This window comes from Lithobates pipiens, unplaced genomic scaffold, assembly GCF_037356315.1.
Source record: "Lithobates pipiens isolate NorthernLeopardFrog02 unplaced genomic scaffold, aLitPip1_a1.2 Scaffold_3, whole genome shotgun sequence".
In the NCBI taxonomy this organism is placed as follows: Eukaryota; Metazoa; Chordata; class Amphibia; order Anura; family Ranidae; genus Lithobates; species Lithobates pipiens.
In genome coordinates this window covers 179908931-179981019 of record NW_027507790.1, presented here as the reverse complement: position 1 = coordinate 179981019, position 72089 = coordinate 179908931, and the positions used below count along the sequence as shown (strand labels likewise).

General features: G+C 44.7%; 1 protein-coding gene across 1 annotated transcript; it reads right to left on the bottom strand.

The window, feature by feature from the left end:
- Positions 1-48470: 48470 nt before the first annotated feature.
- Positions 48471-68084, bottom strand: LOC143940811 (proteinase-activated receptor 1-like). Its single transcript, XM_077462569.1, has 4 exons — positions 67938-68084; positions 62302-62347; positions 60529-60569; positions 48471-55101 (listed from the first exon to the last, which is right to left on the bottom strand). Exons 1-4 carry the CDS (start codon positions 68014-68016, stop codon positions 54104-54106), a joined length of 1164 nt encoding a protein of 387 aa, XP_077318695.1. The 5' UTR covers positions 68017-68084; the 3' UTR covers positions 48471-54103.
- Positions 68085-72089: the final 4005 nt, after the last annotated feature.

Below are 72089 nucleotides of genomic sequence, written 5' to 3'. Positions count from 1 at the left end.
AATAAGCGTATATTGATTGGTTTTCGCAAATGTTATAGCGTCTACAAACTATGGTTTTTATTCTATATACTGGTGCCGATCAGTGACTTATATTGCGACAGTATGTGTATATATATATATATATATATATATATATATATATATATATATATATATATATATATATATATGCTATGGGGCGGACGGCAAGTGGATAATATTATAAAACAAATGTTGCTACCAAAGTACGTGCAAAGGTTCTGTTTTGTTATACATATATATATATATATATATATATTAGCAGAAATCTAGAGAATAAAATGGCGATTGTTGCAATATTTTATGTCACACGGTATTTGTGCAGCGGTGTTTTAAACGCAATTTTTTGGGAAAAGGACACTTTCATGAATAAAAAGAAAAAACAGTATAGTTATTGCAATTTTTTTGTATAATGTGAAAGGTGATGCTACTCCGAGTAAATAGATACCAAACATGTCACGCTTTATAATTGCATGCACTCGTGGAATGGCAACAAACTTTGGTACCTAAAAACTCCATAGGCGACGTTTTACATTTTTTTACGGTTACCATATTAGAGTTACAAAGGAGGGCTAATGCTACAATTATTGCTCTTGCTCTGACGATTGCGGTGATACTTCACATGTGTGATTTGAACACCGTTTACATATGCGGGTGCAACTTCCGTATGCGTTTTCTTTGCTGCGCCAGCTCGCGGTGACGGGGCGGTATGAATTTTTTTTTCTTACTTATTTTATTTATTTTTATATTATTAAATTGTTTTTTTTTTAAATGTATCACTTTTATTGCTGTCACAAACATCCCTTGTGACAGTAATAGGTGGTGACAGGTACTCTTTATGGAGGGATCGGGGGTCTAAAAGACCCCAAATCCCTCCTTTGCACTTCAAAGTATTCAGATCACCAAAAAAGGTGTATCTGAATACTGTATATTTTTTTTAAATCTGGCGCCATTGGCAGCCAAGTAAACAGGAAGTGACATTGTTTACATGTTTCTGGATTCATTCCAGTCTGTTACTAGCCTTCGGAAGAGTCGGATCGTCGATCGGCCCTCCCATGCCACTGGGAGATTCGGTAAGAGCGGCGGGAGGCGACAGGAGGGGGTATGTCCCCTCCCGCTCCTCTGGGATAACAACCGAGCGGCTTTTAGCCAGATCAGTTGTTATCCTCGGAAAGCCGATTGCCCGCTCTAAACAACAGTACTGGGATGATGCCTGCAGCTGCAGGCATCATCCCGGTATAACCCCTGAAAGCCGAGTATGCACATCTGCGTAGGCTCGGCGGGAATGGGATAATTCATGAAATCTATGATGTATCATTATTACAAATATAATATTGGATAACTAACCAATAACACTTTGCTCTTTTTGCCACATTCCGACAAGCAATTAGCACGCCCTTTGATTTCAGCCTGCAGGAATACTTGCATCTGGAATGACAAGCGTGTACGAATAGCCACAGCTATTTGTGATGGTTTGCACAGCCAGTGTTTACCTGCAGTGATCATGGCTGGATGCACACACCTGTCATTCCTGGGGCAGGAATTCCTACCACTGGAGACCACAAGGTCTGCCAACTCCATTTTAGATCAGGGACGTGCGGTGAGATCATTGACTGGTGAGGCACTGGCTAGTATCAGAGCCAGATACACACAGGTTACATACACCGTGAGTGTTAGAGTGTGAGCAATAATTCTAGCACTAGACCTCCTGTGTAACTCTAAACATGTAACCTGTAAAAATGTTTAAGCGTCGCCTATGGAGCTTTTTAAGTACTGAACTTTGTCGCCATTCCCTAGGGTGTCTGCTAAAACAATATATATAATGTTTGGTGGTTCTGCATAATTTTCTAGAGAAACAATGATGATTTTTTAAATATAGGAGAGAAGTGTCAGAATTGGAATAGGTGGCAAGGTGTTAATTACCGTAGGTAATATACAAATAATTATTATATTATTTTTAAGGTGATTTACTATATTTTCAAAAACTGTACTCAAGCAGGTGGACAAATTACTGAAGTTTGCAGTTATAACTGCAAATCAGTAATTTCACAGTAAATAGATAAATAATACATTATTATCTTATAACATATAGCATAATAATATATGTGTAGCACTAACCCCCAAAGGAGCTGCTGGTTTGATTGGGCTTACCGTTGCCATCTTCACCTCGATTTGCATCTAGGGGTTTCCCATGGTAGATGGCCCAGAAACTTTAGAGACTGACGACAGATCCGCTTAAAGGGATTTTTATTTGCAAAAACGTAGTTAACAAACAGTCTCTTAGTATAGGATCAGAGGGTTAGGAGAAAAGTCCAGGTACTCTTTATGTCAAAGTCAATAATAAAGAACTTGCTTACTTCGACTAAATCCAGAGAATAGCCATTCACAGCTGGATGTTCACTCAAGTTGGTTAGTCCCTCTCTCACAAGGCCCAGCAGCCAACAAGGTGCTTAAATCAGGAATAAGTCTCCGCCACAGACTTTGTTGTAGAACACTAGGATGTAGTGAAACTAGGACTTGTAGAACACTTGTGTGGTACTAGTATCTTTCAGCTGGTTTGGCGATACATCACGAGATTGGATTCTCTTAGGTCCATCAGCCTCACCAGGCTCCGCCCGTACATGGCCTTCTTCCGAAGAGTCCTCCCCTGGATAGCTACGAAGTTGCTGGGCCTCTCCACAACCAGAGACGGCACTGGACCACTTCCGAATCACTTCCTTTGTTTCCTTGCCTCAGGCTAGCCAGCCCCGAGACATAAAGTCAGGCGGATCCGCACCCCAGGCCATAGCCTTCCTGGGGGCTGGTCAGGAGGACCAGGACCATGGAGTCAGAACATACTTCTGGACCGGAACCCCGAACCAGGTGACATCTACATCTTAAGTATCCTCTCCCAGAAAGCACAGCAAGAGTGACACTCCCACTGGGCGGGCTCCAAGAGAAAGTAACCTTAAAGCATCCAACCAAACTGTGTTTCCATGCCTGCCAGAAGAGACAGCGCTCCCTATGGCCAGGCCGAACACCCTATAGTCCAGTCAGACTGATGCTGAGGTCAAAATTTATAATAATTTTACCCAAACCAAACTGCAGTTCAGGTGTAACATTAAACTTCAAAACATATAGCGCATGCTCTTTGGGAGCCGGCGCTACTTATAATTTAGCTTGTACCTTTTCAGAAGCAGAAGATTCTCATTTTCCCTCTTAACTGTGTGAGAAAACATGGGATTGTGGCTAAATGTTATACACATAAATGCATGTGTTTTCCTTGTAGTTAAGAGGGCTGGGCTGGAAGGGAGTATTTGTCTTTTAGACACATGCCCCCTTTTATGACACTGCAGTGAGAGGCGTGCCTCCACTGCAGCATTTTTATTGGAGAGTTTGGACTAATGGTACTTTACCATTGGTCCAAGACTCCAAGCTGTCCATTAAAGTGGTTGTAAACCCTTACAATCCACTTTTTGCTACAGGTAAGCCTATAATAAGGCTTACCTGTAGCCGCCCCAGCTATCTCCTAAACCTGCATGGTTTAGAAGATATCCCCTGCATGTGCTGACGTACATACTGTTCTCTTCACCGAGTGTGCCGTTACTGGTGGCTCCCGTGCATATGCGCGGGAGTGACACCATCGGCCATCGTCATTGGCCAATCACAACGCCGTAGTCGCGATACCCGGAAGTAACTCTGGGGAGAAATGTCGCCGGCCAGTGCTGTGTACGGGTACTGCAGTGGGGGCTTCGATCCCAGGTGAGTATTACATAATGAGCTGGTATGCTATGTAAACTAGCTCATTATTCCTTTGTCTTGCAGGTTTTTTTGTGTTTTTTTTTTTCATGTGGGTTTACAACCACTTTAAGCTCAGTGCGCCTCACAAGAAGTGAGGAAAGGCACTGTGAGCTCATCCTCTCAGTCTGAAAACAGAGTGTGCCAGCTTATATTTAAACTGGCCACTCTGTATGTAGCTTCTGACAGGTTGCACAAAAAGCCCCGTATCTCCAGTCGGTCCCAGTATATAGGTCGTAGGAGCCCCACATTTTTACCAGTGGTGGGGTAGGACTTCAGCTACAATTTGGGGTCTCTGTGAACCCAGGTCGCTGAGTAAGCATGAGCCGAACACCCCCCTGTTCGGTTCGCACCAGAACCTGCGAACAGACCTAAACTTCGTGTGAACTTTAGAACCCTATTAAAGTCTATGGGACTCGAACATTCACAATTTAAAGTGCTAATTTTAAAGGCTAATATGCAAGTTACTGTCTTAAAAAGTGTTTGGGGACCGGGGTCCTGCCCCAGGGAATATGGATCAATGCAAAAAAAGTTTTAAAAACAGCAGTTTTTTCAGGAGCAGTGATTTTTATAATGATTAAAGTGAAACAATAAAAGTGTAATATTCATTTAAATTTCATACCTGGGGGGTGTCTATAGTATGCCTGTGAAGGGGCGCATGTTTCCCGTGCTTAGAACTGTCCCTGCACAAAGTGTCATTTCGCAAGGAAAAAAAGTCTTTTAAAATCACTTTCAATTGTCAGCTCCCGTAATACAGAGAGCACTCAATGAGTGTATTGATTGATAAAAAAAACAAAAAAAAAAGCATGGAGGTTCCCCTAAATATCCATACCAGACCCTTCAGGTCTGGTATGGATATTAAGGGGAACCCTGCATCGAATGTAAAAAAAATTTGACGTGGGGGTCCCCCTAAAAATCCATACCAGACCCTTTATCCGAGCACGCAACCTGGCAGGCCGCAGGAAAAGAGGGGGGACGAGAGAGCGCCCCCCCTCCTGAACCGTACCAGGCCACATGCCCTCAACATTGGGAGGATGCTTTGGTGGTCTGTGACCCCTCAAAGCACCATGTCCCCATGTTGATGGGGACAAGGGCCTCATCCCAACAACCCTGGCCGGTGTTTGTGGGGGTCTGCGGGCGGGGGGCTTATCAGAATCTGGAAGCCCCCTTTAACAAGGGGACCCCCAGATCCCGCCCCCCCTGTTTGAAATGGTAAGGGGGTACCCCTACCATTTCACAAAGAAAGTGTAAAAATGGTTAAATAAGACAAACACACTTTTGAAAAATTCCTTTATTAAAAATAAAAAAAATATATATTTTTTTATTAATTAATGAACTGTGCTACGTAATACAGAGAACACTCATTGAGTGTTCTCTGTATTACGGGAGCAGACAATTGAAAGTGATTTTAAAAGACTTTTTTTCCTTGCGAAATGACACTTTGTGCAAGGACAGTTCTAAGCACGGGAAACATGCGCCCCTTCACAGGCATACTATAGACACCCCCCAGGTACGAAATTTAAAGGAATGTTACACTTTTATTGTTTCACTTTAATCATTATTAAAATCACTGCTCCTGAAAAAATGGCTGTTTTTAAAACTTTTTTTTGCATTGATCCATGTCCCCAAACACTTTTTAGGACAGTAACTTGCATATTAGCCTTTAAAATTAGCACTTTCGATTTCTCCCATAGACTTGTACAGGGTGTTCCGGCTTTTCGAATTTGCCGCGAACAGCCCAAATTGTTCACTGTTCGCTGAACAGGCGAACAGGCAATGTTTGAGTCGAACATGAGTTCGACTGGAACTCGAAGCCCATCCCTATCGCTGAGCTACGACTCTCAAAGTCAAACATTTTCTTTTTTTTAATATGATGTTCATGGCTCTGCCTCACCTGCCTCCCCTGACTGCGCATCCCTGTTTTAGATTGTAACCTTCAACGAGCAGGGCCCTCTGATTCCTCCTGTATTGAATTGTATTGTAACTGTACTGTTTGCCCTAACATTGCAAAGAGCTGCACAAACTGTTGGTGCTATATAAACCCTGCATAATAATAATTACCCATCTGAATGAAGCCTTATTACCGTATATACTCGAGTATAAGCCGAGATTTTCAGCCTCTTTTTTGAGGCTGAAAGTGCCCCCCTCGGCTTATACTCGAGTCATCGCTGTCTGTCTGCCCGATCAGCGTGTCGAGCAGACAGACAGCGGCCATTCTAGGATTCAAAGGCCGCGCCTCCGTCGGTGATAGGCGGAACACTGAATTTCCCAGCAGTCTGTGTTCCGCCTATCACGGACATCCTCTCATCCTCGTCCGTAGTATGAGGATGAGCGGACGTCCATGATAGGCGGACCACTGACTGCTGGGAAATTGAGTGTTCCGCCTATCACGGACATCCGATAGGCGGAACACTCAATTTCCCAGCAGTCAGTGGGAAATTGAGTGTTCCGCCTATCACCGACGGAGGCGCGGCTTTTGAATCCTAGAATGGCCGCCGACGAAGAGCTGAAGGACGGAGGCTCGGCTCGGGACGGGCCGGGACGGGACGGGCCGGACCGGACGCAGGCTGGACGGACACAGGCTGGACGGACACAGGCTGGACGGACACAGGCTGGACGGACACAGGCAGGCTGGACACAGGTAGGCTGCACGGACACACACACACACACACACACACACACACACACACACACACGGATGCATGCACACACACACACACACGGATGCATGCACACACACACACACACAGGGATGGATGGACACACACACACACGGATGCATGCACACACACACACACACACACACACACACACACACACACACACGGATGCATGGACACACACACACACACACACACACACACACGGATGCATGGACACACACACACACGGATGCATGGACACACACACACACGGATGCATGGACACACACAGGGATGGATGGACCCACAGGGATGGACGGACACACAGGGATGGACAGGCATGTCTCACCCTCGGCTTATACACGAGTCAATAATTTTTCCCAGTTTTTTGGGGGTAAATTGGGGGCCTCGGCTTATATTCGGGTCGGCCTATACTCGAGTATATACGGTAAATCAACCTCATAGTGTTTTTAAGGCACTATTTAACAGATTTTAAAAATGTTTAACAATAACAAAACACATCATATCACTGCAAGCGTTGTATAATCTATAAAGAATGCAAAATTCATAAATAAACTATTTCAAACTTTTCCATACATTAGTACATCCCACAGATCCATTATTACATCACTCAGTTGAATTGTGCCATCTTCCTGTGAAGTATTACATTTGAACAAAGCAAATCTGTCACTTAACTTAAAGCGGGAGTCCGCCGGAAGTCCACGTTTTTTTTTTTTTCTAAAGCCAGCAGCTACAAATACTGCAGCTGCTTCACAATAAGGATGGACCCGCTGCCTCTGGGATCTGTGTGTTTCCCAGCAGGCAGCGGGGGACTTTCGGAAAGGGGCGTAGATTACGCCCCTTTCCGCAGAGAGCTATCCCGGAAGTGGGTGCAGATACCTGTACTGTACAGGTACCTGCACCCCCCTCCCCCCTGAAAGGTGCCAATTGTGGCGCCGGAGGGGGGGAGGATTCCAATGAGCGGAAGGTCCACTTTAGGGCGGACCTCCGCTTTAAGAAAAAAAGCAAAGCAGGTTGGTACACACCACATATTAATTGTTTCAGAGTATGCAAGTAATCAGCAATTGGAAAGCAACAGTGTGGGTGGTCAGCCTGTGAGCTCCATAGATTGAGAAGTTCTGAATGAACCCTGAAGACAATCATTCACAGGACAGCACACCAAGTAGATTTATTATTACATTTTTTATATTAATCCAGATTCTAGCAGACTATGAAAAATATTTGATCATGTCTGTCTGGTGATTTTCCTGCATGTCCAAGTATTCTAATTGACAGATTTTCTTTAGGTTTATATGTTTTTGATCGTAAGTTATACCATAGGCTCCTTACCTGAAGTTTCATTGTAGCAGTCCACGTTCCAGAAGGACATCACACTAAGAAAAAGGATAGGCAACAGCGATGGGGTGTCCATGAATACAAGTCCTCGGAGAAAAGCACTATGTTTTCCAAAATCTAATGTGTAATGGCTCAGCCCGTCCTTCTATCAGCTGGGAAAATTCCTCCATGCTGAGTGGGTGGAGTTACATAATATCTTTTGGAAACGTTATAAAGAAGTACTTTATGTCCATTTCTAACTTTGCCAAACCTGACTATATTTAGTTCCTAGTTTAGTGTAGTACTGTTAACAGAGAAATGCAACTGACGTTCTTACATACTAATATACACTACTATTTACCAAGTTTAATAAAAAAACAACATTTAAAAAACTGCCCTAGGATTTGCCTAAGATTGTGACAGATTACCCTTAGGCCGCGTACACACGCGGGGACTGTTCGGCCAACTTTGTCCGCTGAACAGTGTTTCGGCGGACAGTCCGCCCGTGTGTGGGCGTTCAGCGGACAGTTTCAGCGAACAGTCCGCTGAACAAGGTTTTTCGGAATTTACGAAAAACTGTCCGCTGAAACCTTGTTTCAGCGAACAGTTCCCTCGTGTGTAGGCTTGTTCGACAAACTAAGTTCCGCGCATGCTCAGAAAGGATTTACACGCCGAAAGTTATAATGCAGTGTATAGGACGTCGTATTTTTCGTCCCGTCGTACGTGCCGTTCACGTCATCGCGCACGGTTTCAGCAAACTGTTCGTACGTCGTGTGTGGCCATGTCCGTCCATGCTAATTTTGAGCGGACTGTTTGCCGAAACTGTTTGACGGACAAAGTTGGCCGAACAGTCCCCGCGTGTGTACGCGGCCTTAGGGTTCATGTAAACCTTTGTTGCTGTATGAAGAACATTCTGCGGTGGATATCATTTTTAAAGAGCGGTGCAAGTGCTGCTGACAGGTATTTAGGAGGCAACAATGCCAACTCCAGAATGCCTTTTTCATTTTTGACCTTCCAATGGGCTTTTTGAATGGCAATACCGCAATGCTGACTGGTTGGCCACATGGTTGGGGCGTGGCCTCCTTCTGGACTCCTGTAAAGTCAAGCTCGGTGGCAGAACTACCTGCAAAATGCAACGGGGGGGGGCAGGGTCAGTGCTAGGCTATTTTGTGCCCTAGGCAAGACCAGCCACTTGCACCCCTCAGCCTTACTCTCCCCCTCCCCTCGCCAGCAATGTTATAGCTGTGAAGGAATATAGGAGATTAAAAAAATAGAGATAGTATGCAGTGAAATGCAGCCCCTGAAGGAACACAAGACTGTGACAGGTTTACCAGTCCAACTGCACCATCCAAGGAAAGAAACAAAGGGTAGTACCACCCAGGGGCGGACTGACAACTAATGGGGCCCCCGGGCAATAGAAGCTCATGGGGGCCCCTTGGGTGCCACACCTGCACAGGGAGACACGGGGGGGAGCACACAGGGGGAAACTGGAGGAAGAACGCGCACACACACACACACACACACATACACACAGGGGGAGACACACACACACAGGGGGAGACACTTACACACACAGACATACACAGGGGGAGACACACACACACACACATACATGGGGAGACACTCACACACATACACAGGGGGAGACACACACACACATACACAGGGGGAGACACTCACACACACATACACAGGGGGAGACACACACACACACGGGGAGACACTCACACACACACACATACACAGGGGGAGACACTCACACACAGACACATACACAGGGGGAGACACTCACACACACACACACACACACACACAGGGGGAGACACTCACAAACACACACACACACACACACACACATACACAGGGGGAGACACACACACATACACAGGGGGAGACACACACATACACAGGGGGAGACACTCACACACACACATACACAGGGGGAGACACTCACACACACACACACACACACACACACACACGGGGAGACACTCACACACACACACACACACACACACACACACAGGGGGAGACACACACATACACACACACACATACTCAGGGGGAGACACACACACATACACAGGGGGAGACACACACACATACACAGGGGGAGACACACACACATACACAGGGGGAGACACACACACACACACACACACACATACACAGGGGGAGACACTCACACACACACATACACAGGGGGAGACACTCACACACACACACACACACACACACATACACAGGGGGAGACACTCACACACACACATACACAGGGGGAGACACTCACACACAGGGGGAGACACACACACACACACACACAGGGGGAGACACTCACACACATACACAGGGAGAGACACTCACACACATACACAGGGAGAGACACTCACACACACACATACACAGGGGGAGACACACACACACACACGCACAGGGGGATACACTCTCTCACACACACACATATACACTCACTCACAGAGGGGGACACACACACAGGGGGACACACACTCACACCACACAGGGACACACACACACACACACACACACAGGGGGACACACACTCACACCACACAGGGGTACACTCACACAGGGGGACACATATGGGGACACTCACACACACACGCACACGGGGACATTCACACAGGGGGACACTCACACACACACGGGGACATTCACACAGGGGGACACTCTCACACACACAGGGACATTCACACAGGGGGACACTCTCACACACACACACAGGGAGACATTCACACAGGGACACACACACACACAGGGGGACACTCACACACACACAGGGGGACACTCACACACACACAGGGGGACATTCACACAGGGGGACACACACACAGGGGGACACTCACACAGGGGGACACTCACTCACACACACAAACAGGGGGACATTCACACAGGGGGACACTCACACACGGGGACACTCACTCACACACACACACACAGGGGGACACTGTGGGTTGGGGGGATCCTGGGCCCCATGCATTCTGTACCCCCCCATCACCTGTGACAGGCCAGGCTTCACTTACCGGATGCCGATAATAACGGCCCTCCACTCTTCTGCTGTGACCGTATCACATGCCCCAATCATGCCAATTACAATACTGCTAACGGCGCGCTGCTCCCCGCCGGGCCCCTCCTTCTCTCCCGTCCATACCAGGTGCTTGTACTGTATGCATTGTGACATCACCTGGGACGGACGGAAGGGAAGGAGGGGCCGGCAGGGAGCAGCGCGCCGTTAGCAGTATTGTAATTGGCATGATCGCGGCATGTGATACGTCACAGCCGCTTCAAGTGGCCTCTCATGTGGCCAAGACTGGGCCCCTAATGACCTCGGGCGGCGCCCGAGTGACCGACTGGTCAGTCCGCCCCTGGTACCACCAGTGCCTCGACGATAGCCCTATATACACCCCACGGAAGAGAATGCACCGCCCACACCACTACCCCATCCAGTGCGTGAGGCTCGCGTGGTCCAAGACTCGCAACAGAACCAATGATCACCATTGCCATCTTGGGAGAGGGCAGGGTGGTGGCATACCAAGCTCCAGGCATTGGACCCAACAGGGAGTGCGGGACAACCTGTCTGCATGACACCAAAGACTAGGGATGAGTTCGATGTTCGACCTGAAAATCGGGTGTTTGCCTAACAGTGAACATTATGGGGCATTCGCGGAAAATTCAAGCACCGTGGAATGCCCCATAATGCACTGTGACATCACAGTGCATTGCTGTATGATGATTGGCCAAAGCATGCACCTGATCTGCATGCTTTGGCCAATTACAGCGTTGTCTGCTAAGAGAGCCATAATTGGCCAAAGGCAGGGTGCCTTTGGTCAATCATGGCTCAGGGAGACTAAGTCGTTGGCATGGACAGAGAAATAGCTTGAGTTAGATTAAGCTTATATATATATATATATATATATATATATATATATATATATATATATATATATAGGTAGCAGTACCCTCATAAGGGCTGCTGATTTGGTTACTTAGCAATCCGCCAATCACCTTGCTGCTATCCTCCTCACTATCACTTAACTCAAAGAACAGTCAATTTCACGGTGTTGTTGCTTTTATTGTGGGATGTTACTTGAAGTTGGAAAAGGGGTGACATGAGATGCCCATAGCTTTTAACACATTGCACATTAGATGTAGTTTTTCAGTGGCCGTAGCCTTGCAAAGAAAGACTGAACATACTGCTTGCACCTCAATCTCTTCCTTTTGAACAGCTCTTCTGCAGAATATCACTTCTACTTTTCTTGTACAAATCCTTACTGCAAAACATTCTATTTCTTCACTTCCATTTGAACAAAGAAGAATCACAGCGATTTGAAGGCTCTGATGTTGGTTCCCAGGTTGAGGAAGGGAGTAACGTGAGCCTAGAGAGAGGGGGTGCCACAGAAGGACAAGCAACTGGCAGTCCTGTTCCCCAGCTGCAGCATACTGCCAATTTTTCTCCAGTCATGAGGATGGAGGGTGGTGAGGTCACTGACTGTACTTGGGTGCCTGAAAGCAGGAGGAGGTAGAACTCAAACGAGGCAGGATGTCCTCTAGGGGGCAGCTTAAGGGCAGCCACCCTATTGCATCACACAGCAGAGCTACACAGGTGCAGGGTGCGGCTGACTCCCCGCTGACTTGTAAAAGTTCCTTGGTGTGTGCCTTTTTCGACACGTGTGCAGCAGATCGCACTGTTTCTGTTTGAGATCTATGTCTGAAGAGGATCAAGCATGGCCAAAACAGCAGCCGCTTGGGCACCACATGCTTGACCAGACATATGATGACCTGCCATGCAGTCTGTTGAGAACAGCACTTGAAAGACCCACATCAAAGAAAAAGGCAGACTTCTCCTTGCTCCTCATCTGGGATCTTGAACCCTACTATACCTCCAGTCCTCTCAAAAACCTGCACTGAGAGAAAAGAAGGCATAGCAATAAGTGTCCCAAGTACTTGCAGCCAATCTGCTAGCAGTACACCACTATCTGAATTTAGCAGGCAAATTTCCTTACCCCAGTTGCTGAACCATAAAAAGAAATTCGGTCCCAGCCATCCACATGCTCAGTGTCTAAATTCTAGCTTGGCCAAATTGCTCACACTGCAACTGCTGCCTTTTTAGCTTGTGGACTCTGCCCCCTTTCGTGAATTTATGGAATGTACTGTACCTCAGTGGCAGGTTCAAAAACACCATTTCTTTTCACAGAAGGCCATTCCGGCTCTCTACTAGCATGTGGAAGGCAATGTTTTGGCATCGTTGGACAGGGCGGTCAGCAGTAAGGTTCATATTACTGCTGACTCATGTTCTAGCAGGCATTACCTTTCCTTCACGGCGCACTGGGTAACTCTGCTGGCAGCTGGGAAGGATGCAAGACAGAATTCAGTGTTGTTGGAGCTTTTTCCGCCATCTCCAAAATCCTATTTCACATGCGCCCATCAACAGTATCTGTGGGGGGTTACAGTGTTGTGGCACCACCACCCAAGGCCCAATTTTTCTGCCCCGTTTAACAGGGGCATGTAATTACAATTTTTGAAATAATATTTCACAGCAGGGCCCGTTCCTGCGCCCAAAAAGAGTATCTGTGAGGGCTTACAGAGTTCTGGTACTACCAACACCTAAGGCCCAAATTTCCGCAGAGTATATAAGGCAAGCCATATAGTATATATACTGCTGTACAGAATATATAGTACCTGGGGGCGAGAGGGACCCCCACGCCATTTATTTAAACATTTGGGTGCGGGGTTCCCCTTAATATCCATACCATCAGGTCTGGTATGGATTTTAGGGTGACATCCACACAATCTTTTTGGTATTTGATATTTTTGGAATTTTTATCTATATTCCCAGGATCCAAAAATACATTACAGCAGCGAGCAGTTTTAAATGACATTTTTTCCTTTAGAAATGTAATTTTGCTGTGGCACTGTTATAAACTACTTTACAGGCATACTAAGGGTACCCCCGAGGCACGATATTTTAAGCAATATTTAATTATTATTGATTCACTTTAAGCATTATTAAAATCACTGCTCCCGAAAAAAAACTGACATTTTTAAAACTTTTTTTTTGCATTGATACATGTCCCCTGGGGCAGGACCCAGGTCCCCAAACACTTTTTATGGCAATAAATTGCAAATAAGCCTTTAAAATTAGCACTTTCGATTTTTCACATTCGTGTCCCATAGACTTTAACAGTGTTCACGTGTTCGAACAAATTTTTTGCCTGTTTGCATGTTCTGCTGTGAACCTAACCGGGCGGTGTTTGACTCATTCCTTCCAAAGACCCATGCATCCAAAAAAAAATTAAAAATACAACGACAGGAACTACTGTAGGTCAAGGTCAAACACTATGAACCAGTGGCCATGGCTGCGCCGTAGACAGCAGTACACCCTAGGTGGCTGCCTAGTTCGCCTAGTGGTAGCACTGGCCCTGCGGGGGGGCTAATTTTTTGCTACGATGTGAAGCAAAGCATCCCTAAAAAAGCATGTGTACAACCTCGTCCAGCTACATTTGCAGCATAAGTGTAGTATAAACGTGGCTCAACTCTCTATGCACAATTGAATCTGAAGCACTTCCATTCAACAAATTAACTAATTGAACTTTTATTAATTTAGTACAGGAAGCACTAATAAAGCAGGCATCTAGAAATTGGGGTACATTCTACATGTGTTTTGTCTACATTATTCACCCCAGTAATAGTCTCTTCCTTCCTGCCAGGGATACTTTTGCTTTATTTGACAGCTCGGCTTCCTTATCTGTGATTGTCTCTTGGTATTGGCTGGGTCACTATTGAGCCTCCGCAGCATACGCACTCCCCCCCCCCCCCCAGACCACACCGAAACACACATGCAGCATAGAGAGGCAGGACACGAGTGAAACTCTATGCTTTCTGCTCACTTGCATTTGATAGACAGTTAATCCTGTGCAGGAGGGGCCAGCAGTAAATGGGGAGTACAGGACCAGAAGAGATTGTGTTGGCAATTTAAAGAGGAGGGCCGGTTTAAAAAAAAAATAAAAATTTAAAGTCAGCAGCAGCAAATACTATAGCTGCTGACTTTTAATAAGCACACTTACCTGTCCAGGGCGCCCGCGATGTCGGCCACCCGAGGCTGACCCGTCCCTCGGTCTCGGGTCCCGGCACCGCCATTTTCGCTAAGGGAAACAGGCAGTGGAGCCTTGCGGCTTCACTGCCCGTTTCCTATTGCACAGCGCTTTGTGAATGGGACGCGCTGTGTTCTGGGACACACAGTTCCCAGAACACAGCGTGACCCATTACCCAGAAGACAACGCGACGAGGAGAGAAGAAAGAAGATCTCCGCGGAGGAGGAAGAGGCAGATTAGGATGATGTGCCTAGCAACAGGCATTTCTGGTAAGTTAAAAAAAAAAAGATTCATTTTTTTAATGATTTTTTTCTAATTTTTAATGTATTTTTTTTTTCAGGGTGGCCGTCCACTTTAAGATTAGTAGGAAAAATGTTTACGAAAGGATTATTGGAAAAATTAGGTATTTATTGATAATTTTTCCAACATTCTTTTCCAACATTCAAATACATAGCTTGTTTTGTTTTTTTTCACAAGGATTTAATAGTACTTCAAAACAACACTGTCAAAAGGAATAAGAAACTAAAGTAGAGTCATCCTGTATAAAAAATACAAAAATATTACTTACCTGTCTGGAGAGTGAAGACTCCGCTCTTTGCTCTACTGAAGAGCTACAACCTCCAGAATCTGACAGTTTTATGTGTGATGCCTGGTCCCCTGCTACACACTTTACTGCAGGAAGCATTAGTGACAAAAGGGCTGGTGAGTGGATCACTGCATCCAGCAGGGGGCACCACATCCACTTGGAAGTGTCAGATACCAGTGGCAGCTGTAGCAAAGACAGCAAAGAATAAAGTTGTCGCATGCCAGGCAGGTGAGTATTCTTATTTTATAAAAGACTGCCTCTTCTTAAAGGAGAAGTCCAGCCTGAGCTCGTTTGGCTGGGCTTTTCCTATGGGTCATAGGAGTGCAATTAGTTTTGCACTCCTGTGACCCGTTTTCAGCAGAGAGCGGTCTGTTTCAGCCTCTCAGCGAGCTGCTAAGAGCTAGTGATGGACGAACTTCCGACGGGACGTTTCGCGAACGCGAAATGCGAACGGACCCAAACGTTCGCGAAACCGACCGTTCGCCGCGGGCCCCATTGACTTCAATGGGAGGCGAACTTTGCAAACCTTCATGTCGAATTTGCGGCCACGTGGTAATTATTAGGGGGTAAAACGTAGTCCCACCATCTGGACAATGACATAATACATGTATGAGGTGAATTTGGGATCGATAACTACAAGCATTTTTATTTTATTTGGGAAATTGTTCTAACAATTCAGGACTATGGAGTTAATGAAGGCAATGGAGGAGAGGGAAGGTCAGGGACCAGGGTAGGCAAAGAAGAGGGTGCAGGAGATGATCACCAGCAGCGTGACATACCGGAATGACACATGCACCGTGATAGAGGCATCTGACAGCAGCACCGTGACATACAGCGCTGACAGCAGCACCGTGACATACAGCGCTGACAGCAGCACCGTGACATACAGCGCTGACAGCAGCACCGTGACATACAGCGCTGACAGCAGCACCGTGACATACAGCGCTGACAGCAGCACCGTGACATACAGCGCTGACAGCAGCACCGTGACATACAGCGCTGACAGCAGCACCGTGACATACAGCGCTGACAGCAGCACCGTGACATACAGCGCTGACAGCAGCACCGTGACATACAGCGCTGACAGCAGCACCGTGACATACAGCGCTGACAGCAGCACCGTGACATACAGCACTGACAGCAGCACCGTAAGCAGCCCCAGGAGGAAGTCAGCACAGCACAGGGATGGTGTGATCCCCTCATAATAAGAACCCCCAGGAGGAAGTCAGCACAGCACAGGGATAGTGTGATCCCTTCATAATAAGAACCCCCAGGAGGAAGTCAGCACAGCACAGGGATATCATAAGCAGCCCCAGTAGAAATATGACACCGCTCAACCTCTTCAAAGAGGAGGGTAGGGGCATATAGTACGGTGTGCTTTTTTGGGTCAAGGAAGTGAGCCAAATGAATTAAGAAGGTCTGTGTGCTTGATTAAAAAAATAGTTTATAGACATATACATGGTCTACTGGTCACATGTGTTGAATTCCTCCGAGATCCATGCCTCATTCATTTTTAGAAATGTGAGGTAGTTAACACTGTGGTGAGCTAGGCGAGTACGCTTATCGGTCACAATCCCCCCTGCTGCGCTGAACGTCCTTTCGGACAGGACACTGGATGAGGGGCAAGCCAACAGTTCGATTGCAAATTGGGCAAGCTCTGGCCAGAGGTCAAGCCTGCCCACCCAGTAGTCTAGGGGTTCATCACTCCTCAGAGCGTCCACATCGGCCGTTAACCCAATGTAGTCGGACACCTGACGGTCTAGGCGTTCCCTGATGCTGGATCCGGATGACACCTGTCGATGGGTCGGCTGAAAGAATGACCTCATATCCGAAGTCACCAACACATCTTCAAACCGGCCTCTTCTTGCAGGCGCTGTTGGATTGGTACCCGCAAATCCTTCTCTGGGAGTGGGAATTGCTCCTCTGCCAGCGCACGCAAAAGCAGAATGCAGCATTTCTCGAAGCAAGGCCTGGAAGTGCTGCATTCTGACAGCCCTCTGCGACGGCGGTAACATTTCCGCCATTTTGTGTTTGTACCGGGGGTCTAAGTACGTTGCCACCCAGTACTGGTCCTTGACCCTCATGCTTTTTATACGGGGGTCCCTATTAAAACACTGGAGCATGAAGGCCCCCATTTGCACTAAAGTGGAAGCGGTGTGGTGGCCTGGCTCCTGCTCATCATCCAGGATAATGTCGTCCTCTTCATTCTCCTCTCCCCATCCTCGCACAACAGGGATCCCAGAAAGGTTTAAAGCATGCTCTTCTTGCTCCTGCTCATCCGCCCCGGCACCATCCTCCTCTGACTCCTCATCAGACTCCTGTTGTTGACTTGTCTCAGATAGAGTAGCCCCCCCTGGGAATTCATCCAGCATTGCGACTTCCTCATCTTCCCGCTCCTGCTCCTCCACAGCCTGATCAATGACACGACGCAATGCACGCTCCAGAAAGAAGGCATAAGGTACCATGTCACTGATGGCGCCATGGCTGCGACTGACCAGTTTGGTGATCTCCTCAAATGGCCGCAGAAGTCTGCATGTGTCGCGCATGAGCAGCCACTGGCGCGGTGAAAAAAAACCCAGCTCCCCAGAACCGTTTCTTTCGCAGAGTTCATACAGGTAGACGTTAACTGCACGTTTCTGCTGGAGCAGCCTATCAAGCATATAGAAGGTTGAGTTCCATCGCGTCGGGCAATCGCAAATAAGACGTCTGACCGGCAGATGGTGTCGCCGCTGAATGTCAGCAAGGCGAGCCATGGCCGTGTAAGATCTTCTGAAATGGGCCGAGATTTTCCTTGCCTGCCGCAAGATGTCCTGGACCCCAGGGTATTTGACAAGGAATCGCTGCACGACCAAGTTTAAGACGTGTGCCATGCACGGCACGTGCGTGATTTTGCCCTGTTTCAATGCGCTAAGCAGATTGGCACCGTTGTCACACACCACTTTACCAACTGTCAAATTGAGCGGTGTTAGCCACTCATCTGCCTGTGAACGCAAAGCTGAAAGGAGTGCCGGGCCAGTGTGGCTCTTTGCTTCCAGGCACAACAGACGCAGCACGGCATGGCAACGTCTCACCTGGCATGTGGAATAGGTTCTGGGGAGCTTGGGCGGTGCAGTGGAAGAGACGCTAGCAGCGGAAAAGGAGGAGGCAGCTGAGGAGGAGAGGGAGGAGGATGGAGTAGGAGGAGGAGAAGAAGAGTCAGGCCTGCATGCAATCCGTGGCGGTAAAACCAAATCTACACGGGTGCCACGGGTTACATGCTTGACGGCCGTCAGAAGGTTCACCCAGTGGGCAGTAAAACTGATATACCTTCCCTGCCCGTGTTTGCTAGACCACGTGTCTGTGGTCAGATGTATCTTGGCACCGACACTGTGTGCCAGAGATACATTCACTTGCCGCTGAACATGGCCATATAGCTCTGGGATGCCCTTCTCTGAGAAATACTTCCTTCCTGGGACCTTCCATTGTGGTGTTCCAATGGCCACAAATTTGCGAAAGGCCTCCGAGTCCACCAGTTTATATGGCAGTAGTTGGCGGGCTATGAGTTCTGACAAGCCAGCCGCCAACCGTTGGGCAAGAGGGTTATCCGGCATCATAATTTTTTTACGCTCAAACATTAGGCCCACGGAAGCCTGCCTTTTTGCAGAAAAATGTGAGCTTGGCGTGATGGAAGGTGGAGTGGAGGACAATTGTGAGGAGAGAGGAGAAGGAGAAGTAGAAGACGAGGCTGGACGGTGAGAGCCTGCAGTGTGGCTTTGTGTGTTCCGTTGCTCCCACTGGGCTCGGTGATGGCTGCTCATGTGCCTTCTTAAGGCGGTCGTCCCTAGGTGAGTATTGGGCTTACCGCGACTAACGCGTTGACTGCAAAGATTGCAGATGGCAACGCTATTGTCAGCAGCGGACACGTTAAAAAAAGCCCACACTGCGGAGCCATGTGCCGGTGTCCTGGGAGCGCCAGATGTGACCGTACATGGTCGATGACTCGCTCCTGATACATTTGCAGTCTGCTTTGTCCCTGCTGTGCAATGTAAGTCATTGCTGCTTCTCCTCCCTATCTGCTGGTCCATATCTCCCTCTGAACTCCCCTCCTCTTCCTCTCTTGTGGGCACCCACGTGACATCACTAGACACGTCATCATCAACGTCACCTTCCCCACCGCTATAAGTAGAGATCTCGGAGTAGGCAGCAACACCGGGGACCAACCTCCTCCTTGGGCTGATCTGGGTACTGGCGTCAGACTGCTGAGTAGCGCTTGTTGCTACCTCCTCTTCCTGATCCAATACCAAGAGTGGCTGCGCATCAGAAATGTCCTCTTGATATGGATCGGAAAATAATTCCAGTGACTCAAGCGGAAGGTATGTGGTGGTGGTGGTGGTGGTCGTGTTGTTGGTGGTAGTGTCTTTGGGGGTGCACATAGCAGAGAGTGAAGAAGAGGGTGCAGATCGAGAGGATGAGGAGGGTGCAGAAGAGTAAGGCTGAGCGAGCCACTCAACCAAGTCTGGTGCATCCTTTAAAGTAATTGAACGCACCTTCTGCAACTTCCCACTTTGGCTCAAGCCTGTTGCTCCTGCCCTACCCCTACCACCCCTGCGGAAGGGCCTGCCTCTTCCTCTGCATGTCATTTTTTAAATGACCCTGTGACAAAACTCTTAGTCCCTATACCGCTGAAGGACTGCTGCAGTATAGGTGAGCGGTCAGCAGTGGTGCACGTCAACCCTATCTATTGTGGACCTATAGCGGTCCTTACAGAACAGCAGACTGTACCGCACTCAAGCCTATGTACCGTAGCACCCTATACCAAGTTACCAGTCCTTATAAGAACTTTTGTGGACCAAGCAGGTTGTGTATTAGTGTTTAGCAGACTGTACGTCAGTCCCTATACCGCTGAAGGACTGCTGCAGTATAGGTGAGCGGTCAGCAGTGGTGCACGTCAACCCTATCTATTGTGGACCGATAGCGGTCCTTACAGAACAGCAGACTGTATCGCACTCAAGCCTATGTACCGTAGCACCCTATACCAAGTTACCAGTCCTTATAAGAACTTTTGTGGACCAAGCAGGTTGTGTATTAGTGTTTAGCAGACTGTACGTCAGTCCCTATACCGCTGAAGGACTGCTGCAGTATAGGTGAGCGGTCAGCAGTGGTGCACGTCAACCCTATCTATTGTGGACCGATAGCGGTCCTTACAGAACAGCAGACTGTATCGCACTCAAGCCTATGTACCGTAGCACCCTATACCAAGTTACCAGTCCTTATAAGAACTTTTGTGGACCAAGCAGGTTGTGTATTAGTGTTTAGCAGACTGTACGTCAGTCCCTATACCGCTGAAGGACTGCTGCAGTATAGGGCAGCGGTCAGCAGTGGTGCACGTCAACCCTATCTATTGTGGACCGATAGCGGTCCTTACAGAACAGCAGACTGTATCGCACTCAAGCCTATGTACCGTAGCACCCTATACCAAGTTACCAGTCCTTATAAGAACTTTTGTGGACCAAGCAGGTTGTGTATTAGTGTTTAGCAGACTGTACGTCAGTCCCTATACCGCTGAAGGACTGCTGCAGTATAGGGCAGCGGTCAGCAGTGGTGCACGTCAACCCTATCTATTGTGGACCGATAGCGGTCCTTACAGAACAGCAGACTGTACCGCACTCAAGCCTATGTACCGTAGCACCCTATACCAAGTTACCAGTCCTTATAAGAACTTTTGTGGAACAAGCAGGTTGTGTGTTAGTGATTAGCAGACTGTACGTCAGTCCCTATACCGCTGAAGGACTGCTGCAGTATAGGTGAGCGGTCAGCAGTGGTGCACGTCAACCCTATCTATTGTGGACCGATAGCGGTCCTTACAGAACAGCAGACTGTACCGCACTCAAGCCTATGTACCGTAGCACCCTATACCAAGTTACCAGTCCTTATAAGAACTTTTGTGGACCAAGCAGGTTGTGTATTAGTGTTTAGCAGACTGTACGTCAGTCCCTATACCGCTGAAGGACTGCTGCAGTATAGGGCAGCGGTCAGCAGTGGTGCACGTCAACCCTATCTATTGTGGACCGATAGCGGTCCTTACAGAACAGCAGACTGTACCGCACTCAAGCCTATGTACCGTAGCACCCTATACCAAGTTACCAGTCCTTATAAGAACTTTTGTGGAACAAGCAGGTTGTGTGTTAGTGATTAGCAGACTGTACGTCAGTCCCTATACCGCTGAAGGACTGCTGCAGTATAGGTGAGCGGTCAGCAGTGGTGCACGTCAACCCTATCTATTGTGGACCGATAGCGGTCCTTACAGAACAGCAGACTGTACCGCACTCAAGCCTATGTACCGTAGCACCCTATACCAAGTTACCAGTCCTTATAAGAACTTTTGTGGACCAAGCAGGTTGTGTATTAGTGTTTAGCAGACTGTACGTCAGTCCCTATACCGCTGAAGGACTGCTGCAGTATAGGGCAGCGGTCAGCAGTGGTGCACGTCAACCCTATCTATTGTGGACCGATAGCGGTCCTTACAGAACAGCAGACTGTACCGCACTCAAGCCTATGTACCGTAGCACCCTATACCAAGTTACCAGTCCTTATAAGAACTTTTGTGGAACAAGCAGGTTGTGTGTTAGTGATTAGCAGACTGTACGTCAGTCCCTATACCGCTGAAGGACTGCTGCAGTATAGGGCAGCGGTCAGCAGTGGTGCACGTCAACCCTATCTATTGTGGACCGATAGCGGTCCTTACAGAACAGCAGACTGTACCGCACTCAAGCCTATGTACCGTAGCACCCTATACCAAGTTACCAGTCCTTATAAGAACTTTTGTGGAACAAGTGAGTTGTGAATGTTTAGCAGACTGCAGCAGAAGGGCAGCAGTCAAGTATAATATCCTTTCTATATTTGGAAGAAAGAATATTATACATGTACAAGCCTATTACTGTACCACTGATACCAGTCCTGAAAAGAACCTTTGTGGAACTAATAATAACAGCAAGTCTTTAAAATTACCCTCACTGCCTGACAACACTGCTTCCTTCCTGTCCCTATACAAATTGGCAAAAAAAGAGAACGATTAGTGGTTACTGGAACAGCTCTTTTGTGGACCTTGATAGTAACAGCTAATGATGATGATGATGATGATGATGATGAAAGACTAATCTGGCTGTCCCTGTAGCATACACCGTCCTTTCCCTTTCTCTAAACTAACAAAAGACACTCAGGCTGCTGCAAGAATCAGCAGCACAGCAAACCTATCAACACCTAACACCTATACCAGTCCTGAAAAGAACTTTTGTGTACCAAATAGCTAGTGGTTTATCTCTCCCTACTCCACACAGGAACCTGTCCCTATCTTAACAGAAGAAAGAATGTAAAATGGCCACCGGATCGGGTGTATTTATAGGTTAGGGGGAATGTACAAGTGTCCATGTGCTGTCATGTCTCAATTGGCTGTCCTGTATCACATGATAAACGTGTCACCAAAGGTTAAAGTTCTTGTATACATTAAACACGTAAGTCCGCCGCGGCGAACGACGGAAAAAGGCGTTCGAACGTGCGGACCGCGAATGTCGGAAATTCGCCGCGAAACGACCGCCGGGCGAACCGTTCGGCCATCACTACTAAGAGCATGAGATGGCCGCTCCCCGCCCCTTCACAGCTCAGCGCTCCAGTGAGTGTGGGTGGGGGGGGGGGGCAGAGCAGAGAGCTGCTGACTGTCAGTGCTCAGGGAGCTGGGAAAACTGAGCCATTGGCGGTGTTCAATCGCTCAGTTCTCAGTGTAGGGAACAGATGCAGCATCGGATAAATTCTGCATCAACCTAGGTAAGTATGAAACTGCAAAAAAAAAAACATGCTTCTCTTTTAAGTTTTTATTTCTAGCCACAGGGTCACTTTCTTTTATTTTAATGAGAAAAAATATTTTATTGTGCGTTGAGTTAGACAAAGTGCATACACTTATAAAGATCATAGTGTAATAAAAGTATTATGTACAAAGTGATACATTGAGGTAAAGTAAAACCAATTGCACAACAAGTGTGATATCAACTTATGTTTAAACAAACGAACAAACATTAACTCAGTTATCTGAGAACAAGCAACCCCTGAGATGTGTACCATCCGTAAATGTACTGGGGGAGAATGGCATCCCCAACTAAGGAGTAACTCCCAAGACAGCATCCACATTACATAAAGTGTCAATCCGCAGTCCCCTATCTAACTGAAAATTCGAGTACCTCTTACACCTGCTTTCACACCTAGACCTGAAGCAGTCTGGTGAGAATTAGTTGAGGAGGGGCTACCTCCGAATTCTCCAGCCATTCCTGCCATATTCTGGTAAATTTGCCTGCCACATTTCTGTGCTGGTATGCAAGTTTTTCCCTGATAAGTATTGTATTCACCTGTTGTATCCGTGGGTACCCAAGGAGAGCGCTAGAACCTTGCAATCAACTTTCTAGCAAGGTAGAACAATCTAGTCACTGCAATATAAGTAGAAGGAGGATAAAGCTCCTCCTCGAGACCACCCAACAGACAGCTAATCGGATCCACTGGCAACTGAAAATGGTAAACTTTATTAATGGTCTTGGTGACCTCATTCCAGTAACATACTAATTTAGGGCATTTCCAAAGTAAGTGGATCAGAGCACCCTGGTGCAGCTGACATTTTGGACACAAGGGGGAGTCTCACCATCCCCATTTATACAATTGTGTTGGAGTTTTATACACCCTATTGTAGCGGATGACATTTTGGACCAAATGTCATAAGCATTGTAAATTTTGTTTTTGGTCTCAGAACAATAAAGGTTCTAAGGGTTAATTATGTAGGTAGGCCTTAACACCAGTCTGGCCAGGCTGTGTTTGGAAGTTCTGCCTGGTCATGTGAACGGTGAGGTGCACATGACAGGCCAGAACCAGGTCTGGTTGGATCTTTAGGTATCAGCCTTCTCGGAGCCAATCAGTGGAAGTGCCGGGGCCCACTGAGGAGTCTGGGAAGGGGTACTTAAGGGGGTGTGGGTCATGTGTTCGGGGTTCTGAGGTGTTCATGAGACCCGTGTGGTCTGGTTTGTGTTCCAGGACTGGGGTAGCCCCGTGAGGGGTCCTGGTCACGGGGTGTTTGACACCCCACAGCATGTTCCTGTCAGTGGCCCCTGATAGACCTGCCAGGTCTGGGGTAAGGATCCATCTGTTCCCGAGTCTCAGAACCGGCTGGTCCGAGGTGGAGTAACTGAGGTAGGATTCACATTGTCGGGGTGTGCTCTCGGCTTGGAGAGACACCGCAGATCGTGGAAGTGACCGGGGGAGGACTCTTAGGAGGAGGGCCGGCAAGTGGCATCCTGAGAAGTGCCTGGTTACTGAGTTGGGAAGGACATTGGCGAATTAACACTTTTCCAGTACCATTGAGGAAGCGGGAGACGTTCCAAGTATGGTAGGGGAAAAGGTTCCTGTTCACCCTTAGTTGATTGTTCAAGTTTTGAGTCAACGTGCTGACTGCCATGATCTCTGGCTAGAGATCTGTTCAGCTTTGAAGTGCCCAGCTGCAAGTGGCTACTCTCTGGGTGGAAATAGAGACTTTGTTAGACCTGCAGTTCAAGGTGCCTGAGTTCTTCATCCGTGCCCTCTGTTCCCTAAAGAGACTGTGTTATTTGAAAGTTCTACTGCAAAATAAACCTTTTTAAAAGGACTTTGTCTGTGTCAGTGTACAAGTCATTGGGTATCAACCCTGGGAACCCCCTAGACGTGGAGGAGCAGGTCAAGAGAAGGTAACTGGTAAGCCCATCAATTCAAGGCCGCCCTGCAACGGGTTATGGCTGCTACACTATGGAGAATGAACAAGTGGGATAACTTGTGAGCCGCAGATACAGAAACTAGGGGACCAGTCTCCAGGGTCCGTTCTCCTCTATCCCCATCTATAGAACCAACGTCAGTTTCCCATTTTTCCCTACAGGGTAGGAGATCTGAAACTTAGATATGGGCTAGTAAGCAGGTATAGATATGGGAGATAATCCCCTTCTTACTCTTAGCATTAAAAATAGAATGAAGGTCAGAGCTATCAAGACGCATGACAGAGCATCTACCTTGACTTCTCGCAGCGTGCCACAATTGTAAATATATAAAATAGCAATTTGGTAATAGAGGGAACTCCTCTCTCAACTGAGGAAAGGACTTCATTACCGTACCTTCAAACAACTGCGACATGTATTTGATCCCAGCAGTTTTTCATGTGGAATGGTCTAGTACAGTGATGGTGAACCTTGGCACCCCAGGTGTTTTGGAACTACATTTCCCATGATGCTCATGCCCTCTGCAGTATAGTTGAGCATCATGGGAAATGTAGTTCCAAAACATCTGGGGTGCCAAGGTTCGCCATCACTGGTCTAGTAGTTTCTCCAGTTCAGGGTAGGACCTATTATCCCAAATGGGTGTACAGTCCAGGAAGCCCTAAATGCCCAGACGCTTCTTTAACTTCTTCCAGATTCTCCAGAGCAAGTGGACAGTCGAACACCCTGGAGGAGCCCATGGGAGGCCCATCTCCAACTGGGACATTACGGAATACTCCAAAAGAGAGTGAATCAACAAGGTCCTGGAGGGGTCTGCTACCACTGATAAATCCCAGCCTGCAAGGTGCTGCAGCTGTGCGGCCAAGAAATATGTGAAAGAATGGGGAACAGCTTGTCCCCCCTGATCGCCAGGGTATTGTAAGGTTGCTAATTTATTGCAGGCTACTCCATTCTTTCAGATTAATGCTCTATATTGGGACTCTATACGAGCAAACTAATAGCTAGGTATTCAAAAGGGTGCACTGTGAAGGACATAAAGTAGCTGCGGCGTCCACACCATTTTAATAAGATTTGCTCTTCCCGTAACTGATAGGGGGAGCTTGCACCAACTGGCACATTTATGTTTGAATTTTTGTAGAATAGGTTTCAAATTTAAAGATATATAGTCTCTAGGGTTCCCAGTCACCTCAATACCCAGATATCGAAAGGTGTGAACTACTTCCACCTGAGCTGCCGAGTCAGGCATGGGAGAATCTAGGGGGCCTAGCAGTAGAAGGGAGGATTTATGCCAATTAATGGTAAATCCGGTGTATCGCCCAAATCTCTCTATGAGATGCATAACAGCCTTCAAGGATAAACTGTCACTCAGATATATCAAAGTGTCATTGGTGTAGAGGGAGATTTTATCCTCCCTCTCACCATGACGAAACCCGACAATGTCCGACGAGGTCTTGACCACAGCCGCCAGTTGCTCCAATGCCAGGGCAAAAAGGAGGGGTGAAAGTGGAAACCCCTGTCTAGTGCCCCTGTACAGTGGAAACACCCCAGACAGAATCCCATTAATTCGTATTCTAGCACATGGAGCAGCATACAGGAGCTGCACCCATGACCGTCTTTAATATTGATTGGACCCTGGGCAAAACTTTTCTTGGGGCTCCTCCATGCAGCTTCGCTCTCTATGTGCTCTGAGACATACAATAAATAGCAGCTAGTCTCAAAATCAGTTTACTGAATCAGAACAGGCAGCTATTGCGATTGGTTGCCAGAGGTTACAGTGTATCATTACTGCTCACTAACTGGTTGTTAGAGGTTAAAGCACACATTACGGCTCACTGATTAGTTGCTAGAGGTTACAGCACATGATTTCTGCTTGTGGACTGGTTGCTAGAGATTACTGTGGCTATGACCTCAGGAGGCCATGATATACATATCAATGCCGCTGGCCGCTGCTATTTATGTATAAATGACACCTTTATTTACATATGAATGCCACCACTATTTACATATGAATGCTGCTAATTTACATGTAAAAACAGGGTCTGCAGGTGAGTCATCTGTACACAACAATAGGGCAGAGCTGGGCAGGATCAGTAGCAGCAATTCACACTGAGATATTGGGCTGCAGCACGGGACTAAAACCTCAAGGGATGAGGGAATTTAAACCAGGATAGTTGGCAAGTATGAGGCAGCTGCTTTGGGCCCCACAACAATGACAGGGCCCAGGGCAGCTTCCCCTTTTGCCCTGCCTTAAAAACAGCCCTGACTACACCCAAGCCAGAAAGGTCTTTCCAGCCCTGAATTTTCTCAACACTGCCCAAAGGTATATCCACTCAACGCTGTCAAATGCCTGGCAATGTCGAGGGAGAACACCACCCTATTTCCAGGGTTATCCACACACAGGCAGCTGGAGGTTTAGGAACAAACAATGTATGTTGAGGGCCATAGACCGGGCCGGAATAAAACCAGACTGGTCCAAATGTACCAGACCCGATACTACCCCTGCCAATCTCGTGGCCAGAACCCTTTCCAAGAGTTTAATATCTGAGTTTATGAGTGAAATGAGCCTGTACAAGTTGGGCAGTAATGGGTCCTTGCCAGGTTTGGTTATGACCACTATGACTGCCTCGTTTATGGATTGGGGGAGACTGCCAGATCTAACTGCTGCATTCAGGGTATCTAATAGGAGGGGGAGGAGTGGGTCACTATACCTTTTTTTAAATCTTGGCTGGGAGACCATCTGACCCCGGGGATTTACTGTTAGCCATAGACGCTAATGCTTCAGTAAGTTCCTTAAGTGTAGTGGGAGCGTTTAATGTTCTGCGACCACTCACAGACAAAGCTGGAAGAGGGTACTAGTCTAAAAAGTCCACCAAATTCCATCTCCATGGGAGAGACCTTAGAGGTGAACATATCTTCAAAATAGTCTCCAAAAACCGATGCCACCTGATCCGAGCCTTGTACAATTGCACTTGTAGTGGTCTGGATGGCATCCATCTGCAATTTTGTCCATTGAGCCAGAGCTACCACTGCCAGCAGATGTCCTGTATTTTTAGCATCCTAAAAGTATCACTGTTGCATAAAAAAAGTTTCTTATGCAGCAGTGGTAACAGCTTGATGGTATATGGCCTGGGCAGCTAACAAGCTTTGTTTAGATTCTGGTGATGTCTGAACAATCTAATGCTCCTCAGCTTTCCAAGCTTCAACAAACACCAAAATCTCCCATTCCCTAGTTTTAGACTTGATACCAGAAATTTGTTTTATGAGAAGGCCCCGGAGATGCGCCTTTAGGGCGTCCCAAACAACCCCCGAAGCTGCCATATACCTATTGCATCTAATAAAGGTGGTAAGTGCCTCGGCGAGGGGGATCATTGGCAGGGAACAGTTGGAGCCAAAAGGGGTTGACTTTCCACATTCTTTCCCCAGGGACAACCGGGACAGAGCTAGTTGCCCACAGGAGGGAATGGTCAGAGTTACTTTGAGGGGCATATTCTGATGGGTGAGAGTAGACATGGATTGCCAAAGGGTTGCATAAGCAGAAGTCAATACGGGACAATGCTCTATGTGATAAAGAGTAACAGGAATAGCACCTCCCATCTAGATATCTGGCCCACCATGCATCTCCTAATCCAAGCTCACCGATCAGCTTTGCGAATGAGGCGACGCCCCCAGGACCACTGAAAGGTCTACTAGGTGGTGAGAACTTGTCTAGCTTTTGTCTAGGAGATTATTAAAGTCCCCTACAACCCAAACAGGTATATCAGTATAAGAAGCCATAAATTGTGCTAAGCAGGTGAGGCTATCAGCAGAGAAGGGTAGAGGGACATACACATTGCCTATAATACACAGCACGCCAGCTAACTTGCATAGCAGGAAGATTTATCTGCCTTGATCATCCACACGAGAATGAATTAGATCAAATGAGACAGCATTAGATATTAAGACACTAACCCCTCTGGAAAGTGCAGTGTGGGTGGAGTGAAACTGCACTTGATAAGCAGTTTTTCAGTGTAGATAAGGTAGTAGGTATTAGGTGTGTATTTTCTGCAGACACGCCACTGCGTAATGATATGATTTAAGTGTAGAAAAAAGTGCCTGACGTTTCACTGCATCACCCGAGCCCCGCACGTTCCATGACATAAGATTACAGTCAACCGCCATTATGAGATTTTAACAATAACAGTAGACAGAGCAACTTCATAGTGAATGAAATAAAATAAAGAAAACACACTGCACTGGGCCGGTAATAGGCCCTATTATGGCACAGGGATATGGGTCGTGCAGTCGTAAGCATTCTGAGGAAAGGGGGAAGAAAATCAGGACACCCGATGCAACAGTTTTTTCCTGTTTCATATCCCAGTTAGTGTATGCTGAGGAATTCAGGAGCCCATTACTATTATAGAGTCCAGAGGCAGTTCACATGTGTGTTTTGACTTAGATTAATCGCAAAGTCCTTTGCTCCAAGGTGAGCATTTATTATCTAAGAGGGGCACCTGAGTGATGACACCTTAGCACGGCTTGGATCACATCTTTTGGATTACACAGACCTTTAGCAATACTGGATTAGTGATGCAATTGGTCGCTACTTACATGCACATGAGCACCTTGTTATATGATTTAAATCACCTACAGCATCGTTTTTCAGCACGGTCATCATTGACATGTTTGGACACTGTATGAAAGCACGGTCATTATTGACTTATTTGGACACTGTATGAAAGCACAAAAGTACTTTCATTTATTATAAATGCGGACAAGTGCGGATCCATGCAAATCCGAGCCTCGGGTCTGGATAGCCCAAGGTGAAGCAACTGTAGGGACAGGCCTGAATGGATATGAGGCCATAATAATTCAAAGGTGGTCCGGTGCTGTCTCATCTAGGGAGAGGCCCAGCAACTGGAAAAGCATCCAGGGGAGGACTCTTTGGGAAAAGGCCATGTGTAAGGCTGGTTTCTCAGAAGGAGCCTGGAGGCTCAGTTGAAGGACACTTTGTGGATCTGTATTCAAACGGTATCGCCTGACTGGCTGAGAGATACTGGTACCGTATAATAGTTCTCTAAATTTTTCTACATCCTTCAGTTACTTCCAAGTCTGTGGCAGAGACTTTTATTTCTTAAGCATTCTACATCCAAGTCTGTGGCAGAGACTTTGCTTTACTTAACACCTTGCCGGCTGCTAGGCCTAGTGAGAGGAGGTCTATCTGGAGGTTGTGAGAATCCAGTTGTGAAATGTTTATTCTCTGGATTTTGCAGTTCCAAAAGTACCCGAACTTCCTTCCTAACCCTCTACCCTTTATTAAGAAACTATGCTATCTTGTAAAATAAATAGCCCAAAAGAGGATCCAGTGTCAGTTTCTGCATTTCTTTGGGCCATCTACCACGGGAACCCCTAGACGGAGGCGAGGTCAAGAAGGTAACGGTAAGCCCAACAAAACCATCAGCTATATATATTATTTTTATTTTTTGGTCTGTAATACACAGTTATGCACTGGGCACTTTAACTATATTATCCATAGTATGAGATATGTGTGTTAGCATTTAAAATTCACTGGTTTATTATTTATTTAATTTGAGATCTATTATTTAATGTGCACTTCCTATACATATCTTTTAGGGCAGCGTATATATATTTATAATTGTTTTTGCACGTTATATGTGACGTGTGTAATGCTAGCAGCTTTAAGTAATTTTATTTACGTTTTAGCATCTAGGAATTGGTGGCTCGCAAGTTTGTCTTTCTATTTTATGGCATACTAGCTAGGAGGGACATATTTCAAAAGGCCCAATTATTAGAGCTCAGATGTACACATTAATGAATATAAACCAAGCAGCCTCAGTATTAAGAAGTTGGGATGGTGTTGGCTAAAAGAAAAGTATTATTAGTATAACAATTATAACAGAGATGACTAATAGAGAGTTATTGCAGGCTATACATAACAACAATGAAAACTCAATACATGTTTGCAAGGTTTTTTTAATTGATGTCTTATATAGAGCAAAAGTCATTTACATATGAACGAATAGTAAATCCAATGAAACAATGCATTGATTTATTGTGTTTTCGCAATGTAAAGTGAACACAAATTCATCTTATTCACAAAAATAGTTACATAGATCTGTGGAGCAACAATGGATGCATATATATTTGGAGCAATTCCTTGAAAATTGAGATCTGGGGAATTCCTTTCCACACATACTTGATGCCATGCCCTTCCATAAAGGCAAATGGCATGATTTCTTATATCCTACTGCTCAAATTGGCCATATTACTAGAACTAGCAGAATTAGAGTAATTATCTACTCTATTCTAGAGTAATACAGTATACGTCAAAGCTTTAGTTTTGTACAGAAAAGAGAGAATGGTTATCACATAAATGACACTCATTTAGAGGATAATTTTTTTTTTATTATTAGAAGTGTAAACAGTTGATGAGTGGATAATACACGGAGCTCTCTGTCTCTCAAACTCAGAATATGTGTGTCATTTAGACCCCTTTCACACTGGGGCTCTGGCCTAATTTTAGCGACGCTTTAGCGATGTTTAAGTGGCGTTTTTTGGCCGCTAGCGGGGCACTTTTAACCCCAAAGAAGGGGTTAAAAACTCTCGTGTTGCAGAACTTCCGAATCGCTTTTCAGGTGCTTCGGAAGCACTGCCCATTCATTCCAATGGGCAGGGTGTTTTGGGAGCACTAAATACAGCACTCCCAAACCACCGCAAAGATGCAGCTTTTAGGACTATTCGGAACATCCCGCAAGTGACCGCCGGAGTGTGAAATGTCACACTTAAATGAATGGGAGGTGGTTTTCAGGCACTTAGCAGAGGCTATTTCCAGCGCTAAAGCACCAGAAAACTGCCCCAGTGTGAAAGGGGTCTTATATGATCATCTTTGCCACCCTGTTTTAGCCTTGGTTGTGTATATATAGATATCCATGTGAACATATATTTTTGTGCCTCTATGTGGAGGTGTGCAGAGAGTTTTTTTCTCACTCCCTATTATCCAAGTAGGCTGCTTTTCCAGCTGCTCCCATCCCTGATTTTAATTGCGACCCTATTAATGGGTCATGCCTTGATTGGCAGAGATTCTCTAGGCAAACGCTAAGGGATAGAACCCTAGGGTGTTTACAACATATTTTTGAATATTTATGCTTCAAGAAGATATCAAAATTTGATGGGTTTATAAATATACTGATATGGCCTTATCTTGTGCTGATGTCAAAGATGTTTAAATGCATTTTCGTGAGTGAAGGGCTTCTCAAAATTGATCTTAGGAAACTTAATGTGTCATTAAACCCAAAATTCAAACTTTGCAAAAATTATTTATTTGTGTATGCTGAAGTTTTCTTTAAAATACAGACTAGTAACTAGTAATATATATATATATATATATATATATATATATATAATGTGTATGTACCAAAAGATGCACATTGCACAGTGCTGCACACACACACACAGTGCAGCACTACTACAGTGATAATTCAATGCTATACTTAGTGCTATGTATACATGCAATAAAATTCTAATTCATAATAAATGTCCCATAAATCAATATCAATCTTGATAGTAGTGCTCCAGTGTTATTATCATATCACAGTGCTTCTCAATAATTTGTATTGCTCGTGCAAACCACCACATGCTATTTAATCTGCTCACCTCAATGATGAATCAGAAAGATTTTCACTCCCCAAACGTCTGCTCTTTGTCTCAGGACTCAGCTGTTCAATTTCTCCCTTTCACAATCTCCACTCCACCCAATGTATCCTTCACAGATAGGGGGTTGATCTCCGAGATTATTCAGCTGTCCCTCCACTTCAAGGAACTCATGTATCATGTAATCAAAAACACAGCTGACATAGTGCTCTCTGCTATAAAACTTTTATCTAAAACCCCACTAAAAGAGGACACTTACTAGATATAAAAAACAAAAATCACTTGTTACATGTATTGAGAGCATCCGCTCGCTCACCACCATCCTGTATGTCATGGGGGGGGGGGCTCCAGCCTCAAAACTGACAGCTGATTACTACTTCCTTCTAGGGATCTCTGCCTTACAAACTTCTGATTTCTGTGTTAGACTACTAAACTCTGTGTTACCAACTACTGACTCTGAACTCTGTATTATAAATTACTGAGCTTTGCATTACAAACTACTGAACTCTACAATAGAATACTAATCTCTGAACTCTGCATTACCAGTTACTGATTCTGAACTCTACATTGGGCTATTAAACTCCATATTACCAATTACCGATTCTGAACTCTGCATTAGAAACTACTGAACTCTGTGTTACAAACTACTGTACTCTACATTAGACTACTAATCTCTGATCTCTGCATTACCAGCCACTGATTCTGAATTATGCGATACAAACTACTGAACTCTACATTAGACTGCTGAACTCTGCATTACCAACTACTGACTATGAATTCTGCATTACAAACTACTGAACTCTATGTTAGACTACTGAACCCTGAATTCTGCTTTACCAGATACTGATTCTACATTATAAAGTACTGAACTGTGCATTACAAACTTCCAAACTCTGCCTTACAAACTACTAAACTCTAAGGGTCCTTTCACACGGGGCGGATCAGTTCTGATCCGCCCCGTGGATGTCCGTTTGCTCAGCGGGGATCACTCCGCCGATCCCCGCTGAGCAGGGAGATGACAGCTCCGTCTCTGCACACTGCGCAGGGACGGACCTGTCACAGCGCCGCTCTCCCCTATGGGAGATCGGATGACGACGGACCGCAGTGCCCGTCGTCACCCGATCCGATCCGCAGACGGATGGAAAAATAGCTTTTTCCTCCGTCACACTTTTTCGGATCGGAGCGGGTCGGATGTCAGCGGACATGTCACCGCTGACATCCGACGCTCCATAGAGCTCTATGGAGCACCCGTTCAGGTCCGCCTGAAAAACTGACAGGCGGGCCTGAACGGGACGTTAGTGTGAAAGAGGCCTAAGTAACAAACTACTGAACTCTGCTTTACAAACTTCTGAACTCTGTGGGTTGGTTTACTAAAATTGGAGAGTGCAAAATCAGGTGCAACTCTGCACAGAAACCAATCAGCTTCCATTTTTTTTTTTTCTCAAAGTTTAATTTAACGAGCTGAAGTTAGAAGTTGATTGGCTGCCATGTACAGCTGCACCAGATTTTGCACTCTCCAGTTTTAGTAAATCAACCTCTGTGTTACAAACTACTAACTCTGAACTCTGTTCTACAAACGTATGAATTCTGTATTACAAATTACGAGACCAGTCAAAAGTGTAAAAAATTGTAAATGTTACTTACCAACAATGGGAGACCTGAGCCTGAGGCGATACATACAGCTACTTTATTGTGCTCTGAACTCTACATTACAAACTACTAAACTCTTAGCAAGTAACATTTAAACTTTTTACACTTTTGACTTGTGTGCCCTGAGATTGAGCAAAATTTTAAAGGGTGCCTTGGATGAAAAAAAGTTGAAAAACAATGATCTAAACCAGTGTTTCTCAACTGCAGTCCTCAAGGCGCCCCAACAGGTCATGTTTTCAGGATTTCCCTCATATGAAACAGCTGTGGTAATTGCTAAGGCAGTGAAACTGATCAAATCACCTGTGCAAAATAATGGAAAACCTGAAAACATGACTTGTTGGTGCGCCTTGAGGACTGGAGTTGAGAAACACTGATCTAAACAACCGTTCCAAGTATCAAGATTTCCTGCTCAATAAATGACAAGTGTAGAGTATTGCCTCAGCTTGATAGTGTTCTAGGAAACCTATTTTCAGTACAATATACACAGATCATCCCCTAATATATTCATTACAGACTTGTCTTCTGATGGGATATTGCGGTGGCCATTCTGACACTAACTTACACTTTTGGCACTTTGTGGGAATCAGTGACACTAATACAGTGATCAGTGCTAAAAATATGCACTGTCACTGTACTAATGACACTGGCTGGGAAGGGGTTAAACATCTAGGACGATCAAAGGGTTAAATTTGTGCCTAGCCAGTGTTTGTGTACACTATGTGAGGTGCTTTTACTAAGGGAAGTGATGGATTGTATTCAGTGCTTTGCAGGGGGAAAAAAATAATAATTTCCCCTCTGTCAGGACGGAGCTCTGCCTCGTTAAATCACTTTGAAAAACACCCGTACAGCATTTATGGCCGTGGTCATTTTGAGTAAGGGCAGTTGATTCATGTAGAATCTACTACTTGGAATCCATCTGCCTTCAGCTCAGGCATGCAAGCAATAGCTGAGAAATCCCCTCTTATAGACTCCTGGGATATATGACATAATTTGCCTAGGCCTGGAAATCAGAAGGTACCTGAAGATATGTAAAAAAGCAAAAAGTTTAAAACAAGTAAATATACTTTTCTATCTATTTATTTATCTAGTGCTAGCATCATAAAGATTAAAAATACTCAGGTTGATCGAGTGTACTGTAGTGTCACGTACCTTACAGCGGAGTCCGAAATGCTGAGGGTGGCCTCTTGCACGGTTCTGGTCCCAACACCCCTGGTAGTGAGGACAGGGAGTGCTGTGGCAATGACAGGGTGCAGGTGCCTGCAGGCTGAAAGCTGGAGCTCGGAGATACAGGATCCTCTCGGAGGAAGGCGTGAAGACTGATCACAAGAACTGTTCAGCAAAAGCCAGGCAGGTAAGTATGGATTCAGGAACAACGTCAGGAACAGGCAAAGGTTGGCAACTGACTGGCAACAAGGTACATAAATGAAAGGCAAGTTCGTAGTCAAGGACAGACAGAGGTTGGCAATGGGCTGGCAGCGAGGTACAGAATCAGGAAGCAGAGCCGTAGTAGAGAATCCAAGCCGCGGTCTGTATAATCAGTAAAGGTAGATAACAGGCAGGGGTGATCTAGGAGAATGGTCAAGGAAGCTGGGTTTGTCAGGAGCAATGTAACAGGTCAAACAGCAATCAGGAACTCAGGAACAAGCTGAAGACGATCCAGCACTGGTATCAGGCAGAGACTCTGTTTATATAGGGTGCCATGCACCAGGATTGGTGGATGTGAATGTGCGTGCGCGAGTGCGCACACACGTTCGTATTGGTGTGCGAGTGCGGACACATGTTCGAATTGGTGCGTGCGTGCGTGCGCACGTTCGTTCCGGAACTCGTTCTGCTCTGTCAGGGATACTGCGCATAGCCATTGGCATTAGTGGAATGGGAATTAGCTACTGCTGCATGGAGATGGGCATTAGCACTGTGAGTTCTCTGACATGTAGATCCACTTTTCTTTAGGACCAACTGTGAGCTGGCATACAGAGGTGGAGCATGTCTGTGCTGAGAAGCTGTCATATAGGTGACAGCTTCCCGTACAGTGCTGTATCCTCGGCCCTATTCAGCTGTGAGCCAGGAGATTCCTCAGCTGAAAAAAATGAAAACAAAGGAGCCAGAGATATTAGTGATGTCATTACCTAAATATGGCAATGCCTATATTTGGAAAATTACATGTCATTGGTTGGGTGGAGTCTGATGGGGAGCTGAGAGACTAGTTCACTATTGGGTTCAATTTACTTTTGATTGACAGAGCATTGCAGTAGGTTGATCCATATCCATTATTGAACTAAATAGCAGCTATGGATATGCCCAATGTCAATCAACAATCAGACAGACCTGATAGGAAACTGGTTGCAGTTTCCCAAAAGTCTTTGCCCTATTATATGTCTAGTATATGTGAACACTCACCTTGTAAAACAACGCATTCAGTGAAAGGCAAACATTTTGTGTATATATATATATATATATATATATATATATATATATATATATATATATATATATATACATAAAAACATTATAAATACCTTTTTTGCCCTTTTTTTTTTTAAAAACAAAGTTTTTATTGAAGTTTTCACAAAGCATCAGTACAGAAGGTTGAGAGAGATAGTATATCAACAGTTCCTACTGAGTATTGTAACATACTTTAACAACTGACATCAAAGGTAACATATACATAAGATGCGTTGTGTTGAGACTTGAATATCTAGTGTAACTTTGGGTTTCTCTATCGGTGTCGGTGCTGTCTCCACACCCCGGCACCCCAAATCGGGCACTAGCTGTGCCATGGGATAAGAGGCAGCCCCACCAATGATCAAATGTCAAATGTTAGGTAACCTATACAACCGAGAGTAGCATATGAATGTATAACTGATAACCAAAAAAAGCAGAAAAAGGACCCAGAGTCCTGCTTACTGAGTGTACACCCTGAGCTGACAGTTCCTCGATTGAAGTGAACCAAGCAGAAGGGTGTCGTTGAGTAGAATTTGCAGAGTTGAGGGACGCATAAGGTAGGTGTGTACTTGATTTGGGGGGATGTTACAGCAGCTCGGGTTGAAAGTTGGCAGGACAAAGGGTTCAATTCTCGTAGGCCGCGTACACACGGGGGGACTGTTCGCCCAACTTTGTCCGCTGAACAGTGTTTCAGCGGACAATCCGCTCGTGTGTGGGCTTCAGCGGACAGTTTCAGCGGACAGTCTGACGAACAAAGTTTTTCGGAATTCCCGTAAGACAGTCCGCTGAAACTTGGTTTCGGCGGACAGTCCGCTCGTGTGTAGGCTTGTTCGACAAACTAAGTTTCGCGCATGCTCAGAAAGGATTTACACGGCGAAGGTTGCATTGCAGTGTATTGGACGTCGAATTTCTCATCCCATCGTACGTGCCGTTCACGTCATCGCGCACGCTTTCAGCGGACTGTTCGTTCATCGTGTGTGGTCAAGTCCGTCCATGCAAATTTTGAGCGGACTGTTTGTCGTATTGTTTGACGAACAAAGTTGGGCGAACAGTCTGCCCGTGTGTACGCGGCCTTAGGGTCATGTGATTTATAGTGCTGTGCTCAACGATCCAGGGTTCCCAGTTTTGGAAGAAAGATACAGTAGTTAGGTTAGCTTTAGCGAAGGAGAATTCCATCTGGAAATGGTTGTTCAACAGGACAATAAGATTCGATCTAGTAGGAGGCTGTGGTGATTTCCGTTTTTTCGCTAGTGCTAAATGAGCTGCTATTAGGATATGAGTCGCTAATACTCTGACACAATTTGGTCAGTTGGGGATAGATAGACCCAGAAGAAGATCCAGTGGGGACCTTTTTTTCCCCCTTTTTAATAAATTATCACATACCCTTTGCTTGCAGTGGCATAAGGAGCTCAGGGCGGCCAGGGGGACTTGCCTCAAAAGGTGGTGTTGAAGTGGTAATGGGATGTTGGGGTCTTTGAAGAGGAGCAGTGAGAGGAAGCCCTACAGGTTGTTCCCCCTTCAAAAGTCAAAAAAAACCTCAAATGGACTTTTAAGGCATATATAAAATAAAGTGAAATAAGGTATAAAAAACAGTAATTTATTAATTATGAAATATAAAAACATGAAAAGTACATTAACATATATACATATAAGCCACCACTGTACATACAGTAACCTCTGATACTCTTGCACCCAACACGTTTCGAATTAAAAATATACCTCCTTCTTCAGGGGTGTGCATTAGAACAAGAGAAAGTTTGTATTAGGGTGACATTCTATGATGTGTTAGTTAAAAACAACAGATGGTTGAATAGGTGTGCCGAGCAGTTTCAAAGTTTTAATAGCTCTTAATGATGTTGTTAATTTGATGTCTGAGCCAAATTAAGCCGTAGAGTAAACAGTTAGTAAAAAACGCCCCAAACTCTCTCACGACCCCCCGTGAGGGCAAAGACACTGTGGCACAAAACAGTCAGCCCTGAAGATGACCATTGAAAAGTCAGCAAAAGCATGCTGGTGAGAAGATGTATACTGGTTGATAATAGTGGTTGATAACAAAAAACTGCACTGATGGTCACTGATGAGGTGACACTAATAAGCAGCACAGATAAGGCTGCACTGATGCTGCACTGATGGGCCCTAATAGGCTGTACTGGTGGGCACTGATAAGGCTGCACTGATATGATGAACTGATGGGCACTAACAGGCTGCACTGGTGACCACTGATGAGGCTGCACTGATGGCACTGAGCGGGTGGCACTGATGACCACTGATGGCCACTGATGAGGTGGCACTGATAAGATGCACGATGAGTCTGCACTGATAAAACAGCACTGATATGCTGCACTGATGGGCACTGATAGTTTGCACTGTTGGCCCCTGATGAGGCTGTACTGATGGCCACTGATGAAGTCACACTGATGGGCACTGATGAGGCTGCACTAATGGGCACTAATAAGGCAGCACTGATATGCTGCACTGATGGGGCTGCATTGATGGGCACTGATGAGGCTGCACTGATGGGCACTGATAGGCTGCACTGAAGGGCACTGATAAGGCTGCACTGATGGCCACTGATGGGCACTAATGAGGCTGTACTGATGGGTACTGATAGGCTGCACTGATGGGCACTGATGAGGCTGCCAATCAGTGCACCTCTCCCTGTTCGATCAAGTGAGGGGGTAGTGCCAGTGGATCTCCGCCTTCCCGATTGCTCGAGCAAGCGGGCGCCTAGGGGGGAGTGTGAGTGAGGGGGCCAGGTTTGTTTACCACCCCCTTAAAATATTGAGCACACCACTGCCTCTGACACCAGATAATTGTCACTAAAACATGCAGAACTGAGATCTGCCTATGTAAACAAGGTAGCTCTCCTTTCTGACGGGGGGGGGGGGGGGGGGGATGAAAAGCAGGGAAATAAAATCCATCACTTCCCCTAGTAAAAGTACCTCCCACAGTACACAAAAACACTGGCTGGGCACACAATAAATTCTTTGATCTCTGTAGATGTTTAACCCCTTCCCAGCCAGTGTCATTAGTACAGTGACTGCATATTTTTAGCACTGATCACTGTATTAGTGTTACTGGTTCCCACAAAGTGTCAAGACTCAGTGTCAGTTATTGTCCGTTTGTCCGCCGCAATATCGCAGTCCTGCTATAAGTCTCTGCTTGCCGCCATTACTAGTAGAAATAAATAAATAAAAATTCCATAAATATATACCATAGTTTGTAGATGCTATAACGTTCATGTAAACCGATCAATATAGGATTATTAGAATTTTGTTTTTAGCAGAATACATATTGGGCTAAATTGATGAAGAAATTTTATTTTTTTATTTTTTTTATTGGGTGTTTTATAGCAGAAAGTAAAAAATATTGTTTTTTTTTTCAAAATTGTCTTTTGTCTATAGTGCAAAAAACAATAATGCAGAGGTGATCAAATACCACCAAAAGAAAGCTCTATTTGTTGGGATAAAATTACATTGCATTTAATTTGGGTACGTTTTAGCAATTGTCAGTTAAAGTAACGCAGTGCCGTATCGCAAAAAAAATTACCTATTCAGAAAGTGGGGAAAACCTTCTGGAGGTGAAGTGGTTAATTGATTAGGTGTGCTAACAAAGGAAATCCAAATCTGCCTTCATAAAAAGTACACAAAGTGGCTATGAATCTGCCATATAGTCCATATTGTATGTCCGAGGAAAGAAGTTAAAGTGAAAATATGAAGAAGCTTTTTCCTTGCAGATGTTTTGTAAATATAAAATGATTCCATGTGTTTATGTTCTACAAACCTTGGCTGCACATCAGCAGACTCCTCTGGGAAATGATAACACAAAGTGATTGTTGTCAAATCGTAACTTCCCAAGAAGACAAAAATGGACAGGAGAGCAGCTCAGAAAGAGTGGGCGTGGTCTCACAGAGATGGGTGTGGTTATATAGCTGATATTTAAGAGGTGTGGCTTAATCATAATGAGCATGGTAAAATAGAGGCGGTTTGGAAATAAAACAAATTTTATACCAAGTTCCAGGCTAAAAAAAGATAACATAATGATGTTATGTTATCATATCAGTAAAAATAGCTTTATATCACTTTTATCCAGTTTGAGACCACAGCCTTTGGATTAACATATTATTATTATACAGGATTCATAAAGCGCCAACAGTGTGTGTAGTGCTTTACAAAATAAAGGAAGATTGTATAGTTACAATACAATTCAATACAAGAGGTTAAGGAAAGCCCTGCTTGTGAGAGCTTACAATCTAATAGAAAGGGGCAAGCAGAGGCAGCTGGTGTTTTGTTTTTTGTTTTTGGGGGGGGGGGGCAAACAAACATTCCCCCCCCCCGGAACGGCTGGCTTCTGCGGCACTACCCCACCCACTGTCTGCCGGTCGGTCCAGCACTTACCCCATCTAGGTGACAGTCTGCTGGCAGTGGCTCTGATGTCCTCGAGCACGGTGGACCCCATCTAGGTGGCGCCCCTGGTGTCCTCTCCTCCAGCACGGTGGCTTCTACCGTGCAAGCCGCCGTGCATCTCCTCTCTCCTCCTCCTAGGCGCTAGGCATCCAATAGGATCTCCTGACGTTTTGGCCAATCGGGAAACGGGTCTCACGCCCTGCTTCCTGATTGGCAGAGAGGAGATTTAGTGTGAAAATAGCAAATATTCATTTGCTATCTTCACACAACTGGGTGGGTTTAGGGCGCAGTGCTCTGCCCCCCAAGCCCACCCTTTTTAAAGCCTATTAGAGCCACTTCCTTCAACCCCACCCCCCACTGTAATCCATAGTCTGGCGCCCCTGTATGTAGATCAGGGGGCCGGATGCATGGTTAGGGGGGCAGCACCCATGCACCGCTAATGGATGGGCTGCCGCTGGGGGCAAGTGGTACAAAAGATAAATACTGTGAGAGGGATGATCCGATGGAAAATGTAAAAGTCCATGTAGGAATCTGCTGTCCTCTACTGTCTGTAATTGTAAGACCCCTTTAACACTGGGGCGGGGGCAATGACAGCAGTAAAATGCCGCTATTTTTAGCTTTACCGCTAATTTCACTGTGCTATTCGGCCGCTAACGGGGCGCTTTTACCGCCTGCTAGCGCCCGAGAAAGGGTTAAAACCACTGCAAAGCACTGCTGCAGCCAGCGGTATAGCTGTGCTGCCCCATTGATTTCACCGCACGGAAAATGCTGCTAGCAGGTTTTTTTTTTTACCGTCCTGCCAGCGCATCGCTCCAGTGTGAAAGCCCTCGGTGCTTTCACACTGGAGACACAGCAGCGGCTCTTTCAGGGCGCTTTGCAGGCAATATGTTTAGTGCTGTAGCGCCTGCAAAGCACCCCAGTGTGAAAGGGGTCTAAGTGTGTGAATGTGTTGTTGGTCACCTTGATGTATCATAGTAGGTGAGCCTGTTTATTGCAATACAGTTTGTATGTGGCTCCTGGTATTTTAGTTAGCTAGTTTTAGCTTAGGGCTCAATAATCAGCATGGGCTAGAGCCAGGTTAGGCATCCAACAGCCTACAAGTATATAGAGGTCTGGTTACATGTCAAAATATAAGCTACTAGTGACTAAGACACAGAGTAGATCGACTGACTCTGAGTTCCAGTGTCATACCATGGTTTGCTGTTGAGGATCTGAATTCCAGGCCAGTTGGCTGAAGGATCTCCCTATCATCGCTGATCTTGTCTTCAGTTCTTTGACACCAAGATGGACGCTTCATCGTTATCATCCTCAAGGGCCCCTGCAACATTCATCTGGAGGTATCTTTATTAATAAAGAGTTATTAACTACTTCAGCCCAGGAAGGATTTGCCCCCTTCCTGATCAGGCCATTTTTTGAGATACGGCACTGCATTGAATTAACTGACAATTGCGCGGTCATGTGACATTGTACCCAAAACAAAATTGATGTCCTTTTTTCCCCACAAATAGAGATTTATTTTTTGCGCTATAAACAAAGAAATAGCGACAATTTTGAAAAAAGCACAACATTTTGTACTTTTTGTTATAATAAATATTCCAAAAAAATAAAAAAAAAATGAAATTCTTCATTAGTTTAGGCCGATATGTATTCTTCTACATATTGTTGGTAAAAAAAAATCACAATAAGTGTATATTGATTGGTTTGTGCAAAAGTTATAGCATCTAAAAAATATGGGAAAGATTTAAGTAATTTTTACTATTTTTTTTACTAGTAATGGCAGCGATCTGCGATTTTTATCGGGACTGCGACACTGCGGCAGACAGAGCAGACACTTTTTTGGGACCATTGACATTAATACAGAGATCAGAGCTAAAAATAGCCACTGACTACTGTATAAGGGGGTGATCAATGGGTTAACTGCATTCCCTATGTGTGTTTCTAACTGTGGGGGGGGGGGAGTGACTGAGAGAGGAGACAGACCGTTGTTCCTACTTAGTAGGAACACACGATCTGTCTCTACTCCTCTGACAGAACCGGGATTTGTGTGCTTACACACACAGATCCCCATTCTCGTTCTGTCAGGAGCAATCGCGGGTGCCCCGCTGGGCATGTGCATCGGCTCCAGGGATACACTGCGGGCACGTGCACGCGCCTGCTATAGCGTCTTAAAGAGCTGACTTACAGCTAATGCAATTTGCGCAGCTGTGCAAACTGCGGTGGCTGGTCGGCAAGTGGTTAATAACTCGGTATACCTGGGCATATGTGTACAATTCCACCAGGACTCTTCTAGGGCCCCTTGCTGATAATACATGTTTGCATGTATTATTATTAATCTTATATAAAGCTTGTAATATTTCCATACTTGTGCGCATCTATATACGTATGGGTAATAGTAAATGCTTCTAAATACTTTGATTAGATTACTATTTACTTTACCTGTTGTCGGTGGAGGCACGGCCAACATTATCAAACCCTCTCTTCCACTTATCAAATATTCTGATTCTGGGTTCTGTTGTTTACCTACAGGCTTAGCACAATATCTTTTTAGTGAAGGCCATTTCTCATAACCCTCCCCATGTTCAGTTTTTAGGTAGAAGTGGGATAAGCTTCCCTGAAGAGATGAGTTTTCAGGGATCACCTAAAGTTGCACAGTGTAGGAGATAGCTAAACATACTGGAGTAGCAAGTTCCAAAGGATGGGGGAGACTCTGGAGAAGACCCGGAGACGAACATGGAAGGAGGTGACAAGGGAGCTAGAGAGCAGGAGGTCCGGGGAGTAGCAGAGAGGATGGTTTGGGTCATATATGGACACAAGAATGGTGATTTAGCTTAGGGCAGAGTTGTGGATGGCTTTGTATGCCAATGTTAGTGTTCTGAATTTTTTTGTTGGGTGATCAGAAGCCAGTGTAGGTAATGGTATTGACAGAGTAGTGAGACCGTGAGAGGTGTTCAATGGGGAAAGAACAATTCAGGCATAATTCCCTCTTTTCTATTACTTCTTGTTCTGGACACATCTCTAACATTTTGGATTTCCCTTCCTTTATTTCTTGATAATGATGGTCCCCAGTACAAACAGAGGGGTGATTCTCTACCGTAATACAATATGTTCAGTTTCAGTTTCTAATCAATGGCAGCACTATCCAACACAATACAACCTGATTGCTGGACTGTTCTGTCACTGCCATGATTTCTGATGTACTCAAGAAGACACAAAGTTGAACTGTGGGAAAGGCAAATATTCTCTTAATATACCATATTGCTAGGTGTATGGTTACTTGAATATTGATGTGCTTTGTAAATCTCCAACAACTCTGTGCAGTAATCCAGGGGCAAACTTTGCCTGTGTGCTATAGCTTCCTGTAATAAAGACCGATCACTGCTGCTCTCTCTCCATGTGCAGGGGGACTGGTCTTGTCTCCGCCCCCTCTTGTAGTTTTTCGCAGGCAGCCTGTAGTAGGTGGAGCCTGTTGAGTTCCTCTTACTGCTCTGTTCTCTGCATAATATAGTGAAGAATGTATTTGAATTAAAGTTTTGTGCCTGGAGTTCAGCTTTAATGTGTTAGAGATAGAAAGAGAGCAAATTTGGAATTTCAATAAGGTTAAGCTGAAACATGTTTTTTTTCAGTCATGTCAATTATGTAACTTCACATATAACATTATGTAAGATTTATATGTAGCGGCCATAACCCTTTGCAGGGCGGCCTTAACTTTTTGGGCTTACCGGTTACCTCCGCTTGGCTTGTTCTTCCACGTCTAGGGGTTCTCAGGGTTGATCCCAAACAACTTTGGATGCTGACACCAATAAAGTCCTTTTGAAAGGTTTTTATTTGCAGGGGTAACATCCAACAACACAGTCTCGTATGGGAACAGAGGGCAAGGGTGAAGAAACTCAGGCACCTTGAACTGCTAGTATAACAAAGTCTCTATTACCATCCAGAGAGTAGCCACTCGCAGCTGGGCGCTTCAAGGCTGAACAAATCTCTAGCCAGAGATTATGGCAATTAGCACGTTGATTCAGAACTTAAGAAATCTCTAACCTTGAACAAGTTGTAACTGAAAGTGAATAGGAACCTTTTTCCTCAGTACCTGGAACGTTCTCTGTCTCCTTGACAGTACTGGAAAAAGTGTGAATTCATCAATGTCCTTTACAACTCAGCAACTAGGCAGTTCTCAGAATGCCAGCTTGTCGGCCCTCCTCCGAAGAGTCCTCCCCCAATCACCTTCACAAGCTGCGGTGCCCCTCCAAGCTGAGAGCACACCCGGATGCCTTGAATCCTCCCTCAGTTACTATATACACCCTCTTCTATATACACTCCTCTACTATATACACCCCTCTGCTATATACAACTCTATGCTATATACACCCTCTTCTATATACACCCCTCTGCTATAAACACCCTCCTCATTATACACCCCTCTGCTATATACACCCTCTTCTATATACACCCTCCTCTATATACACCCCTCTTCTATATACACCCTCATCTATATACACCTTCCATATACAGCCTCCTCTATATATCTCCATCTCCTGTGGAGAGGGGTGGCCCTAGTCAACACCCCCCCCCCCCCCCCCCCAAAATTTTAAGCATCAGCCACCACTGATGGTACACATTAATCCCAATCCTAATTAATTTAGGGTGTAATATGTAACATGCTCCAAACCTGCTCCTCGATCCTCCCTTTCCTGTGACAGTGGCGGGACGGATCTTCTTCCCTACACCCACTGTCAAATTTTGAAACAGTGCGGCTGTGTGGGTCTTATCCGTGGGAACTTATCCTTTAAATCAACTCCGTTGCAACAATCAACCAAAGAACCTGTCAGGTATAAAAAGGAGACAACTGAAGATGTCAATACATACCTTTAAATCCCTGCTGTTAAGTCTGACTCCCAGGTTGTTCTGAGGGTTAAAGTGGTGGTAGTAAACCTGGTCAAAGTGGTGGTCACCAGTGGTCACATGAATCTTTTGTATTTTGTATTTACCTTTTTACATTGACCTTTGGTCATTTTTACAATTGTTTTGTAATAAAGATTGGCATTTGCTTTTTATATGCTTGTTACTCATGATTCTGTCCTTAAAGTGTTACTAAAGCCACAGCAGTAAAATCAGTCTGTATATGCAGAATAGCATACTTGTTATACTCACTGTGGAACTTAAGGGGTTAATCCTCTGTATGGTGTAAAAAGGTTGTTTTATCTTGTATGCATAGATCCTTCCCTCCTGCACTATCTGGAGAAGACCAGCTAACACACAGGCTGGGTATCCAACCTGCACATGCTCAGTTGTGTCTTTTATGCTGGAGAGAAAATTTCCTATTTCACACACAATTTTATTACATATTAATAATACATTTTGTGTTGTATACATCTCGTTTATAAACAATATTATACCATGCTGTGTTGTGTGAACTTTGATTTTTAAAGTTTGTAAGGTTTTTTAAATTTGGGAAACTGAGCATGTCATTGGCACAGCGCCAATCAGTGCTGGCCGGGTCACGAGTGAGGGTTCACTGATGCATAGGAAGTTTCATCAGAGGAGAGTGAAATCTCCTCCTAAAGAACACTCAGGAAACACTGGGACCTTGCAGTTTACCATGTGACAGCGATATACAGATGAAAAAAAAGGTATATAGTGGCAGTATTTTGATACAAAAAGATGATTTAGAACCTCTGTGCACTGTGGGGGGGGGCGGGGGGATGAATTGTTTTTATATTTCTGGGCTTAGTAACACTTTAAAGTCCCATTGCGGTTATATATCTATTCCATAAACAATATATGTTGGAAATGCAAAGAAAAGGTGCAAAGAAATGTGGCAGAATACATTTTGGCCTAAGGCTCGGTTCACACAGGGCGGCACGACTTGCAGCGCCACGACCTGCACACGATCAGCGGCGACTTGCAAAACGAATTCTGTATAGAAGTAAATGCAAGTAGCCTGAAGTCGCCCCAAAGTAGTACAGGAACCTTTTTTCTAAGTCGCTCTGACTTGAGTCGCTCCTATTAGAATGGTTCCATAGTACAGAACGGAGCGCGACTTGTCAGGCAGCGAAGTCGCCTGGACAAGTCGCCCCTGTGTGAACCAAGCCTAAATGTATGATAAAAGTTTATTTATTTGCAAAGTTTCATAACAGAAACGAAGAAAAACGTTATTTTTCAAAATAAAAACCCCAGTGGCGATTAAATATCACCAAAAGAAATCTCTGTCTCAAAAAATATATATATATAATTTTGGGTGCAGTGTTGAGTGATTAATTGTCAATCAAAGTATGACAGTGCTGAAAACTGAAAAAATAGTCTGAGCTGGCAGGAGGTGAAAGTGCCCAGTCTTAAGGTGTTTAGATTACTAATCTCTTCATCCCTCACATAATGGAGAACAACAAAGAAAGTCATGTTTGAAGTCCAGCCTGGGTGTCAACCGTGGTGGCCTCCATAGGTTCAGCAGGAAGTGTGTTATGCAAAGGTTTTTTAGGTGAAAATAGAGGAAAAAATCCTGAAGTAAAAAAAAAAAAAAAAGAAAACGTATGCATCCACCAGATCTGAAGATCGGTCAACTAGAATATATAAAACTCTTGTTTTTGGGTTTGGACACGTTTTGCATGTTTATTGCCTGTATGTCAGGGCTGGCTCAGCCCTTCCTTCTCTGAGTTGGCCACTCAGCTGTTGGCTAATTGCCAGCTCTCATCTCTCTCCACAGTTACCCAGCTGTTCCTGATCATGCTGGTCTGACCTGCCTACTTAAAGCTGTCCAGCTCACTTCATCTCTGCCTTCGCCTTGGTCACATCACAAGAAATCATCTCCTACATTCCTGTTTAAAGACTGGCTTTGCTGACATCCCTTCTGGCACCTTTGCCTGCTTGCTGTTCCACTTGGATCCCTGACTTCTGGCTTGGCTGATTACCCGATCCGGTTACTGAACTCTGGCTATGCTTTGACTACACTTACTCTATTTACCTTTTTATTTTTATTATTAAACAACAAATTTAATTGTACTTCTGTCTCGGTCTGATTCATGGTTTCTGACACTGTATTTGCATAAGGCTTTAAAAAACTAATATTGTGCATACAATAATTAAAAACCACCACACAACCAATGTTTAAACTCATATTTTATTTTATTAAACTGATTAGTGACACAGCTATGTAAAATATAAACAGCTACATACATTTGTATTTATTGCCCACACCACTGTAAAAGAGTAATGAAAAGAATGTTAAGATAAGATACTATGGGGGGCACTTATCGATTCATTTGCACAGCGAGGCAATGCTCAATAGGAGCAGTGAGACAAATTTACTACAAGGTTACAGCTTGAGTCAAATTCCTCCCTCAGCTGCTCTAAAGTACCACTGGCACAATGAAACCTGACCCTGACCATTTCTTCATATTGGAGTTGAGTTATTAAAGGCAAAACGGTTGTTCACTTTTCCTTGCGAAAGAGAATTTTCTGTTAGCTTTCGGTATATGATAAAAATGACACTTTGCAAAGAATACCTAATTACGCGCAAGGGAAAACGGTTGGATGATAGAAGTCAGCATAGCTTCACCTCATTCAGTACGTTTAAGGAAAATTCCCCTGCAAAGTAAACAGCCTATTTGTCTTTAGTAAATTAACCCCAATGTGTGTTTAAAGTGAAAATTTGTCTCATCTTAAGTGACAAATATGTCTCAGAATTTTACAAATCTGCCCAGTGCAGGGTTCACAAAAATGCTGTAAAACCGTCGTAGAGACAAAGCAGCCTGCTTTGCATCTAATTGTCACTAATTTGCTTGATATTTGTCTATATAACTTAGTATAACATATATGTAGCACTCTATATACACATCACAAATCTGGATGATAAATGGACACAAAATAGTTTTAATAAACTATGTTCTGTAATCACAAAATTCATTTTATAATATCAGCATTATAACAGTAATACACACAATAATTATTACAAACAATAGTTATTTTTTACAATCCAATACGTGCTGCCTGTCTGCTGATCATCTCCCACCACAATTTCTGCTGCCTGCAGGCAGTGATTCCTGTACTGACTATAATAATAGCAAGCAATAATCGCTCCAAAATCCAACAGGCTGGTTGTACCCAAGCTGATCGAGCGATCAACTTGGGTATATTGAGCCTGCGCATGCATGGTTGGAATTTCGGCCTGTTCCTGCTGAACCAGTCAAGATTTGAACCATCTATGACCGTCTTTAAGATATGAATATGTTCAGTAAATCATCCAGACAGGTTCAATAAACAGTATAAGGATCAAAGTACACAGTGTAACATGTGCGCCACTGTATATCTTATTTTTTTTTTTTAAAAAAGGCAATTTCTACCTTATATCAGAGCATCTGTTGGCGCTCACATGACACCTCAGCTCTCTCCTCCTCTCCTTCCCTCCTCCCGGCTGACGTCAGCCAGAGTACTCGGTCCCTCCCACTATAGATATCAGACTGGCAGATGTGAGAGCCGAGGAGTCAAATGAATGCCGGGAAACACTCTGATATAAGGTAGAAATCAGATTTTTTTTTTAAATAAAGGACATACAGTGGCGCACATGATATTATCTAACAGAGTGTATTGTAGGGACATGACAATTGGCTTTACAACCACTTTAAAGAATGTGGATCTAAAATGGTGCTCTTCACTGCTCTATATGGGCTGACTTAGTGTGGTATGGCTGGGCCAGGGCATTCACAGCAAAACAAGAGAATCAAACCAAAAATGTTTAACTTTTGCATGGTTAAAGATTACAAAATTATCTTTTTTTTTTATATATCGTCAATGGGTGAAACAGTGCAATCCAATTGAAAACTTGTTTTTTGCAAATCTGTTTGGTCACATCTACATGTTTTAGTCCTAACAGTGGGCAAGATTTACTAAAACTGGTACACCCAGAATCTGGTGCAGCTGTACATGGTAACCAATCAGCTTCTAACTTCAGCTTGTTCAATTATACCTGGAAGCTGATTGGTTTCTTTGCAGAGCTGCACCAGATTTTGCACACTCTAGTTTTAGTAAATAACCCCCAGTATCTTTTATGAAGTCAGTGGTGAAGCAAACAGATCTTTGTTCATGGCCATGTACTACTGCTGGTTAAGGGAGTGTTACTCAGTGTTACAGCTGAGTTTAGAGTGCTGCCCACCTGCTGCATTTTCTGTTGGTACTAGAGTCCCTATATTTAAAGGCTAAGTTCACCTTTTTTTCTAAATTACAGGTTCCCAGTGTACCAATATGCCATTAACCTCCCTGGCAGTATGATTATTTCAGATATTTGGTGCTGAAAGCGGTACAATGTTTTGCATGGAAATTTTGTGTTTTATATTGTAGTCCTGCAATTCTTAGGAATAACTCACTTAAATCTGTCCAAACCAGAGTCTAGCCGACATCCTGGGTATGATAAAGTTTGAAAAATGAAATCATAAATGATAATATAATAAATAACTATAAATAATTATACCAAATAATAATATAATAATAATAAAAATGATTCAATAATGTAATCAAATCAGAAAACACTGAAATTTGCTCAGTTGCAGAATTGTCACTGTCATTACTTTCAGTGTTTGATGACGGATCTCCCCACAAATCGCTATCGCTCAATTCTGCGGGTGATTCTAATTTATTATCGCTGTTTTCTAGCTGGTCTAAAACCACTTTTGATGTAAAGGGATGGTTTTGGTTGCTATGGACAATCTCCAGTTTCCAGGCAGAAAGAACAGTATTTATAATATAAAACTGCATGCAGGACACTGGACAAACCACTAGGGACAAAAGGGATGTGAAATAATTTCATACAGCTATGTCATCTGTAAGATAACATAAAATTGTATGTAATGTGTGTGTTTCACTTTTTGAATTTGGCACCCTTCTTCGCCACCGTGCGTCGCAACTCTCACAGGGAATGGAGCCCGGCTCAGTGATAAATCAAGCGGAGGATGAGCCGCTTGTACAGCTGAGGGACATCACTGGATCCAGGGGACAAGGTAAGTAAGCTCTTCCTGGATCCTGCGATGCGATCCCGAGTCTGGCTTAGGGTTACCGCTTTTGGTTCTGAAATTCCACCGCGAGCCAGACTTGGGAATACCGCCAGGGAGGTTAATGTAGCTCTGTTGAAAAAAAAGAAATTCTATATACAGTATTCTAGAGCATATCTTACCTCAGCCACCACTGTTTCCTATAGAAAACCCCTCCATTACTTCCTAGTATTTGGGGCGGGAAATCAGTTAAGACTCAGAAAGTAGCTCAGCAGCTGACCTCATTAACACACCCTACACCTGTCCTCCCCCCCCAGGAGATTTCTCCTGCCCACCTCTGTACTCACATGCAGACTCTGTCAGTAAGGCCCCTTTCACACTGGGGCGGTACGGGCGTCGGCGGTAAAGCGCCGCTATTTTTAGCGCCGCTTTACTATCATTTTAGCGGCGGTATGCAGCCGCTAGCGGCCGAAAAAGGGTTAAAACCACCCGCAAAGTGCCGCTGCAGCGGCGCTTTGCCGGCGGTATAGCCACGCTGCACCATTGATTTCAATGGGTAGGAGCGGTGAATACACCGCTCCTTCACCGCTCCAAAGATGCAGCTAGCAGGACTTTTTTCACCGTCCTGCCAGCGCACCGCTCCAGTGTGAAAGCCCTCCGGCTTTCACACTGGAGTAAAAGGGGCCTTTTTTTTCAGGCGCTACACAGGCGCTATTTTTAGCGCTGTAGCACCTGAAAACCGCCTTGGTGTGAAAGGGGCCTAAGCACTGCTCTCCCTCAATACACAGCCAGGGTCTTCCCCGTTTTGTTCCTTATTATTTTCTTGCATAGATCATTCATTTGGCAAAGCGTAGCAATCACATAACAGCCTATGTGGAGCAGAGCTGTAGTATTGAAAACAGGAAAAGTGTGTGCTGGGAGTCTGTAAAGCTCACCATGCACTATACAGTCGGATTGTACAATCTATTTTAGATCTACCATCATCTATGTAGTGCAAAGGCCTGCCTGATTGGATACAGAGTGATTGCATAGATAGATGTGTGCTCCTATTATATAGTTTGGATAAATGTAAAGGAGATTGTACAATCAGATTGTATAGTGTTGGACACCTTTATACACCTATAATTAACTAGTCACACTTTGTTACTTCTAGTTGTTAAATGGACCCCAAATGCAGGCGCAAACACACATTTTTTTGTTTGCAAAAATGTTAAATAAACTTAGCAAAATGCACACATTTGTCATGTGTAGGGCACTCCATATTCAGGTTGAGGGAAAAACATGCAAAAAAACACATGCTCTCACTAGATGTGAATTTGGCCTGAAAAGTGAAATTGATGTGTTTACACAAGAACAATGACAGATAAGCGTTTCCATCTTCTTCTCACATGTACTTATATAAAGTATACATTTTGTGCTATCGGCGATCCCATTCCACTATGACTAATAGCTGATGGTAGATCTAAAGGAGACTGTACAATCAGTTTGTACAGTGTATGGAGATCCTAAAGGAAGAAGTAGAAAAGTGGGTGGTATAGCGATGAGAGAGGTGTGGTCCAGAGAGGTAAAACACACCCCAAATCTGTGATGCAGCAAGGCAGTTTATGATGGGATATGAAGATTCCTCAGTGGCGGCCCGTGCATTGTGGGCGCACGGGAGCCGCAACCCCCCCCCGTCCCTGCTGCCATTTCACTATCCATGCGCCCGGCCCCTTTCAGGATGCCGGATGCATGGACTCCTATGGGGCAGGAGGGGGTGTATATTTTTGAAGCACCTGATTAGAGCCAGAGGCTCTAATAGGCTTCAAAAAAGGATGGGCTTGGGGTGCAGAGAGTGAGCCCTGATCCCACCCAATTGTGTGACCAAAGCAAATGAATATTCACTATTTTCACACCGTATTGCCTCCCTGCCAATCTAGAGGCACGTCACTGAAACCTATTTAATGATTGGCCAAAGCGCCAGGCGTCCCTTTGGATGCTCAGCGCTTTGGCAGAAGCGGGACAGAGCGGAGGAAGCTGACTGGAGAGGAGACGCTGGAGAAGAGGACACTCAGTAAGCGCCAGTCCTCCTTCACAGGGTGTCCTGCGATCCATCCGCGGAGGAGTCGGGGTAAGAGGGGTGTCCCGCGATCTATCCGCGGGGGTGGGTGTGAGCGGGGTGTCCTGCGATCTATCCGCAGGGGGGTGTTAGCGGGGTGTCCCGCGATCTATGTGCGGGGGGACACTGGCAGCATTTGATGGGCACATTGGCAGCATTTAATGGTCACACTGGAAGCATATGAGGGACACAGTGGCAGTGTTTGATGGGCACACTGGCAGTGTTTGATGGCACATTGGTAGCGTTTGGCACACTGGCAGCGTTTGATGGGCACAGTGGCAGCGTTTGATGGCACAGTGGCAGTGTTTGATGGGTACAGTGGCACCAGCCGCCACTGAGTTTCCTGGCAGGCCACATGATGGTACAGGAAGCGATGGTCTCAGAATGCATATATTGCATATATTTGTAGAAAACTGAAAGGTGAAAGTATAAAGCTGCCATGGATATTAAGTAGGAGATATGAACACTGAGATGTCATGGGCAGAAAACACAGAAAAGTGAAATTCTGCCACAAAAGGTGAAATTAACCTTTAGGAATGCTTTGGTTAGCTATGTAATGACTGCAACAGGATGGCAAATTGTGGAATTCCTATGGAAAGACTCAAAGACCAGCAGTCCTCAAAGACCAATGGATGACTAGCCTTTCACAGCTAAACAAAATGATGTCTCTTTATGCCTTTACACTTGGTTGCTGTTCATCAGGATCTTTTTTGCAAAGCAGAATACTCTGCAACTTTGGTGACGCAACGAAATACAAGAGAGGATTAAGCGTGGTACTGATGCTGCTAATGGCAGTGCATACTAAGTAAGCTAAATACAGGTTAGTAGCAGATGTACTATTAACAAGGATATTATGAACAAAAAAGATGATATTTGCTGGCCCAAAACAAAGGATAAAAATACTAAGCACAATAATGGCTAAAACAACAGCTTGTTTTTTCCTATCAGTGTTACCCAATTGTGAAGAACTTAATCTCTTGATGGTTGCAGCATAACAAAAAACTGTGACGATAAGAGGTACGAAAAAGAAAAGTGCAGTAAAAAAGCTGAAATAGTACAGATAGAAGCTGCCCAATTTCTTGTGATCTTGCACATCATGGCAAGTGGTGATATCCAAGTTCTTAATGTAGAAGATTTGCTGAGTTATAAGAAGTGGCACAGTGCTGGCTATGGATACCATCCAGATAAAGAAACATACTATCCATGCCCTGGTCAAAGTACGCCAGGCAAGGGACTGTATTGGGTAAATGACAGCTAAGAACTTGTCCACGCTCATACTTGTAATAAGCAGGATAGAGCAATACATGTTGAAATAAAATCCTGCAATGACGGTATGGCACATCACATCTCCAGCCCGCCAGTTATTACCGGAAAATCTATACACCATGTTAAAAGGCATCATACAAACAAATAGCAAATCAGCAATTGCCAGATTTAGCATGTACACCACTGCCGGCTTTTTAATTTTGATCTTAATTAGGAATATCAAAACGACTACAATATTCAAAGGGAGGGACAAAGAGAACACCACCGTGTACACCCCTGGCACAAACTTGCTCAACCATTCGCTGTGGAGAAGTTTTCTTACGTCCTTTGGAACTCTTTTGTATGGATTGTTCTGAAAACTGACAGACAGTCTGGTGCCATCGTTTCTGATAATTTCTGTTTCTGAAAACAATAAACAAAAATAGCAATTAAAAGCTGGCATGGGATATTAAAGGGGTTGTAAAGTAAATTTTTTTATTTTTTTAAAATAACAAACATGTCATACTTACCTCCACTGTGCAGCTCGTTTTGCACAGAGTGGCCCCGAACCTGCTCTTCTGGGGTCCCTCGGCGGCTGTCTCTGCTTCCTCCCGCAGGTGCTTCTCACGTTAATGCGAGCTCCCTCGCATTGGTGAGAAGCACTGCGGGCGCGCTCCCGTGATACAGCCGGCGGCTATAGCCGCTCGCTGTATCACAAGGCCCCGCCCCCCGGCGCGCTGCGTCATTGGATGTGATTGACAGCAGCGCGAGCCAATGGCTGCGCTGCTTTCAATCCATCCACTCCAGCCAATCAGCGGCCAGGCTGAGCGGCGAAGAGGACGGCGGGGGCGAGCGCGGGATTTTCGAGGGGTCAGGTAAGTAAAACGGGGGGACTGGGGGCGCCGGCAGTGTGAGATGTTTTTTCACCTTAATGCATAGAATGCATTAAGGTGAAAAAACATTTACCTTTACAACCCTTTTAAACACTAGCAACACCAAAAAATATATATAAAGTAGAGGAACAAGTTAAAAAAAAAAAATAATTCAGAAGTGTTCCTTGCTGATATCTGAGGCATTACTATGATTGTAAAAAATTACGTAGCTTCTGATATGCAGTATTTGTTCTTATTTCATCTACTATAACTGGTTATATTATCAAACCAACACCATATCTTGCCCTACTTAATCTTAAAATCAATAACATACCCACCCAATTTAGAAGCATGATAACTACACTCGCAAATCGAGTCAGAATTAAAAGAGCAGCCCCAATCTGGCAAAATGCCTAAAAATGTATCAAAAATTGTATAAAAGCCTTAGAGGGATCTTTATCCAACACATCTCCAGATTAAAAAAAGCACGCATGGAGGACGTAAAACGCCTATTTCGGCTGATAGGTACACTGGAGGCAACACACAAGCAAACCCTTGACCCAAAAACGTTAGCGGAACTATCAAATGCTCGCCGTGACTTACTACGACTGTTCACAGATAAAGCACTCTCCACTCGGAACAAAGGCCGCCATACACACTATTCACAAGCAAATAAGTGGAGCACCTGGCTAGGGTTCTACACCCCAGACAACAAAGACAAAATATACCTTATATAGTGTCCTCGACCAAACAGAAAAAAACACAAAAACTCTGAGATAGTCGCAGAATTTAGGAATTATTACTCTACTCTCTATAACCTTCCACCTTGTGGTGCACATGGCTTACAACAAGCTCCGGTCTCTACAGACCTACATCAATACATCCAAGACACAGCTCTCCCAACCATCCCCTCTACAGAAGCTGAAAACTTAGAATTCCCCATCACTACATCTGACTTTTTAATGGCAATCAAGACACTTAAGGCTGGTAAGAGCCCGGGCCCAGACGGCTATACTCCTCAATTTTTCAAAACATTCGCACAACAACTGGCCCCTATAATGGCTCGTGCCTTTGAAGAGATAGATGACACACACTCTTTATCTCCTCAAATCTTCCAAGCCCAGATTGTGGTGCTACCCAAGCCAGGAAAGGACCACTACCTGTGTAGCAACTACAGGCCAATCTCACTATTGAATGTTGACCTCAAGTTATTGTCTAAAATCATAGCCACTCGCCCAGCTCCATTACTCCCATCCCTCATTCATGGCGACCAGGTGGGTTTTATACCAAAGCGAGAAGCCCGTGATAACACTACAAAGACCCTACACCTCATTTCCTATGCTCAACAACACGACATACCCACCTACCTTCTAGCATGCAACGCTGAGAAGGCGTTTGATAGAGTGAGCTGGCCTTTTCTCTATGCATCACTTCATCAGATAGGTCTGGGACCAAAAATGCTGGCTAAAATTATGTCCCTTTACACTAACCCCTCAGCTAAAGTAACAGCCAATGGGGAGACCTCAGAACAAGTTAAAATCAGAAACGGTAAAAGACAGGGGTGCCCATTGTCACCCTTGTTATTTGCGCTTACAGTTGAACATCTCGCCCAAGCTATCCGCAGCAACAATACCATACATGGGATTCCTACACCCTCGGCCCACTGCAAACTATCATTATACGCTGATGACTTACTCTTCTATATCACGCAACCACAAATTAGTATCCCCGCCTTACTTCAGGAGCTGGACCGCTTTGGAGCACACAGCAATTTCAAACTAAATATTACTAAAACGGAGGCTCTGAACATATCCCTGAACCCAAACACATTGTCCCTTCTTAAAAAACGGCTCCCATTTCAATGGCAGCCACATTCGATTAAATACTTGGGGACAGAGATTCCCAGAAATATACGGGACACTTATGCCTTGAATTATGGCCCTTTGTTGGTGAAAATCCGACATTCGCTAGAATCATGTCACCATCTCAAACTGTCCTGGTGGGGACGTATGTATGTTCTTAAAATGGATATCCTCCTGAAGTTGCTGTATCTGTTTCAAACGTTGCCCATAATCCTCCCAACCACCTTCTTTCACACGATTCGCTCCTTAGAGGTTAAGTTCATCTGGCAAAACCACCCCTCTAGACTTAAACATAGAATACTCTGTGCTCCTAAAAGTAGAGGGGGCATAGGCCTCCCAGACTTCCAACTATATCACATATCAACAGTAATCTCGAGGCTCCTTGAGTGGTTCCCACGTCCCCTAACTAAGCCAGCTACAACTATAGAACAGGATATGGCTCAAGTGGACCTTAGGGCTCTTCTTTGGGGGTACAATAGAAAATTCTGATCTATAAAAAACATATCCCCACTGACGGTGGCGGCATTGTGCATCTGGTACCATAAACGGTCCGCCCTCTCACTCTCCACAGACCCTAGCCCTCTAACATCTCTGTTTGACAACCCAGAGCTCCCAGTGTACAACACCAGAGGGCAATGCGGTCCATACTCTAGGGAACAATGGCCCACAGCCAGACAATATATCCAGCCCTTCACAGGCCAATTCTACCCCCAACAGACCGCTCACTCATCCTCCTCAATAGACTATCTATCCATGCTAACTCTAACACAATACTGTAAGACACTTCACTTTTCAGGACATGCCCATAGACCTCTCACTTCCTTTGAGCATATGTGTAGTCTCTCTCGGACACCTAAACATCCGAATATCCTTGATTTACAGGGACATACAATCACACATGTATAACACTCTACCTAATTTCACACAAAAATGGTCAAGAGGCCTGGGATTAGAGGTCTTTCCGGCACAATGGAATACCTCATTTATAATTACACACAAATCTTCCATATCCGGGTTCGCACAAGAGAAAAACTACAAATTGCTAGCACGATGGTATAGAGATCCAGTCTCGGTGAACAAGATGTATCCGGGTACTACGGGCAGATGTTGGCATTGTCACGAAGGAGAGGGAACGTACAAACATGTGTGGTGGGACTGTGACTGGGTTTGCCACTTCTGGGACAAGGTATTTAGTATTTACAATGATTTATACAGTGTCTCCATGATACCTTCGCCACAAATTGCGTTGCTTTCCATGCTCCCAGGACCGCTAGGTTCCTATAAAAAGAATCTTCTTAGATTTTTCTTGTCAGTAGCCCAACATACTATATCTCAATTTTGGAAAGTAGATACTACCCCTCCAATTACTAGGTAGATAGACTCCATGAATGATATTATGCTCATGGAGGAACTACAAGCAAAACAAACTGACACCTGTAGAAAATATGTAGGCCCGTGGTACCCTTGGCTTCTTCATTCCTCATCAGACCCCTTTCTCGGCAGCATATCTGCATAAGAAAGGGGCCCCACTATTATGAAATGTCAAGGGACAGATTGTCACACAATCTCAAACCTTGAGTTTCTCATTGTACCTTAGGATGGAGTATAACTGCTGAACTTTTATAAAACTGCTTATGCTGAGTACCCCCCCCCCTTTTTTTTACCACCCTCACCTATTCCCCCCCTTAAACCTATCCTATCTTTACCTCCTTGCCCCACCCTATACCAGTCTTGCACCTCCCTATATGGATTTACTTGTTGAACCGAGTAGATTTCCCAGGTGGTGTCCGGAGATAGATGATACCATGTGGATGGATATGGAATGCAATATACTACAGAAAAGCTTTATAAAGATGTATAATTGTTAAATGTTTAATGGTACAGGAGATAGCATGTGAACACCTCCCCCCCTTCCTTTATCCCTTACCCTTAACCATCTTTATTTTGTATCCTCATCCCCCTTTCCTCCACAATGTTATATTTTGTATTTTGCTATGAAAACTAAATAAATATATATTCAACCTTAAAAAAATGTATAAAAGCCAGCAGGTGGATGAAGCTTGCCTTTTAGTTCAGAGGTCATCAACCCTGTCCTCAGGGCCCACTAACAGGCCAGGTTTGCAAGATAACTGAAACACATCACAGGTGATATAATTTGCTGCTCAGTGATTGCAGTATTCTAGTCTGCATCTTCCCAAGGTAATATATAAAACCTGGCCTGTTAGTGGGCCCTGAGGACAGGGTTGATGACCACTGTGTTAGTTACACAAAGCCATGGGTTTTCATTGTGCACCATTACGACTTTCTAGACACTGGCATCCTAACATCCAATGATGTCATCAGTTTATAAGGAGCATGTCTGTTGACTCCACAGTATCCTTGTTTGACCCTCCTCTGCCCCTCTCCCTCTAGGGCACTGGGTCACATTATCTGACTGTTGGAAAGAAATTGAAGGAGAAGAGAAACATTGGAATACTAGTCAGTTCCAGCTTGCAAAAGTGTATTTGTTTTGGAAGAATAAATCACCTCTAATGTTGAGTGTGCTACGTGTGGATGTTGCTGCGTTATGAAAAACTATTACAATAGTTTTTTTTTTACATTTTAGAATGAGGTGCCTTGAGACTGTCCATCATTTTAAAGGGTGCCTTGATTGAAAAAAGGTTGAAAAACACTGACAGCAAAACTAAACTAGCACTGCACACATTTTTAAGGATTACTAAATACATACAATATATACTATATTAGTACTGTTTTGCTGTCTCTGCTATGGTAACTTACATACCTTCATATGTCCTGTTCATTTATTTATTTTTTGTGAAGGAACTAGTATCTATGGGTTATATACTGCATATTGTAACTTATTTTGGAGCAATAACATACCACTTAAAATGTGACAGAAAGCATCTCCACAATAGTTATATTGACAACATTTGCACCTGATCACAGTTCTAATCTTTACATACTCTATCAAACACTTTAATGGAAAATGTCGTGGACTTGGCTTTTTGATTGGTGATGGACATTTTAAGTAATCAGTAGACTATTGCCACTGAAAATGTAAAATAAGGATAGCACTTTAATCAGGTTATTTAAAAAACATTCTCACACATGCTTACCAGGCATTCCTAGGATTCGCTTGACTCGTGACTTGGCATCACTTTGAACAAAATACAGAGAAATATTACAAAGGTAAAGTTAATGAAAGTGACTATGTAGCAAGGCTATGAACATTGAAGTTTTTACATTTTCATAAAGCAGATCTTACATCAAAAAAATAATTAGTCAGGACCCCCAATGTTAAAAACAGCACATTAAAAAAACATTAAGGGAAAAAAAATTATATATTTATTGGCGTATAACATGCACTTTTTCACCCTGAATATTGGGTGCAAATAGCATGTGCTTGTTATACGCTGATACTTAAATTTTAGCTGCCTCGGAGAGGACAGGGAGGGGGGCAGAACGAGCACCATCAGATTACATACAGTGAGAATCTCCTGTTTACTTGGTGGCCTCTGTAATAGGAAGTCCTGTCTCCTTGGCCACCATTGGACCACTGTTCTATCATAGGAGATTCTCACTGTATGTAATCTGTCGGCGCTCATCCCTCCCCCTCCCTCTCCCCTCTTGGCTCCAGATGGGCATCGATCAGACTGCACTGATGGCAATGGTGAGGCTGCTGAATTGATGGCAATGGTGAGGCTGCATTGATGTAGACTGATGATGCTGCATATGGGCACTGACCCATATTTTTCTTCAAAGTTCCTTATTTAAAACTTAAGTTTTTTTCTTTTCCTGAAACTTCCCTCGTAAAATGAATGTGCGTGTTATATGCCTATACATGTTATATGTCGATAAATACGGTAGTTACAGGCAGGCCCCGAATTACAAACGTTCCGACTTACATACGACACATACTTAAGAACAGAGGCAGTGTGATGTCACGCAGGTCCCAGAAACGACAGGGCGGCCATCTTGCTGCTCACTGCATGCTACCACCTACTGTCGGGCGGACCTGTCAGCAATTCCACATCACTGCATATGCAGCTAACCCTTCCCTATGCTATCCAAAACTTAAGAAATAACTTTTTGCCTGGAGGTACACTTAAAAAATGTACTCCAATTTACATATAAATTAAACTTAAGAACAAAGTTACAGAATTTATCTTTTTCATAAGCCGGGGACTGCCTGTAGCTTATGAGAGTGGTACCTAGGTGAAGGTGCTGGGGCATTTGACTTCTGTAGCTGCAGGCACTGTGGAGAAATTCGTCTTTAGGCCTCATGAACACAGGATGTTTTGCTAACTCTCCTAGGCTCCTTTCCTCCTGGCAACAACCAAGGCATGGGGAATGCCTAGGAAAAAACCCAAGCCTACTTACCTCCAGCTCACAGACAACCGAATGAACCTGTCTAACAGTGCGTTCAAAACGGGGGTTTAGTCTGCACACATTTGCAAAGCCACAGAGCCTCGTCACGGCACCCTGGTATCTGTGGTCCTAACACTAAAATATGAGTGCCCCCACAGTAGAGGCACATGCATTCTGATGGATAAATGAGGGCAGGTGGACTGAAGGGGAGCCCACCCCTTCTTAAAGGTACAGGAGCATACCAAGCACCAAGCAAGTAGCACAATGGCTGCAAAGGTGTTGGTGCACTGCTGGACCAATACGATTCTTGGACCTCCCATGTGTACTCTTCCTTTCCTCTCCCACTGGCAGCAGCTGCAGGCAGATAGGGGGATCTTCTCTTCGGGGTGGAGAGCAGGGAAGGGGCTTGTAAATATGAAGCAGGACAAACAAACCAAAATTGCAAAATTTTTCACAGTCAAGATATTGCAGTCTTGTTAAATGATCTTTTGAAAAATTGAAAATTCAATGAAATGTCTTACTTGTTATGCAGGCTTCTGTTGAAACTGTGCTCAATTTCAATCAAACCTTTAATAATACAATCATATATTCAATTAAAGTTCAAGTCCAAACACAATTAGCCGCTATTTAGTATACATTTCTGATCAGTTTTAAAGTGTATCTATAGCCCAAACTTATATTTCTTACTTTACGATAGAGTAGGAAAGCATTAGATCTTATGTTAGATTTTAATTGCCGTCTTTGTCCCGGCTGGGGAGATTCTTATTTGTCCAGGTGTCCATTATCACTGGAATAAAAAGTAAGGGAAGGGAAATCCAAAATTCTGCAGTTGTCACCAGAGCAGGAGATGAAGAGAAAACTTTCAATAGGGACTCTGGTATTGGTGACAACTCTTATCATTATGTTGCTGTATCTCCAGCACAGGATGTAAAGGGAAATTTCCCAAAAGGGACATAGATGTCAAAAAATAAGTTAGCTAGAACCATATTAATCCCTATGCTTTTCAAAAGTTTTGGCTATACATGCACTGCAAGGTTTATGCTTACTGTTAGTGTCAAATACACGTTTTTGTGCTGCATATATAGTTATACACAAAGCCTAATGCCGCGTACACACGACTGGACTTTTCGACAGACTAAGTCCAACAGTCTTCCCGATGAACGTTCGGTGGAGTTCCGGCGGACTTTCTGAATGAACGGACTTGGACACACACAGTCGGACTAGAATAAGGAAGTTCATAACTAGTAGCCAATAGCTGCCCTAGCGTCGTTTTTTTTCTGTCAGATTAGCATACACACAAACGGATTTCTCGATCCGGCGGAGTTCCGGCGGGAAAATTAAAACATGTTCTATTTCTAAAGTCCGCCAGATTTTTGGCAAGCAAAGGCCGATGGAGCCCACACATGATCAAATTGTCTAACGGACTTGTTCCATCGGACCTTTGCTGTCAAAAAGTCCGGTCGTGTGTACGTACGTACGTTTTTTACATAGTAAAAAAAACTTGCTTCCCCTTTCTTTTCATGTTTAAAAGGTTTTTAGTGCCCTATGAAAAACAGACCCTAATTCTTATATTCCAGCAAAAAGTTAAATGTTCTTTTTTCAAAGACAAGTCATAAATGTTAATAAGGACCTATTCAGGCTATTTGGCAAGAGTGTTTATTTTGCTGCTTGAAAAAAAATTAATTTGAAGCAGAAATCCAATCATTTATTATTGGACTTGTTCAAATCTACAGTATCTCACAAAAGTGAGTACACACCTCACAGCTTTGTAAATATTTTATTATATCGTTTCATGTGACTACACTGAAGAAATGACACTTTGCTACAATGTAAAGTAGTGAGTGTACAGCTTGTATAACAGTGTAAATTTGCCATCCCCTCAAAATAACTCAACACACAGCCAATAATGTCTAAACCGCTGGCAACAGAAGTGAGTACACCCCTAAGTGAAAAAGTTCAAATTGGGCACAAAGTATCAATATTCTGTGTGGCCACCATTATTTTCCAGCACTGCATGAAATTCACCAGAGCTTCACAGGTTCTCTTCTACTCCTCCATGATAACATCATAGAGCTGGTGGTGGTGCTTGGCCAGTCCATCACCTTTACCCTCAGCTTCTTTAGCAAAGCAGTGGTTGTCATGGAAGATTGTTTGGGGTCGTTATCATGATGAAATACTGCCCTGCAGCCCAGTTTCCGAAGGGAGGGGATCGTGCTCTGCTTCAGTATGTCACAGTACATGTTGGCATTCATGGTTCTCTCAATGAACTGTAGCTCCCCAGTGTCAGCAGCACTCATGCAGCCCCAGACCATGACACTCCCACCACCATGCTTGACTGTAGGCAAGACACATTTGTCTTTGTACTCCTCACCTGGTTGCCGTAACACACGCTTGACACCATCTGAAACAAATAAATTTATCTTGGTCTCATCAGACCCCAGGACATGATTCCCGTAGTCCATATGTTAGTCTGCTTGTCTTCAGCAAACTGTTTGCAGGCTTTCATGTGCATCATCTTTAGAAGAGGCTTCCTTCTGAGACAACAGCCATGCAGACCAATTTGATGCAGTGTAAGTTGTATGGCCTGAGCACTGACAGGCTAACCCCCCACCCCTTCAACCTCTGCAGCAATGCTGGCAGCACTCATATGTCCATTTCCCAAAGACAACCTCTGGACATGACACTAAGTATGTGCACTCAACTTCTTTGCTCGCCCATGGCGAGGCCTGTTCTGTGTGGAACCTGTCCTGTTAAAACACTGTATGGTCTTGGCCACCGCCTCTTACACCGTCTGAATGAACCCTTAAAGCTGAAGTTTAGTTTTTTTTTGCAGCTACATTGGTAAAACAGGCATGTGTCATGCCTGGCTGCAGGCCCACTGTTAGAAATCATGGTGCCCTGTACAGCCTACCTGATGTGGCCCACCTCAACCCCACCCTCGACCCCATCACTGGCCCTGCCTTGAAACAAAATGAACAACATCCTTTGTGATAGCATGAGCCATGACAGGTTCTCTTTATGGAGAGATCTGGGGGCCTCCTCTGGCCTCCAAAGCATAACATATAGGGGGGATGTGGAGCATTTGTGGATGATATATAGAGAGGATGTGGAGCGTGTATAGATGATATATAGGGGGATGTGGCGGGTGTAAAGATGATATATAGGGGGGATGTGGAGGGTGTATGGATGATATATAGGAGGGATGTGGAGCATGTATAGATGATTTATAGGGGGGATGTTGAGCATGTATAGATGATATATAGGTGGGGATGTGTAGGGTGTATGGATGATATATATGAGGGATGTGGAGCGTGTACAGATGATATATAGGAGGGACGTGGGGGGTGCATGGATGATATATAGGGACGATGTGGATAGTGTAAAGATGCTACATAGAGGGACAGTTTCCGAACAATCAGCTGGACCTGACAGATGGAACATAGAGGGATCAGACAGATACAGTATGGATGTCGGTTGGACTGTAAATTGTCAGTTGGAAATCATTGAATATCCATCCCAGTGCTCCTAGTCCATAATACAACTTGAGGACTTTGTGATTCAGTATTGGATGTGTAATTCGGCAGGAATCAGTGTGTACCGTCATGTGGGAGGAAGACAGTCACAAGCCCCACCGCCACCTAAACTCAACCAATTGGACCCTGTTTGGAACTGCTCCTCTCCTGTTGGTGTGTGCAGACCGCAGCAGGAACTTCATATGTGGAGATACTTCAAGGGAGCCAGAAACATGGGACAGGTTTTCATGTTGGACGGGGAGTGTACATTAGCGAAGCCAGGATTCCTGAATTCTGGTGATACAAAGCGGAGCTGAGCTGAGAATCATAGTATCACTCCACCAGGGAAGGCAGTGGGCAGCAGCAGCCAGGACTAATTGAGCAGCTGAGCTACATGCGGGGTGGAATGATGTACATGCCCCCCGGAAAAAGTTCCTCCACTGCGCTTATCTCCTGGGCTCCTCTGTTGACCTGATGGGGTGCAGGGAAATGTAATTACACTCTCCTTAAGAAATTAGGAATGGGGGAGAAGTTTAACAAGTTCTATTTTTTTTATAATGCAGTAATAGACTGCAGTGCTGCCCTGTCCCACACTGGCTCTAACACTTAGAACCGAGCAATCAAACACTGCTGATCACTCCGTTCTCAGAGCTCCCTGAGCAGAGAGCTGTGACTGTCAGTGACCAGCTCTCTGCTCTGCCCCCCCCCCCCCCCCCACACACACACACACTTACTGGGCTGTGGATGGGGCAGCAGTGGCCAGCTCAGACTCTCAGTGGCTCGCTGAGAGGCTGAGCGGGTCCCGGTCCAGGCATGTGGGTGGATCCTGACCATACGATTGTGAATTTTCCCTAGCCTGAACTGGCTCTGTGACATCAGCTGACAGCGGGCTTCAGCCAGCTGTCTGCTGAAAACAGGTTACTTGAGTGCAGAATGGATTGCACTCCTGTGTTTCACAGGAAAAGTACAGCCAAATGAGCTTTGGCTGTACTTCTCCTTAAACTCATTCCCTGCTAGTTTACTTCATGCAAAGATCCATTTTAACTGCGTTATTCCTAGACTTATGGGTAGATTTAGCAAAGTAAGAGAGGCTGTTTACAGTTCCTAAACAAAGATAATGATAGTAAATTAAGGTGAACATGTGTTTACTTTAAATGCCCAACTCTACACAAGGAAAATCATTTTAAAAAAAATGGCAAATGTGCTAGCAAATGATCGGTTAATTGAAGTGAATTTAGCTATTTCTTCTTCTTTGTTATAAAGTTCAGTGAGCATTCACTTTTCTAAGTGAACCGTTTCTTCTCTTTTAGTAAACTGTTTCAATTGCATTCTCCTGGATTAATTACCGTAATTTTCCCCTTCCACATTAGATCTCACATCAGCACCATTTGGAACCTAAATACTCTATTGCTTTAAATTCATAAACATTTATTTGACATGAAGGTCTACCAGATTGAAAGTGAGATGAATAAATGGTTGATTCTCATCCTACATGGTTGTTGATAAATTGGATATTGCACATCGTATTGTAATGTATGTTGCTGGCTTTGCCCTCTTTTTACCTCAGTCCCCACCTTCTCTCAGTGGTGCCAGAGGGAAACTGACTTCTTAACTGACCATGCATGTACAATGTCTGAAATGTCAGAAGGTACAATCTTTGAAAGCTCTCCTTTAGATTTGCCAACAACCAGTGTTTATATAAACTATCAATTAGGGTAGGTCCTTTTTCTACATCAGCTCAGCCTAGCTTCCTTAGAAACCTAGGCTTCCTCCAAGGTTTCTAGGAGTCCTTGAGCAGTAAGTAGTGAACTGATCTCCGGCCTGGTGGTGTCTTAATATTTTTGACACCAATGCCACTTGGCATAGATAGTGGTATGGAACCAACAGAGCTTTTCCTATCCTTTCTCTGTTAAGAGACCACTGACACCAATAACCACGTTGGCTGTCTCTAAGGGGGTTAATGTAAAGAACTTCAAACTGATCAATGTCACCAGGCTGTTTTTTCACTGGCCACAAGTGTAAGTGGGCCCCTCACCCATCGATCACCATTGTGGTGTTGCTAATGTCTGCAGATTTACGGTAATAATTTTTATATAGGTTCCCTGAGACCTGAACATTTTTTCAAGGGTTCCTCCATTGTAGAAAGGTTGAGAAAAGCTGTAGTACATGGTTGCTATTGCATATTTTGTAACTCTTTTTGCCAGCTTTAAGAGAAACCTCTGTAGCGCCCACAAAATCATAAACCAATCTCCTACTTCAGTCTCCAATGTACAGTTAATTATGGTCATCGACACTCTCAAAAAAAAAAGTTAGAAGAAAAATGAGATATGAAAACTATAAGAATGTTATTTAGTTCTGGCCTTTTTAAAATTGTTGTGTTTGAAAAATTGTATATGAAATAAGAAAAAAAGTCTGATAAAGTTCTCATCAGTATTAAGGATTTAGTTCACCAAAATGTAAAAGGTTTAGCTTTGTTTAAACTATAGTTTGACTATAAATGATATCACTTCCCACTTCTAATGTTTTTCACCTATGCTCCAAGATCTATCCACTATTCAAGCATTGAGACCCCTTCTGCAGCAACAGACGGAATAAGACGCTTTGGTGTTATGGCACAAAGCTAAAATCATACAGAAACAACTTACCTTCATCCTCCAGAGTGTTGCAATTTGCTGTAAAGAGTGCACCGGTCACACCAAGAATCAAGAACAGATACATTTTCATTTCTTCTACAGACAACTCCGCTTTGTCAATGGATTGCCTTTCAGTGCCTCTTTACCATCAATACCAAGAAGAACTAAGTTTCAGTTCCCGAAAACAGCTATAAACTTTACCTTTACAGTATCAGACTAATTTAAATGCAAAACCATATTCAGAGTAGTGTACTCCTTATGTTAATAATATGTATATATTTACACCATGGAACAAACATGTCTACTATTCATTGCAATGCAGGGCTGTGGGGGGTTGTAAGCCAGTGCCTAGGGCAGCAGGTTTGGACGGGGTAGAAATAGCTTTAAAATGTACAAACTGGGATAACGGTTATTGTATTTTGTTTCTTTCTTCAGGCTGCTTCTAGATATTGGCTGGTAAAGTCAGCAAAGTAACTGTAATGCCGCATACACACGATCGGACTTTCCGGCGAACTTGGTCCAGCAGATCAGAGTCCGTCGGACAACTCGATCGTGTGTGGGCTCCAGCTGACTTTTTCTTCCCAAAAGTCCGGCGGACCTAGAAATAAGACTGGCTTCAAATTTGTCCACCGGACTTGGCTTTTAGCAGACAATCCGTTTGTCTGTGTGCTAATGAACTTCCTTATTCTACGTCATCACGTTGGAATCCGTCTGACTTTTGGAGTGATCGCGTGTGGCCAAGTCCGTTTGTTTGAAAGTCCAGGGGACCTCAGCTGCAAAGTCCGTCGGATTGTCTGCCGGACCAAGTCCGTCGAAAAGTCCGGTCGTGTGTACACGGCATTAGGAGAAGTGTCTGTTTTCTTGTTTGTAACACTGTTAAAAGTAGTTATAAATGTAAAGCAGACAGCCTGCTTTTTTTCAATGCCATATTATAGAGTCAGTTTTTACTGATATAATTGCATTAACTACTCCGGAAGGTTTACCCCTTCACGACCAGGCCATTTTTTGTGATACGGCATTGTGTTACTTTAACTGACAATTGTGCGGTCGTGCGACACTACACAAATAAAATGTATGTCGTTTTTCCCACATATAGAGCTTTCTTTTGGTGGTATCACCTCTGTGGTTTTTATTTTTTTCGCTATAAACAAAAAAAGTCAGACAATTTTGGAAAAAAAACTATATTTCCTACATTCTGCTATAAAACATACCAAGTAAAAAAAATTAGAAATTCAAATTTCTTCATCAGTTTAGACCAATATGTATTCTGCTACATATTTTTGGTAAAATAAATCCCAATAAGCGTATATTGATTGGTAGGGTCTACAAACTATGGAATATATTTTTTTTTACTAGTAATGGTGGCGATCAGTGACTTTTAGCGGGACTGCAATATTGCGGCAGACAAATCGGACACTAATTAACACTTTTGGCACTTTTGGCACTTTTTGGGGACTGGTGACACTTATACAGTGATCAGTTCTAAAAAATATGCACTGTCACTGTACCAATGACACTAGCTGGGTAGGGGTTAACATCGGGGACGATCAAAGGGATAACTGTGTGCCTAGCCTGTAATTCAGTGTAGTGAAGGAGATGCTTTTACTAGGGGAAGGCATGGATCAGTGTTGCTGCTTTACAGAAACACAGGCTCCAGGCCTTCTGTACTCACAGGACGGCAATCTGCCTTGTTTACATAGGCAGACTGCCCTTCTGCCTGTGTACCGAAGCATCGGTGGGTTCCAGCAGACATTGAGTCTGCCGTACCCACCGAACAGCTCCCATTGTGTAGAATCACAGCAGGAGCGGGCTGCTGGTGGTGTGCATGCGCCCCAGAGCAGGAAGTGTCAGATCATGCTAGGTACATGATAAGGTATAGAGCAGCTGCCCTGCCATAGTAAATGTATGGTGGGCAGTTCGCAAGTAGTTATGCAAGGGCCCAAGTCAAGACAATTATCTCTAGCACCCAAGGAGAAAATGCCCTTTCTTGTGATGGGGATCTGGCATTTAGATGTGGGCAGAGGTGTCCCAACCAGCCATGCTGCCAGCAGCTTGTCAAATACAATGAGAGACAGACAGCTACTGCATATGAATGGGGTATCTAGCAGTACAAACGTTTAGGGCAGCAAGTGACCAATGATCAAACCCTGGAACACAATGTTCACACCATTTACATTATGAGCTACATTAACGCATGTGCCTTAATGCTGTGTGTTAGGCCTCATTCATACCGGCAGTGTTAGCCCTGCGTTTGGAGAAGGCTGCTAGGTAAATTTAGTTTAGTTCCTCTGTAAACAGTGGAGCAAGGGTTGATTGCCTAGGACTGCTCAGTGTTTCACAGACTGCTGTTCTGCTACTTCTCCCTGTCTTCTAGAGGCTTTTAGAAGAATAGTTTGAGGAGAGCAGAACAGGCAGCTTAAATATTTATGGCACTCCAGCCAGTCCCTGGGGAGATGTGCCCAGAAGATGGAGGGGAGAGCCCATAAGTTGTCTAGTCCGAGGCCTGAGTGGCAAGGAGAGAGCCTTGAAGGAGGAGACCCCTGCACAGGCAGAAGTCTGGGAGGAATTCAGCGTGACGACACCAAGGTCCCAGCTAGCCTTGCCTGGGGGGGCCTATTTGTAAGTCCTAGTTCAAGGATGCAGCTGGGTCAGGAGAAAGCTCATAGGAGAAAGCTGAGAGGAATGTGTGGGAGAGGGCCCAAGTTGTCCAGAAGCAGTGTGTGTACAATTCCCTCACTAGGAATATCTGGTGGATATATTCCTCTGGAAAAAATGCATGTTCGATTTCATTTTTTTTGTTATCCTATTTTCACTTATAGCAGTTTGCTAATATGTCCCTGTGAGATAATAAAAATGGAAATTTCATGGGAGAGTACAGCTGTATAACAGACTAAGAAAAAAGGTGACATGTTAATTTAAATGTACTGTACTGTGTTCTATATGCAAACAAAGCAGGGTCTGTTCATACATGAAGATTTACATTCTCATCTCCTACCTAATCATGATATACTGTCTAGGAAAAAAATACTTTTTATATGGCAGCAAGAGCTGGTGAATAATGAGATGCCTGAAGAAGAAAAATATTTTTTTATGTTGTCCTTGTCACATTGGAGGTCTTTAACCACTTCAGCCCCGGAAGATTTTAGCCCCTTCCTAACCAGAGCGTTTTTTTGCAATTTGGCACTGCGTCGTTTTAACTGACAACTGCACAGTTGTGCGACTCTGTACCCAAACTCAACACAGTGTGTGCTGAGACCACAGGACTCAGCAAGGGACACAGAGACTACAGGACTCAGCAGGGGATAAAGAGACCACAGGACTCACGGGGAACACAGAGACCACAGGACTCAGCGGGGCAAACAGAGACCCCAGGACTCAGCAGGGGACACAGAGACCACAGGACTCAGCAGGGGACACAGAGACCACAGGACTCAGCGGGGGATACAGAGACCACAGAACTTAGCAGAGGACACAGAGACCACAGGAGTCAGCGGGGGACACAGAGACCACAGGACTCAGCGGGGAACACAGAGACCACAGGAGTCAGCAGTGGACACAGAGACCACAGGACTCAGCAGGGGACACAGAGACCACTGGACTCAACAGAGGACACAGAGACCACAGGACTCAGCAGGGGACACAGAGACCACAGGACTCAGCAGGGCACACAGAGACCACAGGACTCAGCAGGGGGACACAGAGACCACAGGACTCAGTGGGAGACACAGAGACCACAGGACTCAGCAGGGGACACAGAGACCACAGGACTCAGAAGGGGACACACACACACAGATCACAGGACTCAGCAGGGGACACATAGACCATAGGACTTAGCAGGGGACACAGAGACCACAAGACTCAGCAGGGGACACAGGGACCACAGGACTCAGAAGGGGACACACACACAGACCACAGGACTCAGCGGGAGGCACATAGACCACAGGACTCAGCAGGGGACACAGAGACCACACGACTCAGAAGGGGACACAGAGACCACAGGACTCAGCAGGGGACACAGAGACCACAGGACTCAGAAGGGATCACACACAGAGACCACAGGACTCAGCAGGGGACACAGAGACCATAGGACTCAGCAGGGGATACAGAGACTACTGGACTCAACAGAGGACACAGAGACCACAGGATTCAGCAGGGGACACAGAG

Excerpts from the sequence above, each read along its gene's own strand:
- LOC143940811 (XM_077462569.1), bottom strand. The coding sequence starts at position 68,016 with ATGAAAATGTATCTGTTCTTGATTCTTGGTGTGACCGGTGCACTCTTT. Across the intron at positions 60,570-62,301 it reads AACAGAAGCCTGCATAACAA|TGATGCCAAGTCACGAGTCA; the intron begins GTAAGACATTTC and ends TTTTGTTCAAAG. Across the intron at positions 55,102-60,528 it reads GCGAATCCTAGGAATGCCTG|AAACAGAAATTATCAGAAAC; the intron begins GTAAGCATGTGT and ends TATTGTTTTCAG.